The following is a 72,089-nucleotide window of genomic DNA, read 5'->3' as shown; positions in this document are numbered from 1 at the left end:
AAGAACATAGGAACCATAAAAAAGAACCAGTCAGAAATGAAGAATACATTAACTGAAATCAAGAATAATTTACAGGGAATCAATACCACAGTAGATGAAGCCAAGAATCAAATCAGCTATTTGAAATATAAGGAAGCAAAAAACACTCTATCAGAACAGCAAGAAGAAAAAAGAAACCAAAAGAACGCGGATAGTGTAAGGATCCTCTGAGACAACTTTAACATACCAACATTTGCATCATGGGGATGCTGGAAGGAAAAGAGAGAGAGCAAGAAATTGAAAACCCATTTGAAAAAATAATAACAGAAAACTTTCCTGACATGGTGAAGGAAATAGACATACAAGTCCAGAGAGTGTATAATCCCAAACAGGATGAGCCCAAAGGGATCCACACCAAGACACATCATAGTTAAAATGCCAATGGTAAACACAAATAAAGAATCTTAAAAGCAGCAAGACTAAAGGAATTAGTTATCTATAAAGGAGCTCCCATAAGATTGACAGCTGATTTCTCAGCAGAAACTTTTCAGCCAGAAGAGACTGGCACAAAATATTCAAAGTAATAAAAAGCAAAGACCTATAACCAAGATTACTCTACCTAGCAAAGCTATCATTTAGAATCAAAGGACAGATAAAGAGCTTCCCTGACAAGAAAAAGCTAAATGAGTTCACTTTCATGTCAGTATTACAAGAAATGTTAAAGGGTCTTCTTTAAGAAGATAAAAAGATCAAATATATGAATAATAAAATGGCAATAAATGCATAAATATCAATAATTATTTTATTTCATTCTGGAATGTAAAGCACTTTTTAATTAAAATATAATTGACTTAAAATATTTTTTAAAAGTAAGTATCACTTGTGGATTTGGGGTCTAGATCAAAGAATATCTACAATTATTTGAAAAGACATTAAAATATTCTTCTCTCTTCTAAACTACATATCTGAATGAGACCATATTTTCTTCATATACTTTAACCAGAACAAGAAACTGCAATGTACTGCAGCAGATTCAGTGCAGAAGCAGGTATGACAATCTAGCCGGCTTCTATTAGGCTAGATATTAAAGAGATTGGCCAAAATGTAAAACAATTCCAAACTTACCATTGTTTTCTAAGGAAAATGTACATATTTTTGTAAGAATTGTTATTTTTGTAATAGGTCTGTTGTTATTTTAAAATAAAATAATGATTGAATAAAAGAAGATAAAGGGATTAGCCAAAGAACATGTATGCATAATCCATAGACACAGACAACAATGTGGTGATGTCCGGAGTGAAGGGGGGCAGGGGGTATAGGCTTGGTAGAGGAGGAAATGGGGAAATCTGTAATAGAGTTAACAATAAAAAGAAAAGAAAATTAAATAAAATAAATTAATGAATACATCCATTTTTAAAATTCCTTAGTTTTACTAATACAGAAAATATGGACAGATATACCCTGCATAAACTAAGTGGGGTAGGGTTGCCAGATTTAGCAAATAAAACTATAGAACACACAGTAAATTTGAATTTTGGATAAACTGAATAATTGTTACTATACATGTGTCCCTTGTAATATTCGGGATATACTTATAATAATTCATTATTCATTGTTTATCTGAAATGCAAATTTAGGGTGAAGGGGTTGGGGGAGGTGGAGGAAGGTAAAGGGGGGAAAAAGATGATAGACAGAGTCTTGACTTGGACTGGTGAACACACAATACAGTATACAGATAATGCGTTGTAGAATTGTGCACTGAAACCTGTATAATTTTGTTAACCCATGTCACCCCAAAAAATTCAATTTTAAAAAGTTTTTAAAAATAAAATTGAAATTTAACCAAACATCTTACATTTTATCTGGCAGGTTTACTTTGGCATTTTCAATAATTTTTAAGACTGTAAAGATATCCTGAGACCAATAGTTTTGAAAACCACTGCTTAAATGTATTCTGCACTTCAGTATTTTTTCATGTTGTTTCCTTTTTCCACTTACTGAGATTTAGTAAGTTTTAACTATAACTAATTACTTTAAGTGCCTTATTGCTTCTAGACTTAATTGGTATTGAACAATTTGTTTTCAAAGCCAGTTCTAGACATAGCTTATTCATCTATGTATATTTTACTCAAGTAGAAAATAAATGTGTTGTAGTAGCAGAACCTATAAACTTGTCGAAATTTTTACAGATTATTTCACAGATAACGGTGATGGAACCCATACATGGGAGAAGCCATTATTGGGATGCTCTAATTAAAATATGAGGTAAGAATTGAAATGGCTCCTTTACTTATTTTATGTAGATTCTTGTTTTAGTACAACAATAGGAAAATGAAGTATTTTGCCTAAAAACCTTACAATTTGAGACTTACATATGTGTTCAAGGAGGGCATAATGGAATGTAGTGTTTTTTATAGATATATAATCAATTATTGTTAAAAGTCTACATGTAACTTAACAGTTTTGGATTGATTAAATGGCATATATGAACTGGAAATAATAGCGTGTTCTAGTACTTGTGCAAAATAATAATCTTTGAAATGGGTTACAGGTTAAAATTATATAAAATTGAACCCAAGCCCTGGCTGGTGTGACTCAGTTGGTTGGAGTTTCATCTGGTGCATGAAAAGGTTGTGGGTTCAATATTAGGTCAGGGCACATGCCTGGGTTGTGAGTTCAATCTCAGGTAGGGGCCCATCCGCAAGGCAACTAATCGATGTTTCTCTTTCACATTGATGTTTCTCTCTCTCCCTTCCCCTCCTTCTAAAATCAATTAACATACCCTCAAGTGAGGATTAAAAAAAATAAAATAAAAATGTACCTGAATTTATGAAACTAATTAGTCCACCTCTATGTTAGCATATAGAAATTATACCTATAAATGTATCAGTGCCCCCTATGGCTTTTTGGTAGAAAAGTAAAGAAATTCAGAGTACCACATAGGTCCTGGTATACTATAGCCCTGGCTAGCAAATATTCCTAAAGTAAAAATGTGCATCTTAAAACTAAATTTACTTAAAAATGTAATCTATACTTTGTATGTGTACAGAAAAAAATAATATACATACAAAATACTAACAGCAGATATCTCAAGAGATTAGGATTACAGAGTATTTTTACATTCTATAGTATATACTTCTATGAAATATCTTTACATGTTTGAATTATATTTAAAATAAAAACAAAGCACTGAATATAATAATGCATTTTTAAATTATCTTTTGAAAAGTAGGCTCATACTTCACAGGCTGTCCTTTAACTCATTTACAATGTTTCTCAGAGCTCTTTCCATGGTGCTAACTATAATCATTTCTTTTATTTTAATTGCTTCATAGCATGTCTGTACCAAAATTCTTACCCTTTCCTCCACAGGAAACACTTTTGCTGCTCTTCAAACAGTGCTGCCATGAACATGATTATACAAACCTCTGCTACTATGGGAGGTTCACAGGTCAGCAGGATGAAATAAGTAATTGTTTGGGGTGGTAGTACTGGTGGGAAGGATGGATACAATAATTTTTACTTTTATACCATTTTGTGAGAGTTACACAAAGCACTTTATCTTCCTGAGAGCTCACACAAGGCTTTGGAAATGCCAAAGAAATCATCTTAGTCGAGTTTGTGTCCCTTGTATTAGTCTGTGTCCAATATATTGAATTGCTTTGTTCAACACCCGTTCTAACCCACTGCTAACACGCAGCAGCTGGAAAATTAAAAACCATGCCTCAGACTCTTTGGGGGCTAGGGCATGATTTAATTTCTATTGTATGCTTGTGAGAATGTTTGGAAACTAAACAAAACACAGGAAAAGCCAAGTTTGAGGCATTTTTGCTGGCGAGAATCAAGGCCAAGGTGGCAGCGATAGCAGAGACTTCCAACGTGGTGGGTGGATTCCTGATTCAGCAGCTTCCCGAGCAGCAGTGGCATATTTCTGGATCGGGCAGAGTAGCCTGGGACTGCAGCCTGGGCAGTCAGCACTATTAGCAGGTTCATAATTTTTAAGCTTCCTGTATCCATGGGAAGGATTTACCTGCTCAAGGCAAAGGCAGAGTAATTTCTGGACCTACTAGTTGTTCTTCGTTGTTAAGGCTAGAACTGTTCCTCCATTCCTTCCAATAATTTTGCATGTTCTCAGTTCTCTCTATAAAATTCCTTAATACTCCAAGCTCAAACACACTGTCTGTTTTTGTACAGCCTGTAAGTTAAAAATGGTTTTTACATTTTTAACTAGTTGGAAAAAAATTAAGAGAAGAATAATATTCTGTGACATGTGAAAATTATGAGATTCAAATTTTACTTGCTTAAATAAAATGTATCAGAAAATACCACTCCCACACATTTGTGAGTTAGCGGTGGCTGCTTTTGCATCTCAACAGCAGAATCAGATGGCCCACCAAGTTTAAAATATTTATCATCTGGCGCTTTACACAAAAAGCTTGCCAACCCCTGATCTCGAGTGAACTCCTTTGGTTTGATTGTACTCTGACCCAGACATATGCAAGTATAGTAACACATGTAAGAAAATGATGGCACCAACTATAAAGAATACATAAACCATGTTGTGAGTTTAGTCACTAGTATCTTTTCTATTTCTCACATCTAGTTCTGGTCAAATAATTTTCCATGTTGAAACCACCATCCAGAAAGCTACAACGAACTTACAAATTGTGGTGGACATTACCACTGCTCCCTAACTCTTTCTGTTTCTCCTCTAGGGTATATGGTAAAACTATATTTCTATGCACCCTTGATGTCAGATATGACCATGTGACTGGCTTTGGTCAATAAAATTTGAGCAGAAGGAATCTATATCACTCCAGCAGAAGCTGAAGAGCCAGTGCTCTTACCATGTTCTCTTTTTTCCTGTCACAGTTAGTTGAGATGGTCCATGTCCCATCAGCCTGGATTTCTCTCTGCTTAACTGCAATGAACAGCCGTCCCTGCCAACTCTCGTGCATGTAGAATGAGTGAGAAACGAACTATTGTTTTAAGGTACTAATGTTTGGGGATTGATTGTTAATAACCTAAACTATCCTGACTGATGCTTAAATATATAAATTGGGTTGCAGTATTTAAACTCTAAAATTCAGAAATGCAAAATATAAATGTGCTTTCTCTATTTCTAAAATAGACCACATTTTGATCAGAAGATCTTGTTTCCACAGATACTGAGAAAAAATATTTAAACTTGTCAATGACAAGTAACTTTTTGTGTGTGTAAAAGTCTCTTTAGTTAACTGAGTTTCTGTTGGGTAAGTAAATATTAAGCCCATCCAAAATTTAAATCCTATCAAAACTATTTCTTTATTCTCAAGAGGTGTGTTTTCCTTTCTTTCTTGCCAAGTTGGCATCTAAATAAAAGTTAGTCCTGAGATTTCCAGGGGGGGCATGGGGCTATAGGTCTGCGAGCCCCTCTCCAAGTGGTTTTGCTTCATACTGTTGCAATGTGTTGTCTGGTCTTCCTCCTGGGCACCTGGCAATGACGAGACTAGGTCATGGTTGCCCAGCACCAACCGGGATCTTTGCGCTTGGTGTGGTACCTGCTGCTGAAGCTGTGGCGCCAGAGCTTCGAGGCATCCAGCCCTGTGAGCCGTGGTCGCCTCATCCTGATCCCCCAGGGAACTCCGCATTGCTTTCTCTCACTCTCTCCTGAAGTGCCCAGAGCTCTGTGACGCCTTCCTCCACGTCACCTTCCTTGGCTTTTTCTAGTCTACTGCCTGGTGCCATATTGAATGTCTCCAAAGAGACAGTTTCTCTGAGACACTTGCTGTCTTCCTAAGGATATGTCTAGGAATCTCCAAAACTTACATGAATATTCTATGCCCTCTGTCTTTGGGTTTTAACTAAATGGTGGGAGCAAGAGAGTCATGCCTTACTCTTGCCCAGACCTTCCTCTCTCTTTCACCTCCTTGTTTCCCTTCTTCTGGAATCAGAAAGTCTTTGCACTTCCCCTCCCAGCTGGCAGGGGCTGCCTTACGCTCCTCCTTCAGGCCTGGGGGTCCACCCTCCCCTTCTTCCTGGCAGTGTTAGCCGAAGGGCCACGGGGAGTGAAAGTGCTACCGGGAAGATGACACGTGCTTCAGAAAGTGCTGAAACATGGTTGCCCGTGTTACATTATTCTTAATAGACAAGCCATTAAAAAGCACAAGGACCCTATATGTATGAATACAAGGTGAGTTGTTTTTTCAAAATTATTCCTCCAGTACAAGAAAATCGTCTTATAGAATCTCTCATATTAAGTAACAACAAACATCTACTTGGGAAAGATCCACTAACCCAAAATAATTCAATTAATGATGGAGTTAAATTTTTTAAAGGTGGCAAATAAATTCAAATCATTACTAGAGTGTGGTCTGATCATCACAAGTCTTGGGTATAAACACATATTTTATATATCACTTTAACAAGTAAAGTAGTAATGACTACATTGTTGCAATGATAATTACCAAAAAGAGATGTGTGGCTTGGGGTAAAATTTCCAGGGACCACCTTACCCTCAAATTGTGAAAAAGCTACATCTCCAATAATTTAGATGGAAGGGGAGATGGTAAGTTCTTCAGTTTAGATGACTCAAAAAGTGGTTCTGGTTTTAACAAGGACACTGATTGCTAAAGGATACTTTTCATAAAATAGCTTTTATTATATCCTGGCACTGTAAAGCATCCGTGCAAGTGAAGAGCTAGCACAGTTGTTTCATAGAATGAGAGCATGAGAAGTTACAATGCTTGTTCATAACTAGAGCATTTAAAATAAAGTGATTTTAAAATTGAGTGCAGCCAAATAAAATAATTAAAGTTTACAAATAAATTAAATAGGTAAATTGCTCTTTAAACTACATCGCTAAATGTATGTATATTCAAGTTAGCAAAAAAAGCAAAACAAAACAAATACACAAAAACCTCCTTTTAGGATCCTCTCTTTGGAAAATGAAGATCACCTTAGATTCAAGTTTGCTCAATATTCAGTAAATCACACAATTTTAACTCTCCCCTATGTGAGTGTTGCTTCTATTACTCAGAAATGAACACCCGTTTTTCAAAGTTTTCAAATTCCTATTAGTCCTGTTGAGCACTCTGTAGTTAGCAGATTTATGCAGATATTTTTGGGGCTTTCATAGTCTCTACTATTTATCACATTCCAAGCTAACATGTCCATCTTCCATTAGCAGCATTGTTAGTAACTGCCAGCTAATGAAAAAGTCCTTTTCAAGTCTTGATGTGCTACAAGGCATTGAGACTCCTGGTCTACCAGTTTTCAGCCCCCAAGCTACATCTCAGGCAATTCCAGTATGACATTCATTTGACCTTAACCAGTCTTCGCCGGACCTGCCTTTCATAAAATTATTCAGTGATTTCTGCTCTTTAGAATTTATACAAAAGACTATTTTTTCAAAATGTCATTCAGATAAAACAAAAATTCTCTTTGGTTTGAAAACCAAAGTATGGATTTCCTAGATCTGGGAACACTTTTTAAAACTGCCCATCCCTCAGGGCTTTCCACTTTTTAAAATGATATCCCTGCCCGGCCGGGCGTGGCTCAGTGGTTGAGCGTCGACCTAGGATCCAGGCAATCAGGGTTCGATTCCCGGTCAGGGCACATGCCCGGGTTGCGGGCTCGATCAATGACTCTCTCATCATTGATGTTTCTCTCTCTCTCCTTCTCCTTTCCTCTCTCTGAAATCAATAAAGATATATTAAAAATATATATATTCCTATCTCTTATTGCAGATTAGAAACATCTCTTTCTTTCCTGAGAAAGTCAAAGGCAAAGCGGGTTCAGTGACTTGCTCAGGATCACGTCACCGAGCCAGCGGCAGGAGAACTGGAACTAGCCCAGGACTCTCCCAGCTGGGCTGCGCTGCCAGCCTCAGTTACATAACAAGTTTGCCAAGTTCTCATCTGGATTCAGCAACTTTACTAGGAGAGATGCCCGGTAACAGCCCTTATATAGTATTCTAAGTCATCAGGGCAAGATGACGGTAATTTAACCTCAGCAATATTTTCCCCTCTTACCTTTAACCCAAGGGACAAACACATTATTCCAGGCAGCTGCCCCTTAGCTAGCATTGTGCACTATGCTCCGAGGGCTGAGCGTTTATTACAGTGGTTACTATTCTGGGGCCAACCCAATAACCATGTTGCGCAACCTCCAGCGCAGCTGCCTCCCGATCGACCCCCTTCCCGAGCTTTTCCTCCTGTGCAAGGTGCGGGGATGCAGTGGGCCACCAGCAGCCTCTGCGCAGAGCTGCGTGGATGTCTTGCCCTCTTCTGGGCGACACCAGGAGCCTCAGCAAATTTTCTGTCATTTTGGGTTTAGGGATTGAAAAACACCTGATCGTGCTTTATTGTGTTCTCTGTGGTTAACAGCTGAGTTCTGGAATAAGCAAAGTAGGAAAGGAAAGGAAAGTTGGCTCTGGAGTTTTCATGCCACTGGGGTTATGCTTTCAAACGTCTTGACTGGCATGCACCCACAAGCACGACGAAAACAAGTTCTGTAGGTCTTATTCATGTGATAAATCACTCTGCAGCAGTTTAGGGTATGCTGAGACTTGTTGGCAGGGCAGGAGTATATTCGGTTACACGAAGCATTTCCCAGCAATGTGTGAACTATGCGGTGAAAATAATGACGAAACAAATGCTCTCCCTTGGTCCCCGAGAGGTGGACGTTGGCATTAGCCGGGGTGACCAGCTCCTCTCCCTTGACTCCGCAACGCTGCGTTCCTGTGGTCCACCTACTTCTCCAACAACTTCTCTCTTCCTTTCATGATTCCTCTTCCCAAGATAACACAGGGGTCCCCAAAATTCGATCCTTAGCCCTCTCGCTATTTTTTTTTATACTTTTTCTCTTTCAAAGCTGTCATCTGTTTAATTGGTCATTACCTTTAATGGCTGAATTTTAGACCTCCGAGGAAAGAGAGAAATTCACTCAAACTTTCCTAAACCAAAGTTCCCTCTCCTAAAGTAATTTTCAAATGGATATTTCCACTTCAAGTGACTGCTTTGACACTCACCTCAAAGCCAACATTACTAAAGCTAATCATCAGCAGCCCACCCCCTCGCCACCTCCTATCCAACAATTCCCTCCTCCTGACGTCATAGTTCCACTAACTGGTCTCCCCACCTCCTGCCCTCCCCTGGCAAGGCAGCCTGCCCACTGCTGTCAGATCGACCAGGCCAAAGAGCACCCACTCCCCTTGAGAACCCACAAGCTGATGGCCTGGTGCCCGTAACTAGGACTATTTAGCCTGAAATATAGAACCTGCCCAAATCTGGTCTTAGTCTGTTTCTTGCCCCCTTCTTGCTGACCAGGGCCTTCCATGACCTTTCTGCTCCTCTCTCTTCAGTGTCCCCAGAACACGTTCAAGGTTCACACCCCCTCTCTGCTTTAGTTCACCGTGTTCTCACCGTTGGAAATGTCTTTCCCTCCTTCTTCCCTGCTATTTAAATCTTCTCCATTCTTCGGGACCCAGACCAAACCCCACCTCCTTCTTCAGAACCAACCCGGCCATCCAGTGCTCAGGGCCTCTCCCTGGTTCCCCTCCTCTGCTTCTTTGGGCCGCAGCCCTTTCTAAACTCTGGTTCATCATAGCCTCCGGCTGTTTTCTACAACTTCATTTATACTCATAACACCTTTCCCAATAACTCGTAGGCATTCTGAGAGCCCAGACCATCAAGCAACTTATATATCTTTACATTTATGATTTTCTTACAGTAAAAGCATCATTGATTTGTTGATATTTGTTCTTATTACTATTAAATGAGCAATATTTAGAAAATGTGTTATAGGCATACATACACCGAGTTATTTATACACTAGACTGTCATGAATTGCAGCCAGATGAAGTCTGAATACAAGCAGAGTTTGCAGTTGTTTGGGGTCTGAGGATAATAATTTAATGTCCAGAATAATTGAAAATAAGGAAAAAGGGGATAAATAATTAGATGAAACTATTATTTCACCACTTACAATGCATAGCAGGGACCTAAGAGAGAGAGGTGAGGACTTGAAAGTGCCTTGGGGGTGCCCAGGAGGATCACGTTGTTAAAAATAAAGCCGAAGATGAGAAAGAAGGCAACATTCCAACAATCAACCCAAGGAAATGAAAATAAGTGTAGTACTGTGGAGGAAATTCCATATTTGTAAAAATAATAGATGTTTGTATATGCAGTGATGTGGAAATTTACAAATTTGTAAAAGCAGGTATAGGTAGATTAGCATTATATGTATTTTTAATGTAATGGCCATGACTGTTTCACGAATATGCTTGACTTCAAGTCTCTATTTTCCCTGCCAATCCTGCTAACACTTCTCAATTTCTTAGCGCAAACATACAACTATAAATCTACCCTGTATTAGGGCATCAGCCTGTTTTACTGGATCTGCCTCTTTTGCAAAGTAAATAAAATATGTGCTGTTAAATTTTTTTAACTGTTGCCATGGAGATTTCAAGCTTCAATGTTACTAATGGGTTGCACTTTTTAATTAACAGATCATCTGATTTTTATAAATATGCACATGACCTTCTTACCATTTTAATTGATTTTGTTTAAATAGCTTTATTTCTAAAACTATAGTCAATATGGTTCCTAGAAAAAGAAAGCAGACCAAAAATACTGGATCTTAGCCATTTTACAAGATGTCTTTCTGTTTAAGTACATTATTTAGAAGAAAAATGAACTTTCATTACACTATTCAATTATATTTTCTAGTATCCTACATTTATTCACGTCTCTTGTGGCTATAAAGCAGCCTTGCCTAGATCATTTCAATGGTTTTCTCAAACATATGTTCAAGAAATACTTGCATAATGATCTGGTTCTTATTAATGAAAACAAAAACTACTACTGTATGTGGTTTAGATCACAAACACATGAAAAACAGATTATTTTTAAAACTTGTTTTTATTCCAGGTCAGAGTAATTTTGTACAAGTACACTTGCTTTAAAAATGCTCAAATAAGTAGTCACACTTGAGTACATATTAAAAAAGATATAAATAGGAGACATCGGATCCAATGAAAAATACAAACAGCTTTCCTAATTCCTTTTGTTTGTTGAGTTTCACGTGTTTTTCATTTCAGTGGAAATTTAAGTTTGTGGAGGACTCTAGAACAACAAATCATTAACTGAAGATAAAATGAGATACAGAGAAACGGTCATAGAAAAATATCCCAGAATTTCATGGGTTATTCAGCCCATCCCCCAAATTTTTCTGATAAATTAAATTATTAATATTGGAATCAGGGGTGTGCAGTGAGGAGGCAGAAGCAAATTGGAAGAACAGGGAAGAGAAACAATTCTCATGGCTTTGAGGGTATGTGGAATACTGATTATTAGCCAATTCTTCTGGTTAATGGAGAATATAGGACACTAGTAGGTGGTCCAAGCAATGCAGATGGGTAAGAAAGGAATTGAGTATGACTTAGACATGTTAATGGTATTGAAAAATGTAAATGAGATTAATACATTCTGAAGACTAAAAGGAATTTTTTAAAACTTTTTAAAATATGTTTTTATTGATTTCAGAGGGAGGAAGGAAGAGAGAGAGATAGAAACATCGGTGATGAGAGAGAGCCATTAATCAACTGCCTCTTGCATGCCACCCACTGGAGATCAAGCCTGCAACCCGGGCATGTGCCTTGACTTGGAACCAAACCGTGACCTCCTGGTTCATAGGTTGCTGATCAACCACTGAGCCACACCAGCAGAGCTACTAAAAAGAATTCTGTTGAGTCTAGTCATCTTTGAAAACTATTTGTGCATCTGAAATAAACAACTTTTTGATATTCAATGTTATTTAAAGATACATTTTTAAGTACCCTTACTTTTCAGTGCTGTATTTGGTTGTGGAAATTTTGCATATTTAAAAAATTCATCAGTGATAACAATAAATGATCTATTAAGCCATGAAAAGACCTGGAGAAGCTTTAAAAGCATATTACTAGAAGAAAGAAGCCAATATGAAAAGGCTACACATGTACAGTGTGCTTCCAACTAGATGACATTCTGGGTATATTTAATGATAGAGGCAGTAAAAATGTCAGTGGTTGCTAGAGGTTTGAGGGGAGGGAAGAAGGGGATGAATAGGTGGAGCACATGAATTTTTAGGGTGGTGAAGTTATTTTGTACGAAACTATAGTAGTGGGTACGTGTCATTATGCGTTTGTCAAAACCACAGAACTGTACAACACAAAGGGTGAACTTCAATATAAAGTTAATAATAATGTATCAATATGAATTCATGAACTGTAACAAATGTACTACACTAATGCAAGATGTTAATAATAGGGAAAACTATGAGGGGTAAGAGTAGTACAGGGAATACTTTGTATTACTCAATTATTCTGTAAATCTAAAACTGTACTAGCCTGGCCAGTGTGGCTCAGTTGGCTGAGTGTCGTCCCATGCACCAGGAGGTACGGGTTTGAGTCCCAGTCAGGGCACATGCCCAGGTTGTGGGCTTGATCCCCAGTAGGGGTCATGCAGGAGGCACCGATCAATGTTTCTTTCTCATTGATGTTTCCATCTTTCTCCCCTTCTCCCTTCTTGTCTCTGAAGTCAATATTTTTTTCAAAAAGCAAATAGAATTATTTTTTCTTTTTATTTATTTTATTACTGTTGAAAGTATTACAGATGTCCCCCTTTCCCCCCCATTGATCCCCTCCACCCAGCATCCATCCCGCACCCTCATCCCACATCTTCTCCACACTACTGTCTGTATCCACAGGTCATGTATATAAGCATCTAAGTTCTTTATTACTCTGTCCCTTCCCCCTACTCCCTACTGCCCACCTTCCCTCTGAAGTTCATCTGACTGCTCCATGGTTCTATATATATCTATATCTATCTTGTTCATCAGTTTATTTTGTTCATTAGATTCCACATATGAATGGGATCATGTGGTACTTGTCTTTCTCTGACAGGCTTATTTTACTTGGCATAATACTCCCCAGGTCCATCCATGCTGTCCCAAAGGGTAAGAGATCCTCCTTTTATACAGCTGCATAGTATTCCATGGTGTAAATATCCACTCATCTACTGATGGGCACTTGGGTTGTTTCCAGATCTTAGCTATTGTAAATTGCACTGCTATGAACATAGGAGTGCATAAGTTCTTTCTGATTGATGTTTCAGGATTCTTAGGCTATATTCCTAGAAGTGGGATCACTGGGTCACAAGGCAGTTCCATTTTTAATTTTTTGAGGAAACTCCATACAGTTTTTCACAGTGGCTGCACCAGTCTGCATTCCCACCAGCAGTGCACTAGGGTTCCCTTTTCTCCACATCCTCGCCAGCACCTGCCATTTGATGATTTGTTGATGGAGCCATTCTGACAGGTGTGAAGTGATACCTTATTGTTGTTTTAATTTGCATCTCTCTGATGATTAGTGACTTTGAGCATTTTTTCATATGTTTCTTGGCCATCTGTATTTCCACTTTGGAGAAATATCTATTTAGGTCTTTTGCCCATTTTTTAATTGGATTGTTTGTCTTCTTTTTGTTAAGTTATATGAGTTCCTTATATATTTTGGATATTAACCATTTATCAGATGTGTCATTGGCAAATATGTTCTCCCATACAGCGGGTTCCTTTTTCATTTTGTTGATGGTTTCTTTCACTGTGCAGAAGCTTTTTATTTTGATGTAGTCTCATTTGTTTATTTTTTCTTCTTTCCCTTGCCCTAGGAAATGTATTGGGAGATATATTGTTATGAGAGATGTCTGAGATTTTGCTGCCTACATTTTCTTCTATGATTTTTATGGTTTCACAACTTACATTTAAGACTTTTATCCATTTGGAGTTTATGTTCTTGTATGGTATGAATTGGTAGTCTAGACAACTGGAAGAATAGATCATGTTCATGGATTGGTAGAATTAACATCATAAAAATGTCCATACTACCCAAAGCAATCTATAAATTCAATACAACCTTTATTAAAATACCAACAGCATAATTCACAGGTCTAGAACAAACACTCCAAAAATTTATATGGAACCAAAAAAGACCCCAAATAGCCACTGCAACCTTGAGAAAGAAGAACATGGTTGGAGGGATCACAATACGAGATATGAAGTTATACTACAAAGCCACTATAATCAAAACAGCCTGGTACTGGCACAAGAACAAACATATATATCAATGGAACAGAACAGAGAACCCAAAAATCAAATCAAATCTTTATGCTCAATTAATATTTCACAAAGGAGTCAAGAGCATACAATGGAGTAAAGATAGTCTCTTCAACAAATGGTGCTGGAAAAATTGGACAGGTACACACAAAAAAATGAAGCTAAACCACCAAATCACATCAATAAAACTTTTTTTTTTTTAAAGAAAACTGTACTAAAAATTAGTCTGTTAATTATTTTTAAAAGGTATTCTCATATGTTCAGTTTACACAATTTTTGCTAAAATAAGAATTTAGGTTTTTCCTCCCAAGGAAAATGAACCTTTTTTCTTCAGAGATTAAAAAAAAAATCAGTTTTTATCTTGACTATTTAAAAAAAACTTTTAGATGTATATTTTTTAAGCCACTCACTTAGGAGTTCAAGTGATTACTGCTTATAGAAAAGTTTCTAAATTTTGTTAGTTAAATAAACAATAGGATGCCAATCTAAGTGTTTTTTTAGTGAACCATAAGTTGTCTTCAGCACTGAAAATTCATAAGTAGAAAGTTAAGGCTATCATAAGTTAATTTTTTAAAAAATATATGCCACTTCTGAATGAATGCGGATTCCACAAAAAAGGTTGACTTTGCATGAAATATAGTTTTCTAGTAGCTGAAGTCAGAGAGGGAGAAAAGGAGTCTTTGAAACACTAGTTGGATATTTAAAGTCAGCTGAGCCAGATGGCTGCAGTGCAGACCAAGGCACATTCACCTTTTGTCTTCATGTTATTGCTTCTGATTGTTCTTAACAACCCCAGATGTGCTTTGCTTTAAACGTTTTTCTTCTCCTTCCTGACCTCATATCTTCTGTATTTCTTCTGGAAAAGGTCTGTGGAATTGCCTTTTCCATATTGTTACTAGGATTAAGTCTTTAATGATGCATTTCCAAACGACCACATCCCTTTAATCTAAGGCTATAAAAAGTGTTTTCCATCTTTCCTAGATCCACTCTTAAAAAGATCACCTATAATGGCTTAATTCATATTCCAAAAATAATTAAAATGAGGTCACCCTATTATAAACTAGCGCTGTGATATGTGTGAATTCACTTATAACATCCCATTTCAAAATTAATGTATTTTTTAAAGCCTTAAGTTTTAATTCACTGTTAAAATGCATTATACATGCCAGAATTACCAAAATGGTTTTAATTTTAAATATAGTTCCTTGACTGCATAAAATATCAGTAATGCCCTTGAAGTTTTAATATTTTGGCAAATAATCATTAGATTATACACACTAGTAAATATTAAAATAAAAAGATGAAAATAAAATAACAAAAATATTTAACACCACAAAAAAAAGGGAGCATGTATATATTAGTTATAATATGATTAGTTATATATAATTTCATATAACTATATAATTAGTTATAAATATATATTTTTAATATAAAATATATATGTAAATATCTGTCAATGATTCATTATTATAAAACACTATTACTGTTGAAATATTGAGATTATAAAAGTAGTTTATAAATGTCCCAGCAAGGCAGCAATACAAGGTGATCAACTAATCCAGTAAATACCACATGATGTAATCTAGTATTGTTCTTACAGTCTGCTGTTTCAAAAGTGGGTAACCTAAAATGTTTAATAAGGAGTTTCGGTTAAGTTGGTGGCATAGGTAAATGGGTACATGGAACTTACCACAACCACATCAAAATTACAACTACACTAAACAACAACCATCATTGAGAACTGCCAGAAATCTAGCTGAACAGAAGTCCTGTAGGTAAAGATATACACAAGAAGCCACATCGAGACTGGTAGGAGGGGCTGAGATGCAAACTGTGTTGGACCCACACCCACATGTGGCAGATAAAAATATGGAGGGATATCTCAGCTTCAGAGGTTCCCCCTGAGGAGTGAGGGGTCCCAGACCCACATTGGTACCCCCAGCCCAGGTTTCCAGTGTCAGGAAGAGAAGTTCCCAAATCTTCTGGGTGTGAAAACCAGCAAGGATTGTAGCTGAGTGAGGTGGAGGGCTGCTGGAGTCCCAGTCATTCCTCTTAAAGCACCTGCACACAAACTTACTCAGATACACTTGCTCTGAGCTTCAGCACTGGAGCAACAGGGTCACACAGGGAGGAACTTAAGTGTCTGGCATTGGACATAACCTGGTGGGGCAGTTTTCTCCCAGACAAAAGTGCTAGGAGAAGCCATTGTTCCTTTGCTGATCCCTTCTCCCACAGAGCCAGCAGGCTGAGGCCATATTTGAGTCTCCATCAACCTGGCCATTACTCTTTGTCCTGCCCTGGTGATTCTCTTAGACCCTACCTTATGCAACTTGCAGGTCCATCCAAGCCATTTCCAGGGACTTTTCTATACAAATGGCCTCTCTTGGCCCATGCTTCAGACATTCTTAAAATATCTCTAACAAGCAGCATATGGCCTCCTGGTGTTCTGTATCTCTTGCTAAGTGGCCCCAGGCCTGACACTAGTGACAGCCAGCCTTGGTTAGCAGCCTGGCCTCTCCCAGGCACCTCCAAACTCAACACAAGTAGCAGCGAACTACAGATCCTTCTGTAGTTTGTGTTGAGTGGCCCTGGGCAGGGCACAGGCTATGGTTGACCTTGCACTTCCCAGGAAGCCCCAGAACCAGTGCACCGAGTGGACAGCTTCAGATCATGTTGGATTACAACCCAATAACCTTGATGAGCAACACATTCAAGGGGCAGACTTGGTGGGCACCAAAGCCTCACTGAAGCAAGTCTTGCTTTGTGGGATCAACCCCTGCATTGCAGCTCCTCTGCTCAAGTTGTGTTACCATCATAACTAGCTAGTTGATATTAATAATAGGAAGAAAGCAAAGGGGAGGTCAGACATTATAAGTATGGTCATCTGAGTAGCTTCACCAGGAAGCTGCAATTTCATACTCCCCAGAGAACCACCAGTCCATTCACTGCAAATCACTGAGGGAAGGGGTCCAACAAAGCAGAAGATGGGCACACGCACAATGAAGTCAAGGTGATATAGGGAAGGTGCTTGTCTGTCAGTCTAGCCTGGAGAACAAAGATCACTGGCAAGGAGAGCAGAGCCACTGCAAATGTATGACATTCTGAAGGCTTAATTTGTTAAACTCCTAGTTATAACCCCAAGAAAAAGAGTTCTTGCTCTCTTCTTTGCTCTTGTTTGTTTGCTTGTTCTCATGCTCCTGTTTCTCACTTGCTTTGTGACTCACACTCACCCATGTTCCTCCATAGCCATGTGGCCTTAGGAGCCACATGGTCCATGGCCATGTGGATCCCACATGCAATGGACTACAGTAAGGAACACAAGCTAAACTTGCCATATGCTGGACTGGACTGTGCTTTAATATGGAGCAAAAACTCTGGGCAGTGGGTTTGATCTTAGTCATGCTGAAGACAAAATTGGATTTTTCCCATGGTGGGACGAAGGGAGATAAAACCTTTAAGGGAAACTCCCTTAATTTATCCTATCTTTCCATAATACCTCATCCTCCTGTGGGGGCCTCACGAAATTCTTATTCCCATGGCACTTGAAGAACTCCACTTCCAATCAGTAACAGGTGGGAACACAGAGGGTACCCTACCAGTAACAGATGCAAGCTATCCTCGCAGCCAATTGACATGGGAGGTCAGTTCCTCCCAGTGAATGTGAACAGCAATCAAAGATCAACTACAACAGGACAGTGCATGCAGCCTGCATGGGGACAAACCCGGAGCACCTAGGTCAGAGATCGGGGAGACCGTGCAGCTGGTCCCTACAGGACACCTACCACATTAGGCCACTCTATGAAGACTGGTAGACATAGAAGCTCTACCTAATACATAGAAACAAACACAAGGAAGCAGCCAAAATGAGAAGACAAAGAAACAGGTGTCAAATGAAACAACAGGAGAAATCTTCAGAAAAAGAACTAAGTGAGAGGCAAGCAGAGTAGCAGATACAGAGTTCAAAACAATGGTTATAAGGATGCTCAAGTGACAACTTCAATAGCATAAAAAAGGACATGGAAACCATAAAAAAGAACCAATCAGAATGGAAGGATACACTAGGTGAAATGTGGAATAAATTACAGGGACTCAACAGTTGAGTAGATGAAGCTGAGAATCAAATCAGAAATTTGGAATATAAGGAAGTAGAAAACACCTAATCAGAACAGCAACAAAACAAAAAAAATCCAAAAATATAAGGATAGTATAAGGAATCTCTGGGACAACTTCAAGGGTACCAATATTCACATCATGGGGATGCCAGAAGGGGAAAAAAGAGAGACCAGGGAATGAAAATCTTATTTTAAAAATAATGACAGAGGGTTTCCCTAACCTGGTGAAGGAAATAGACATACTAGTCTGGGAAGCTCAGAGGGTCCCAAACAAGATGAACCCAAAGAGGTTCATACCAAGATACATCATAATTTTAAAGACAAAGATAGAATCTTAAAAGCAGAAAGAGAAAAGCAGTTAGTCACCTACAAGGAAGTTCCCATAAGACTGTCAGCTAATTTCTCAAAAGAAATTTTGCAGGCCAGAGGGACTGGCACAAAATATTCAAAGTGATGAAAAGCAAGGACCTACAACCATGACTATCATTTAGCAAAGCTATCATTTAGAATGAAAGGATATATAAAGAGCTTCCCAGACAAGAAAAAGTTAAAGGTGTTCATCACCACCAAACCAGTATTATATGAAATGTTAAATGTTCTTTAAGAAGAAGAAGGGAAAAAAAGATAAAAAATATGAATAATAAAATGGCAAAAATTACTTATATATCAACAATTACTTTAAATACAAAGGTATTAAATGCTCCAATCAAAAGTCTGGATATGCAAGACCCTTAAATATGTTGCATACAAGAGACTCACTTCAGATTGAAAGATATACACACACTGAAAGTAAAGGGACAGAAAAAGATATTTCATGAAAATTGAAACAAAACAAAAAAGCTGGGGTAATAATAATTATACTAGACAAAATAAACTTTAAAACAAAGGCTCTAACAAGAAACAAAGAAGGACCCAGCAACTCCACTTCTGGGTAATTATCTAAAAAGACCAAAAAACTAAATCAAAAAACCATATGCATCCATATATTTACTGCAGCATTATTTACAATAACCAAGATATAGAAGCAGCCTAAGCGACCATCAATAGATGACTGGATAAAGAAGTAGAGCATATAACAATGGAATGTGACTCAGCCATAAAAAAAGAATGAAATCTTGCCATCTGCAACAACATGGATGGACCCAGATGATATTATGCTGGGTGAAATAGGTCAGCCAGAGAAAGACAAATACCAGATGATTTCACTTATATGTGGAATCTAAAAAACAAAATAAGCAAACAAGTAGAACAGAAACAGACTCATAGACCCAGAACATTTTGACAGTTGCTGGATAGGTGTTGGGGGGATAAGTAAAAAAGGTGAAGCTATTTAGAAGTACAAATTGGTAGTTACAAATAGTCACAAGATGTAAAATACAGTGCAGGGAATATAGTTTATAATATTATGGTAACTATGGATGGTGTCAGGTGGATATGAGATTTATTGGCGTGATCACTTCGTAAGTTATCTGAATATCTAATCTTGCGGTTATACACCTGAAACTAATATGATATTATGCATCACTTGTAATTTAAAAATTAAAAAAACACACAATGAGATATCTCCTCACACTTGTCAGAATGGCTGTTATCAAAAAGACAATAAATAACAAGTATTGGTGAGGTTATGGAGAAAAGGGAATCCGTGTACACTGTTGGTGGGAATGTAAATTGGTGCAGCCACCATGGAAACAGTACGAGCCTCCTCAACAAGTTAAAGAACAGTACTACCATATGATCCAGCAATTCCATTCCTCAGTGTTTATCTGAAGAAAACAAAAACACTACCTGGAAAAGATATATGTACCCCCATGCTCAATACAGCATTATTTACAGAGCCAAGATATGGAAGCAACCTAAGTGTCCATTGATGGATGAATGGATAAAGAAATTATGGTATATCTATACAATGGAATATTAGCCAGCCATAAAGAAGAAAGGAACCCTGTGTCTGTGACAGCTTGGTTGGGCCTTGAGAGCATTATGCTGAGTGACAGAGAAAGACAAATACTATAAGGTATCATATGTGGAATTTATATTAAAAGAAGGAAACCTAACAAGAAGGAAAAAGAGATCAGATTTTTAAGTACCAGAGGCAGGGGAGAGCAGGAGTAGGAGGGGAATTGGTCAAACAGCACAAAGTTATAAGGTGGATACGTACGAGGGATATAATGTACATGATGACTATAGTGAACACTACTCTATGATAGATTTAAAAGTTGTGAAGACAGTAAATCCTGACTTCTCATGACAGGAAAATATTTTTTGTTCTCTCTTTTTTTTTTGGTATCTATATGAGATAATGATAGCTAAACTTACTGTCATAATAATCTCAATATATGTAAGTAAAACTGTTATGCTGTACACCTTAAACTTATACAGTGCTGCATATTATCAATTATCTCAATAAAACTAGAAAAATGGCACAGCTAAAACAAATAATAAAATAAAATAAAAAGTTTCCTCAAAAAAGACAAAGAACACTTTAAAGAAACTTTGCAAGGAAAATAAGTATTTTTTCCCTAAAGAAATATAGTATACTCATGTGGTATTTTATACCCAATATATTAGTGAAATAAAATGAACATCGCTCTTGCCGGAAATCTGACATCAGTTTACATGGTGTTTTTCCTCAGAGAAAGACAAATACTATATGATTTCACTTATACGTGGAATCTAACAAAACAAACAAACAAGATAGAAACAGACTCAAACAGAGAACAGACAAAGCTGTCAGAAAGGAGGGGTGTTAGGGAGATTGGCAAAAAAAATTAAGGAATTAACCAAAAAAATTCCCCCCAAACTCATAGACACGAACAACAGTATGGTGATTGTCAGAGGGAAAGGGAGGTGGGGGCAGGTAGGAGAGGGTAATGGGGGGATAAATGGTGAAGGAAGGAGACTTGACTTGGGGTGGTGAACACACAATACAATATACAGATGAGGCATTGTAGAATTGTACACCTGAGACCTGTATGATTTTATTAACCAATGTCACCCCAATAAATTCAATAAAAATTAAAATAAATACACGAAAAGGAATTTTTTAAAAGTAGCATTTACCTTTCGTGTCTGTAGCTTCCAGGGATTTTATCAATAAGACTTTTTTTTATAAAAGCTAATGCTCTTAACATGAGGTTTTGGTAAAGAACTTTTAGATGCCATATTCTGAAAAACAGTTGCAGATTTAAGCACAGACGTTTAATCCAATTTTTTCATTGCTTGGACCTAAAATTCTATCAGCACAAACAAAAGCAAAGCAACTGTGAAAAAGCCATTGCTTCAAAGCACAAAAGATTTTTCTAATAGGTATTAGACAAAACCACTCATCTCATTCTTGTGACTGATTTGCCTATCTACAAATACAATGTCATTTCTTTACAAAATTAGCACATACCTAAGTGGATGGGAAATACAGAATTGCAAAATCCCAGCAGGACGCAGGCTATTGGAACCAGTAGTGATGGTGGAGGAGAGGGAGAGGAACCAGGTCATGGTGATGGTGTGACACAGAACACAAGCAAAGACAGTCTAAGGTAATGGTGTAGGGTATTCCTCATGAACTCAGAGCATAATCAGAGAGCAGAACGCAAAATTGTAGCTGTTGGGAAATGGGAAAAGTTCACTCGCAAGTTCGCTTGTTTGTTTTGGAAATTAGAAATAAGCATAGAAGGAGTGAGACAGCATGAAAACTCACATTGACATTCCAAATTCTTAAAAACCTTTTCAAGTGGTCATTCACTGAAGCCCAGAGGTCATTTTTATACTGATTAAGAACTTTGAGGGCCTGGACAAGCCACAGATGCCAGTTGAAACCCTGTCACCTCTCTTCATCATAGAAATGAATTAATAGTGACTTGCTAAAATATATGTGATAGAGAAAGGATAAGTGGTTATTGAACGAGCTAAGTTCTTCAAGGAAGCACAAAGGAACAAATACAATATCTGCCTCAATTTGGTAGTAGACAGGCCAAGTCTGTGCCTGAGACTGCTTTGGCCCAGATACCTTTCCCATGATAGTTCTAGGCCACAAGCAGACTTAAGGTAACTCAAATGTTTAGAACCAAAAGATTTTTAAAAGAATAATCTAAGTCAGTTCAGCATCATCTTTAAAAAGACACTGAAGTCAAGCTGACTGGTTCATACCCCTGCTCATCCACTAACCAGCTGTGTGACCGTTGGCAAGCTACTTACGTTCTCTGTGCTTCAAATTCTAGCTTCCCAAGATGGATGTGCTGGCACTCACCTCATATCTGACCATGAGGATTGAATTAATATGTATAAAACTTACTCCTACCACGAACTACATATATGTATGTGCTAGTTAATGTTTTATCAGTTTTGAATGCCAAAATTTGCAGCACAAATTTTATATTATTTTGACCCGAAAAGAACAAAGTCTGAGTAATTTACCTATTCTCAGAAAGAGGGACTCAGGGTTGTGTCTGAAAAAAGTGAAGATATTTTCTTCAACGGGCCTTTAAGCCGCGGGAATCGTATTTCCACAGCAGGTCAGTCATTTAAGTTACTCCTTACTGATGTTCCCAGCCCACCCTGCGGGAGAAACTGTTGCTCAGAGTTCAGCTCTGCACTGCGTTAGTGGGTTCCCTGCGGGCTGTCGCAGATAGGTGGTAGCAGAGGTTGACAACTTTTCCGGGTACAACCAACCTGCGTGTGTTACTCAAAGTAGATTAAACCTACCTTCAGCGGAGGGGGCCAGGCAGCATTCAAAGCTGGTCTATAAACAAGGTTCATATGCTTAGAGTTTATTTAAAACATTTAAAATAGACTTTACTGTTTAAAGCCGTTTTAGGTTCATAGCAAATGAGAGCAGAAGGTAGAGAGCTTTGCCATATACGCCCTTCCCCGGAAAGGCAGAGCCTTCCTTACTGTCTACGTTCCCCTCCAGGGCGGCACATTTGCTACAACTGCTGAATCTACATCGAAACATTATTATCATCCAAAGTCCAGAGTTTGTATTAGGATTCACTCTCAGTCTACATTCTATGGGTTTGCACAAATGTGAAATGACACATATCCTCCATTAGAGTATCACACAGAGCAGTTTCACTATAAAATCCTCTGTGTTCTACCTGTTCATCCCTTTTTCTTCCCTTTACCCCTGGAAACTGCTGGTCTTATTACTGTCTCCATACTTTTGTCTTTTCCAGAATATCACATAGTTGGAATCATTCAGTGTGTAGCCTTTTCAGATTGGCTTCTTTCACTTAGTGACAAGCATTTAAGTTTCCTCGGTGTCTTTTCATGATTTGATAGCACTTTTTTTTTTTAGTGCTGAATAATATTCCATTGTTTGGATGTACCACTATTTATTTATCCATTCACCTATTAAAGGTCATCTTGGTTGCTTCCAAGTTTTGGAAATTACAAAGAAAGCTGCTCTAAACATGTGCTGGATGTAAATTTCCAACTTCACTGGGGTAAATACCAAGGAGTGTGATTACTGGAACCTGTGGTAAGAGTATGTTTAGTTTTGTAAGTAAATTCCAAACTATCTTCCAAAGTGGTTGTACCATTTTGCATTCCCACCAGCAACGAATAACAGCCCTACTGCTTCTCATTCTCATCAGCTTTTGATGTTGTCATTATGTTTATGTTTTTTAAAATTAGTATTATATGGAATAACAATGTGTATGCATTTGGAAATCTCAAGTTGAGATTTTAAAGAGATTGTTGACTTATGGCATAAACCTTGGAAATGTATCCCAAATCCTAATGGTAACAGTTAAACTTGACCCTTGACCCTGCCATCAGAAGTACCTTGATGAAAAAGGTTGTGAATCTCAGCCAAATTATTAGCTGAACCCTCACATTCCACCACCTTGTGGAGTGAGGAGATTCAGACCACAACACTGGTTAAGGCTCTGAGTTTTTAAAGTATAGATTGGCCGTTCACGTGTTCTTGTGGACTCTAAATCTTACTAGTTTGTTCTCTTTGAAAAAAATATGTTTTTATCGATTTTTTAGATAGAGAGGAAGGGAGAAGGAGAGAGAGATAGAAACATCGATGAGAGAGAGAAAAATCATTGATCGGCTGCCTCCTGCACGCATCCCCACTGGGGATGGAGCAGGCAACCTGGGTATGTGCCCTGATCGGGAATCGAACCGGTGACCTCTTGGTGCATGGAATGATTCTCAATCCACGGAGCCACACAGGCTGGGCAAATCTTATTTATTCTTAACCACAAACATAAAAACCTCAAGAAAGGCTCTCACCTGAGGGTTACTTTGAAGGATTTGCTGCTATCCAGCTTCCAACCCACAGGAAATAGCAACCAAGACCCAGTTTCAGCATTTCACTCCCCCCAACATTCTAAATTCTACCTTTGGATCAGGATTGAACCCACTGGCATCTCATTTTCTGCGTCCCCTCCAGAACTGTCTTCCTCCCTGGTGTTTCAATATTACGCCTTTGACTTTCATCGAAGGCCCTTACAAGAAAGAGCCGCATGAGGCCCATTTCTGCATTTACTGTGAAATTGGTATAAGGACATTGTCCATTCAATTACTCAAAGTTCCCTACCTAAGACCCACATGAGAACGTGCTCCGAGTTTAGTATCAGGAAACAAATGTACCTTCCTTGAGAAAGTAGTAAATTTTATTTTTTCTATTAGTGAGTTATGTAACCCATTGTTTCCTTTTTTTTTTTTTTTTTTTGGTTCTTGGCTGCCAAAAATTATACAGTCAGTTTTATGTGCACTCACACCCATGGGCCTCGGTGTTTGGTGTGCTTGCATCTTTCTTTTATCTTAACCCTTTTTCTTCTGATTTATTCTAAAAATAGTATCACATAGTTCTTTTATGTAAGTCAGCTAATATCTGTATTAGAAAAGAGCTGAGCATACCCAAATAAAATAAGTATACTCTTTACTTGAGACAGATATTTTGAGGTGTTATCTGTTCTGTTTTAAAAAAATGCTATTGATTTCAATATAGGACAGACACCTTGTTTAAATGTATAATTAAGTGTAGTTTAATTGTATGTCTTTGGCAAAATTTTTACAGACATAAAGTTATAAATAAGGAAAAAAAATATCTTGAGATAATCACAAAAGCCATAGGAAAAATCAATTAGTTCAATATTATATTAGAGAAATACAGCATTCTTTCAACCAATGTTTACTAGTGCCAGCTTTGTGCAAGGCCACATGCTGATCACTGCAGGGTACAAACTTGGTTTAAAAAATTATTACCCTCAAGGAATTGATGTTTTTTTAGGATTAGGAGCCAATGTGTTTACCAACCTTCCTTAAAGATAGGACTAAGACATCTCTCATCCGGCAGCATCAAATACCATTATGCCAGGATATGCTTTTTAATGAAGTTGGCAAAGAAGTCTTGAAAAAATAAAATTTTTATATGGAAGAATCTTGCTACCAAGAGGAGGAAAAGTTCACACAAAGTGATTAACTGTTAAGCTTCCTTCAAACTGAAATTTGATGAAAAGGATTACGAACAGTAAAAAAAAAAAATTAAACATGACTTTATTATGATCTGCAAGTAGCTAAAATGTAGGATTTCTTCTATTTTCATGTGAGCAATATTTCTTTGAAATAGCACTTTCTTAAAAGCAGAAAGAATTACTGACTGCAATCTGTGGGCTGACAATATAAACATTTTATCAGTGTCTTAAGCTCCCACACAGGAAGTAGGGTTATGGGAATATTTTCACAGCTGCCGTTGGCCTTTCAAGGATTGAGGGTTGAAGGTTGCTACAATCATTTGCTTTTCATATTCTGCTTGTCTTTTTTTCATGAGGTGAGTAATGCGAGAGTCTGGAAACCAACGCTGGGGTGGGGGCTTTGCCTAGAGATCTGTTTAGATTAGTTACCAAGCTTCCCAGCTTGTGGTCATTGAAGGTCACTTGGTTGATAGCTAAAATTTCAATTGGAACCTTGTCATATAATCAGGATTTAAAGCCCAGCTGAGACTTTGTCTCTCCTGTGAAAGGGGAGGTTATTTTATGATTAGCTTCAGAATGTTAAATTAGGTGTTGGCAATTATGAGCCATTTTTGTAGTTTAAATTGCACTATGGAAACACCTGTCCAGAATAGCAAAGAAAGGCATGCTTAAAAAAATAAAAAAGTCTGATTCTATTATGCATGAATAGTCCTGCTTTTATTATCAAAGCCTAGAAGCCACACTCAACCACTCCTGAGAAAGAATACTTTCTGTATTCTTTAACAGTGAGCCTCAAGAATAAGCCCCATATTAAAGATATCTTTTGTATGCGGCACAGGGAAGTGGTTTGTATAAAGAACCTATTTTTCAAATGATTGAAATGTTTTCCAATTTATTTTCAGTAATGTTGTTTTTTTTCCTTCTAGTAGTCTTCATGTTCTTAGAAAAAAATCTATTGATGACCCATGAAACCATGTCCTAAAATGGCCAAGGTTTATAAATTTTTCTGCTGTTATTATAAAAGGGATTCAGACTGAAAGTATAGGAAAGAAACGGAATAAAGTCATAATTACTAAAATTCTTCTGATCAAAATAATATATAAATTTCTATATCCTCACAGACCACAGTGGGATAGGGGCTTGGCACAGAAAGGGAGCAGTGATTTTATATATAACACTATATATATATATATATATATATATACGCACACACATATATATATACACACACACACTCACATATATATACATACACACACACACACACACACACACACACAACCATCTTCATACCTTGCAATGTTACCATATGGAGTTATGGATGTTTCTCATGGGATTAGAAAGCCTGTAATAACACTTTTCACCTAGATTAAAACATAACATTACTCATATATAGAAGTAAAGTATGCATATCATGGACTTGTAGATTCCCACCTCTGGCTAAGATGGACTATTGAGTACTGAATTCACCACCACCCCCCCCCCCCAAAACAAGACAAAATATTTGAAACGATGGCTTTTAAGGCCCTGAACATCAGCCAACAAAGAAAGAGATTCTAGAGAAGTGAGCCCCATGATGCCCCCAGCTCATGCTTGAGAGGCTTTCCCGACTGCAGTACAGGAAATGGGGACCCCGGAGGAGCCTGGCAAATTCCTTGAGATGAATTGATTGCAGCTGAGTGTCTGGGAGACCAAAAGAACGTATTGGAGAGGAGAGAGCTACACACACACACACACACACACACACACACAGCCATCTGCAGAGGGTTCTTCTGAAGTGACAGCCATCGCAGCACTGATGAGCACAGGCGCGGAAGGAAGCTGCCGAGGCCAGGAGAGGGATCATCTGCAAGGCCTAGAACGGTGTCTGAGCGCACACAGGACCTGGACTGACGTGTTTCCATCAGCCAAGCCGGAGAGCCTCATCATTCATGGACACTGGGTGGAAAACTCACAAGGGTCTTTCCTCAGTAGTAGTAGCCTCACTAAGCATTACTCTGGTGCCACATAACAATTCTTAAAAGCAAGACCTTAAAAAGTCAAATAGTTTCCAGGTAAGTTAACCATGGCCCAGAACAAAACTCGAGCACATTTAGAGGAATACAACAATAGCAGAATCGCATAAGGTATAATTTACAGTGCCTGTCAGCCAATCAGAGATGCCCAGCAGAAAAATACACTCACAGTGAAGTCTGATCAATCAACTGAAACTGAGTCAGAACGAGTGCGGATGTTCCTAAAGCACTCACGTGCGGGTAGGTACCAAAACAGTATGATTACAACAGTCGCCTCTGTGGTCATGGTCCTTGTTTTCAGTCACCTGTGGTCAACCATGGTCCAAATATTAAATGGAAAATTCCAGAAATAAACAATTCACAAGTTTTAAATTGCACACAGTTCTGAGCAGCATGATGAACTCTGTGCCATTCCACTCTGTCCTGCCCTGTCCTGCCCTGTCCTGCCCTGTCCTGCCCTGTCCTGCCCTGTCCTGTTAGATGTGAATCAGCAGTCACGCTGTACACACCACCCGCCCATTCCTCACTGATGGCCATCTTAGTTACCAGGTCATTATCGGAGGGAGGGAGAGACCACATTCACATAACTTTTATTATAGTGCATTGTCATAATTGTCCTATCATTATTAGTTATTGTTGTTAATTTATGCTTAATTTATAAACATTATTAGAGGCATATATGTGTAAGGAAAACATAGTATATGTCGGGTTTGGTACTACATGAGGTTTCAGGCATCCAATGGTGGACCTGGAATATATCCCCAACAGATAAGGAAAGACTACAATATATTTCATAGGTTTAAAATGTTAATGGGGAAATAAAAGATACAAAAAAGACCCAAATTAAATGTCTAGAGATATTATCTTGAAAACAATACATGAGATGAAAACTACAATGGGTGGGATTTAGTGCAGATTAGATGCTACAGAAGAAAGACATGGCAATAGAAACTACTCAAAATTAAACAGAGAGAGGCCTGTCCGGGTTGCTCAGTTGGTTAGAGGGCTATTCCTATATGCCCAGGTTGTGGGTTCGATCTCCGATCAGGGCACACACAAGAACATACAAAAGTCAACCAAAGAATGCATAAATAAGTGGAACAATCAATCTCTCTCTCTCTTTTCTCTCTCTCTTTCTTCCTTCCTCTCTCTCTCTAAAAGCAATCAATCAATAAAAAATTTAAAAAAAAAAGACAGAGAAAAAAGACTGGAAAAAATGAACAGAACAGCGAATTGTGGCACAGCTCATTAAACTGTATATCCTAAATATATAGTTTATTGTGTGTCAGTTATACTTCAATAAAGCTGTTTATAAATATGAAATATGATCAGCACCCTCAAGAATTTATGATCTAGTCATTAAATCAAGGTAGATTTATAAACAACATGATACATAGCAGTATAGACAGGCATCACCCTTACAAATACCAACTTAAATTAGCGGTCTAGCAAGTGTCACATGATCTCATTCATATGTGGAATCTAATGAACAAAATAAACTGATGAACAAAAGAGATCCAGAGAATGGAAGCATGGAACAGACTGAGGGATCTCAGAGGGAAGGGGGAGGGGGAGGCTGGCAGAGATTAACCTAAGAATTTATATGCATATATGCCCAATCTATGGACGCAGACAATAGTGTGGTGAAGGCCTTGGGGGGAGGGGGACAAGGGGGCAGGTGGAGGGGGTCAATGGGGGAAAAAGGGGACATTGGTAATATTTTCAATAATAAATATAAATATAAAAAAATTAGCAGTCTGAGGTAGCAGTTTTCAATACCAGTGTGCCGTAAAAATTTTTAAAACATACATTACCTGACCATTTAGTTAGGGGCACTCTTTCTCTTAGTCTGTCAAATTAAAGACAACAGCCAACATAATAGCTGTCTGGTGTGAATGAATCAAAACTTTACCTATTTTTTTTTTTTTTTTTGGTCAGATAAGCAAAAAATGTAATATATTTTTGGGGTGCCACAGAATTTTAGTAATTAGTTTATGTACCACGAGATGAAAGAGGTTGAAAACTCCTGGTTTAAGGTAATGAATGCATGCACCTGTAACAATTCTAATAAAACAATAATAATTTTTTCCATACAGAGCACATTTTAGCATCTTATACTTTTTTAGTATCTTAAATTTTCTTCACTTGATAACAAATCCAATGTTACTGAAATAACATTTGGAATAACCTCTTTTAGCCTCTACAGAGTACTTTATCCCAATTCACTTTTTCAACGTACAATTAATTTTTTTAGAGATAAAACTTTTGAGTAGATTTAATTGCCAAAATCACTGCCTAGGAAATGGAAATAACCTTCAATTATGAACCATGATCAAAGAAAGCTTTTCATTCCCCACATTGTTTCGTGAAATAACTTTCAGTCCCCCATCACCTTTTAAGTAACTTTGACATAACATTTTACTTTTCATCGCTGATAAAATACTGTCAGTTGAATACAGTTTAATGAGACAAACCCTTTGGCAGATTCTAACACAAACAGGTTTATAGTTAGGGTAAAAGTGCAGCCAGGTGCTAAAAGGAAGTTTTTCAGCTCAAAATTTTGTTTCAGTGCTTCAGCCTGACTCTGTATGGAAACATTGCCAGGTATGAAGGTGGTTTCCTAAAACCGATGTGCAGATCGGTGATAAATGGGCATCTGTCACTGATTCACTGGTGACGCATGTATATCTCTCATGGGATCAAAGAGCCAAATATATCTCATTTCTACCCCATTCTCAGAATACCTTGCCTACTTGTTCCCTGAACAAATCAGTTCAGAGGGAAGGAGAAAAAGATGAAAGTGGAGAGAGAATTCAGAAGCTGTAGAATATCCATTAAAAGTGTCCATCTCTGAGAAATGATTTTGGAAGACTAAACAGAACCTTATTTTACATCTCCATTCTGATAATCCCATCATTTGAACAGCACACTACCAATTTAAAGATAACTTTTACATGACATGCTCATATAGATTGTAAGATGCATCCAAATAGTAGAAACATTTGAGTCTTTGAATCAAGAAAATGTGCTATTTTATCATAAGTAATCAGAAATTTACACTTTCAGTACATTTCAAATATATCTGAAAAGAGTACATACATTAACAAAAATTGAACAATTGATAGTAAAAAACATCTCTGTGGGAAAGTTTAGAGAAACATTCAAACATATATTATTTCACGTCTGAATTTTTTTACTTCCAGTTTCCCCCACACACATTTAGAAATGTTATGGCCATGGTACAACAGGAGTAAGTTTTTGTACCAGGGAGAAATGTGGTTATTGGGTGGATTATATTTTCAATTTACCTTTAAATAGTTGTTTACCAAAATTTGATTCTACCTGGAAGCTGCCTAATTCCCCTCATGGGTTTAGGTGAGGGTTCAACTTAAATTCCAGGGTGATCTGTTCAGAAAGTAAAAGAGAAAATAAGATTTAAAATATCTCAAAATTAGAAGTAAAGTGTATAAATTGATACCCCTTTTATTAAATCTGTTCTCAATCAACAATCAGCTAGTTAATAATTACTCACTGGGGCTTTATATATGCAAAATATTTCACTACACTTTCATCAAGGGAAGGAACACAGCAAAGAGCCAGATGATTCAAAAATCTCTAAATTGGCCATATTAACACATTGCCCACGAACATAGGAAGTCGTCTCCTTCACTTACATGAATGATGTCAATGTCATTGGCTATATATCCAACGTCTAGAAAGTAAAATATATTAAGACCAGAGGAATGAACAGGGAATGTTAGGCTCCTGGGGGCGCTTGGAAAAGATAGAATCTATGAAGAAGGTGGTTTTGCCTACATCAGGTTAAAATACCTTAGACATGACATTCAGTAGTCAAATGAGGTGGCCTAAGGGGAGGACCAGAATCTGAGGGAAAACAGTGCTTCTCCCACCATTCATTTTGAGGGCCAGACCTGCCTATCCTGCCTGTTTTCTTTTGTTATTAACAGGCCTCTTTAGTTCCCTTCTCTTCTGTTTTCTTGCTTGGTTCCCATCAGTGCTTCGCTTCACACTAATTGCAATTCCTATGAACTTCCTCCAGAGTCGTTGGTGCATGTAATTTGTGAGAGAGCTTCTAAATTCTTAATGCTTGGATTGATTTTAAGTTTCTCATTAGTTTAATGTAAGAGTTAGAACATACCAAGATTTCAGAAATTTTGGAGGATCTCCACTAACAGTCTTGAGTTTGAAGGCCGCTTTATCCTAGTAATAATATTGAATTTTTTTTGGCTGTTTTGAGAAATCCTTCTAGGTTAGTTTATACAAGATTCTGTGTGTTTCTGCATTTTTTTGAGAAGTTCCATAGCTTGCATCAGGCTCTTAGAGATGTTTTGCCCCCCAAATCAATAAAAGCCATGGTTTTAGGCACTTAATGCACTCAACTAACAGTTATTAAGATTGAAATATTTGCCACATATAACACTAAGGAGCAGAGATGTGCTAACGAGCACATATCGGCCACTGAGGAGCAGAGATGAGTTCTTTTCTGGAAGGAGTTTATTGGATTAGACGGGCACTGGATCAGACCACCATAGTAGAGTGCAGCAAGTTCTGTAATAGAAGTAGCTGAGTGCTCTTTAAGTGCAGAGGAAGGAGAAGCTGAGTCTAGGGGGAGTTAGAAAAGAGTCACCCAAGTTGGGACATTGTTCTTGGGTCTTGAAGCCCGAGGAGAAGACGAGCTATTGCTGCTCCATCTTCTGGTCATTGGTGGAGCAACTGCATGCAGCCGAGGGGGTTCGAGCCTGATGATTATAGTTTCTCAGCAGTACTTTAGAGAAATGTAGCCACACTTGCACTGATTTCAGATATTCTACTGACTTAGCTCTGGCAAAGTCTCTCCCACTTCTCAGTTATCTGAGTTTCTCATGGTACATTTCTGCAAGCATTAGGAGCTACTCTGCCTGGGCATTCTTGGGCCTGCTCTCTTGGTCCCTATGCTTTTGCTCTGTTGCTGATGACCCTCAGGATGTCTCTGTTCTGTTGGGCACACTGTGCTGCCAGTGACCACTGGGTGCTTCCTCTGCCTGGGACCCAGCTGTGCATGTCCTGGTGCATCTCCTCACTTGCAAGTGAGACGAGGTGTGGCCACAAGTGGCCAGGGCCTCCACTGTTCCTCAGAAGATAATTGTTCCAAAAGCTATCACTTCTCTCTCCCGCTAACATTCTTGCTGCTACTGCTGCTAGCAGTGGAAAAGCAAGCTCTGTGATTATTGGCTTCTAATCTGCTTCTCCACAATCAGGTGCACTGGAGACCGTGGGTGCTCCTTCATGTCTCTGGTGCTAGTTCTGGTCGCTCATTCCCAGCTCTGTGCTCTACTTCAAACCACTCATGCCTGCAGCTTTCTCAGAGGACTGCTCTTTGCTACTGAAGCAGAGTCAGAAGTATTTGGAGCTTACAATCCTCGTGTCTTCCCCCTTCACCCAGGAGGTAGCCAATGACTAAGAGCTGGTACAAATAGAGAAAATTCCGGCTCCCTGGCCTCAAGACAGGGCAATGTCTGAGGTGCATTAGACACTCCAGAGCTCCTCCAGGATCAAGCCCAGGCGGGGACTTCATCTGAAATTCTCCTCTTGGTTGGCTTTCCTCCCTCATATATTGTGCTTTTCTGTCAATTTCCCCTCAGTAAACCACTTCACACCAATCCTGTCCCAGCAGCATTTGTAATGTGGAAACCCAGCCTAGGATACCAGGTCAATCCCATTCCTAGAAGCCCCTGGGCCTGAGAAAGACATTTCTCCAACCCTCATGTCAAAGACACACCTTAGTGTTTACTTCATACTGAAGTTCCCAGGATATTTGGCAAGGATCACTTTTATTTATTTTTCAGAGAGAAAAAAATAAAAGCTGATTCTCTCATGGTGTGGCCTTGCCCTAGGTCACCAAGAGATAATCTCAAAATAGCCACATATTAGTATTTTTTAAGATATGGATTATACAGTCTCGTTCATGGTCTGGGAACTGTTTTCAGAGTCTGAGCTAGGGTGGAGGGAAGAAGAGACTAGCACACAGAGAGAGAGCAGAGAAAGGGTTACTGTAAGATTTCCAACGTGGCTGGAGAACAAACAGCACGTGCTGCTGTGACTAGTGAAAGATGAAGATCCAGATGCTGAGGGCTTCACAGACCCTAAAGAGTGTGACCTTTATCTGTAGATACCAGGATGCTTAAATGAGGTGATGATATGAGGAGATGTATACATATACTTTTAAGGATAAAGGTCATAACTGACAGAAGAGAAGAGAAGGGAGAGAGGCCTGGACATACAGATTGGGAATTCAGCTGCATGTAGACACTCAGTTTAGAACAGAAGAGCTACCCTGCCCCAGTCACAGCAGCCTCTGCCGCTTTCAGGCCAAGCAGCCTGAAGGAGAAATGAGAAAAAGATTTTTTAAAACCCCCAAATGCTTTAAAATCTGAAGTTTAAAAACAAAAGAAAAGAAAAAATAGAAGATAAAACTCTGGATAAAGATGAGGTGGTTTGGGGACTCTGTAAAGAAACAAATGCCTATTGAGGACAGTACCCCTCACATACTGAGGAAGCAAACCCGAAAACTTGATGGTGGGTCAGTAGAAGGAGAAAAGACAGTGCCCAGGTAGAAACCAGGAGAAACTGGGAGCCTAAAATCCATGCGAGAAATGACACTGAACATCAAATTTTATGAGAAAGTCGAGTCATGTGAGAACAAAGTAGGATTTGGCAGCGAGAATGCCACTTGTGCCTAAAGGCAGGGCAATCTCAGTAGGGTAATGAAAGCAGAAGCCAGGCTGGAACAACTTAAGGACTGTGTGAAATTTTAAACAGTAGAGCCAGTAATTGTAATCTCACCCTCCCCCCACACACCTCCACTTAATGAAGATTAACCACAATTGAAAAAGGAATTAGAAAGTAGCTTGAAGGGGATGAAGGGATACGATAAAATATTTTTGAGGGTGAGGGAGAGTTGGACCTATCAATACACTCTGGAAAAGAGATTCAGGGGTGGGAGGGAGAAATGTAGAATATCTAAAAAAAAAAAAAAAAAAAAAGAGGGGTTAAATGATGATCTAGATCCTTGAGTATGGGGAAGGATGTCTTAGAGAGAAGACCCAAGATACCTTGCTCTGAGACAGGAGGTGAGATGGATAAGAATGGATTCTGTGGTTAGAGGCCAGGGCGCCAGGGAGAAAGGTGACCTGCTCCCAGCCGTCGCTCTCTTGTTTGAAGAATCAGGCAGAGTCAGCGCTGGGGGTTAAAGAGATGGAAATGAAATGAGCACTACAAAGTAATGCATCTGAACAGCAACAACAGGAAATATAAAAGAGCCATAATTAGACACAAGAGAAATAATTCCCCAGTGGTACGGAGAGCCCACTAGATTTGGCATAAAGGTGTGGTGGTTCTTTTCAGCCCTGCTATAGAAATTTAATTTAATTTCAGCCCTGCTACAAAGACAAATAAAGAAAAGGGATGGCTATAAATAAAAAGAATAGGTAGATTCATCTTGGGTTGTGTATTACCATAGTGATGACTGGAGGTGGGTAATGCCTAGAGAGAAAAAATAAGAAAGAAAACAAAACTAATTAAACCATGATGTCTAGGTTGAGTTGGAAAGGAACTGATATCAGAAGGAAAGAGTCAGACCTAGGAAACCAGAAGGATGTTTCAGGCACGAAGGGTATAAAGAACGCTCCCGAGGCAGGATGGGCCCTCACAAAGTGTAGACAGTGAGCAGAGGCCCACGGAAGGCAGAGAGAGCACGCGGGGCCTGGAGGTGGGCAGCTGGTGCACTTTGAAAAGAAGGGTAAATCAAGATAAACTTTAAGAAAGACAGAAATGGAAGGCTTGATTGAAGGTGAGGCATAGAGAGAAGCAGCAAAGATGATACCTATATTCCTAGCTTCTTGCCCTAAAAGCTGGAAGAATGGTGACATTCCTGACCAAATGGAACAGGTAAGCAAGGAAACAGGTCTAAGCTGAACGAGGGATGAACTTAGTGTTATTGTGATAAACTGCTCAAGTGGAAATTTCCTCTACTCTACTGGAAATACACACTTTAAAATATAAACTGATGGCACTGGGGTCAGGCCTACAGTGTTGTTTTCAGATCTCAACAACCTCTAATATTATATATTCACTTGTCATTAGAACACACTTCCCTGTACCGTCTAGTTTTCCCTAAGAATTTCCAATTCAAAATCTATGCTTGGGCATCTAGAACAATTAAAAGCTAGCATGTAGACATAAAGACATTAACCTGGAGCACTAAATCACAGATGGAATTCATTATAGTTATCATTCTTGCAAAATAATTTTGCAAGAATACTATACAGCACTATACAGCAGTGTTATGTTTTGGGGGACTGCTTAGTTATTCATACACAGTGGGTGGGGGGATGGGGTGTGGAACAGGAGAAGAGCACCTTGACAGTCTTAGAAATCAGAGTCCAGCTCTGCCTGGGGGGTTAGTATGATGCTCTCCATGGGCAAGCACATTATGTCTCACCATTAGGATACTCTAGGCAATAAAAATGACTTAAGAAAAATAGATATGCTGTGAGCCTAAAAATAGATAGTGTTAATCCTCCTGCAAAACCTAAATTTTATTTTCTTCTTCAAAGCAACATCATGCTTACCATATTGCAAAACAATTTATTCATCATAAGTACATACCTATTAGTAATTCATGGCTTACAAATATTGTCTCTGGGGCTCTTTTCTTATCCATAGTGCTGTGTAAATTGTCTTTATTAGGCCAATTCTATGAGATATAACCTACGAATTCTGAAGTTAATGCAAAAACATAGAGATTTGCCCCCTCAATCCTACTAACCAATATTTCCTTCTATCTCATTTTTTTTCTTTTCCTACATAAGTGTCACCATTTTGGCACAACTAAGTTACATATTTCATATTAGTAAATGCAGACAATTTTTCTTTCCAAATGAGAAAGATACGCTGGTTTAGCACATTGCTCAATCTTACATTATTTCTTTCACTCAAAACACAGGTGGAATATCTTGTCCCAAGAGATGTACAGATATTTTCCAACTTTGTAGGTATAAAGTCATGCATCAGCTCCCTCCCTGAGTATTTGGAGAAACAATTCTATCCATAGCCCAATAAAATCCTTTTTTATCACTAAGGTTGCACGCTGCCAGTGACTGAGGAAGCACAGGTGCTGTTCACTAGGACTTAGAAATGAAATGCTCTCCCCAGAGTGAGCAGCTTCTTACGAGAATATTCGGAGCACAGTGTGTTCCAGGCATGCAGCACCTGTTCTACACTTGCTTAAATGTCTCCTGAAGGGGACAGAGAAAAAATAGTTTGTCTCTGTCTCTGGGAACATACATAAATTTAGCATACAAGGGGGTTTTTTATGGCCAAGTTTGAATTACCTTAAAAAAGGCCATATGATATAATTTCTTAAAGATGCTCTTCACATTATAATTTATTCCACAAAATGACTGACAGGAGGAAGAAAAAAGATAGATATAAAATTTAAAAAGTGCCATCATAAATTCAACGTGAAACTGGGATGCAAAAGAAGAGTAGTCACCTTCTCCTTACTGCTAATGTTCGCATGATGCCAAAGTACTTGCTCTTATACTTGATTGTGAGACATGTGAGATTCAGGTAACTATTTTTTTTTTTTTTTAATATTGAAAAACTATGTTTGAAGATGTTATTGACCAACTCTTTTTAGGAAATTGGTTGAGTTTACATTATTTTTTCTACATCGTAAGATGAACTCAGTCTAAACAGGGGACTTGAATGTTGTTTTCCGAGAGTAACCAGTCATACTTTCATTAATGTCATACTAAGAAACACTCAACTGAAATATATTGGTCCAACATTATTAAGTATAGCCATTGACATTTCTGGAAACATGGGAACATTGAAAAGATTTTAGAACAAAGCCATTGCTATATTAATTTAAGTTGGAGCATGCTCTTACAAAAGCACTGTCTACTACAGAATGTACAAGGAAGTGAGGACTTCCAAAGTACTTGTGCGTGTACACACGTGTGTGCTCACACACCTGGACACATACACACACACACTATTGTGTTCAGGCAAAGCTGTGAATGCTAAGCACCTGACTCTTCGGCATTTCATTACAATATTGAAGTGAGACATCTGTCTACAGTACTGTAACTTTTAGACCAGTTTATTAATAGTCACTTTGTGAGTAGTTCATCAGCCTTCTGGGGCTGCTTTCAGAATTACAGACATACTCATAAGAAGGGAATTCAAGGTCATCAGTCTGTGTTAAGCAAGTCCTATATTTATAAAGTTTCTAGAAATGGATAACTTATCATTCTTCTTCTCCATGCTTGTTGGGCTGAGGACCAACTGTTATTTTCATAAAATCTTTTTTTAACCCAAGGATGAACATCTAATGTGTATCTGTGGCTCGGGCTCACCCTGAGGGTTCATGACTCTGGTGACTGGCTAAAGAGTAACACTTTGGAATCAGTCCTGCCGTCTCTTCCTGACAGCCTGGCTCACCTCAGGAGCAGGTGCAACATTCGAAGCAGCAATTAGACTTAGAAAAACTCTTGTGAATGCAGTTCTGCCCTGGAAGTATATGAATGTGCATGACTAGAAATGTATATAATGTATATTTTTGTTGTCGTATGTGTGCATATGTATGTTATCACACTACAATTTAACATTTTTCTTCTATTTCTTCTTCTTTTTATTTTTTATTTTTGGCTTTTCACCAAACTTGAGTGAGGGCTTATGTTGAGTTTTGGACTCTGACTTGCTTTTTATTATTATTATTAATTTTTTGTTGTTTAAAATATTACAGATGTCCCTTTTTCTCCCCAATGACCCATTCCACCGAGTCCCATCCCCCTCCCCAGTCCCTCTCCCCACCATTGTCCATGTCCTTGGGTTGTGTATATATGCAAATAAATTCTTTGGTTACTCTCTCCCGAGCCTCCACCCACCCACCCTCCTCCATCCCTCTGACATTCGTCTGACTTGCTTTTTAAATACCCCTTCAAATATAAAGATTTTGTGTTTCTTGTTTTCAATGGAAAAATAAGCAATAAGGATTTTGCACAATGTTAAATGTGTAATGTATGATATGAATAAACAAAAGATTTATGCACAGAATTATAAACAAAGCCAGAAAAAGATCAACAGTAAAAATAAAAGCTATAGAAATAATCATAAAATGAATGTAGTTAGCCACATGTGAAACTCTACCTAGAAAATGATTCAAGTAAATAAGGACAATCCCTTAAGTTTCATGCAAAAAAAAACCCCAAAACCAAAAAACAAGTACTTCCCTGAAATCTCATTAAAAATACATAAATTTAAAATAAAACAAATATCTGACAAAAATAATGCAATAATAATAATAAAAATAAATATGCCACAGTATTGTATATGGTACAGAGTGGGCACTCAAATGTTTGTTCCTTTCTCACCCAAATAATTGTAAAACATGTTGTAATGTAGGTATAAGTATTCTCAGGGAGAATAAAGAAAGAAAACAGAAATCACGGTGGATTAGCAGAACTATCCAGTGGAGAGAGTTCCCTAGCTGCCCCGTATAAGCATTGTGCTATTTTGTCAGACACCTACTTATGTGGGGCACATGGCATTAGTCTGAGACAATGTGATAACATTAACCAGAAGGATCACATAACTTTCTCTACTATGATTCAATCAATACCCACCAGAAATGTTTAGATCTTTACTTGGCTTCTTAAGTTGACTTTCCTAGTGGACAAGATTGCTTTCAGCAACCAATAGAAATATTTAAATTTACTTTGTGATAATTTTTCCAAGTACTGATTAATAAATTGTTATTCTGTTTAAAAATCAGTTTTGACAAGTTTTATAGTAATGAGAATCTATCCCTTAAAATATGATCACCAGATTTATGATTTTTAAGTTGGTGGAATCAAGACATTTTTATCTCCTCTCTTTTCAAAATCTGCCTCCTTAAAATTCAGGAAAGCAAATAAGTGAAAACAAATATAATACCTTTTCAAAAAAATTAGTAGATATCTGTAACCCAACTCACAATGTTTGAAGACTGAAGTAAATAGAGGAGTCACTCAGAAGAGTGGAGGGAATGAAATCTTGCACAGGGATTTAGTAAAACATTATGGTCCTAACAACCCTGGAAAGGCTCAGAAATTGGAATTACAAGGAACAATTTGAAGATATCAGGGAGGGTATTTGAAAAGTCACAAAGGGAACAATTAGCCCCACATCCCTAGTCCCCACTAGCTCTGAGCACTTTCAGATGGCTAACCACTTCTAACACACCTGCAGGTACAAGGCACAGAAGACAGCAAGGTATCATATTGGGCTGGTGGGGGATGGGATTAAGTCTACAGTTTGCTTACTGAACTATGGACCCAGACCCTTCTTTTTCCACCAAATTCCAGAAAGCTGTAGCCCTGTTCATTCTCCCCAGGTAGGAAGGTACAAGAGAGAATATACTGCCTAAAGAAAACCCCAGTTGGGATGCAGAAATTGGGGGATTCAAAACACAGAAGCTGGCTGGTCAGCCATGGTGAACACAGGAGGTTCAGCCGTGCAGAAGGCCCACACCCACAGAACTTCCTACTCAGTTTTTAGGGCTTTGATCTTAATTAGAAACAAAACCAAAGAACTGAAAGCTTCTAAATTAAAATGAGGAAAGAACCAAAACAAAATCAGAGAGAAAAATCAACAGCACTGTAATTAATATCCTTGGAAAGATAAGAGGGGTATTGAACCCATGGAACAAAACAAAATGTGTAAAAGGGAAATTCACAGGAAAAGAAATAGATATTAGAGCATAAAATGATAACCGACTGAACAAAAATTCAGCAAGAGAGTTGGAAGATCAAAAACACAAAGAGATAACCGATAGGAGAGAAAAGATGGAAGAAAAACATCAAGCAAGAGGCCCAGCATCTGACTAACTTAAGTTCCACAGAGAAAACCAGAATAGCCTCCTCTGACAGGTGCGTCTCCAGATTGAGAGGCGTGCCACCAAGTGCCTACTGATCTAAATGAGAAAAGGTAAATAAACAGGAGACCCCAGAGAAATAAAGGAGGTACATGCAAAAGATCAGAAATGAAAATTGCTTTTGCTTTCTAAAAGCAACATATGCAGCTGTTAGAAGGGAGGAACTCTTACCTTTCAGGCAGCATGGAGGGACCTGGAGAGGATTATGCTAACGAAATAAGCCAGTCAGAGAAAGACAAGTGTCACATGATCTTACTCACATGATGTGAAATCTAATGAACAAAATAAACGGATGAACAAAATAGATGCAGAGACATAGAAGCATGAGACAGAATGAGGGATCTCAGAGAGACGGGTGGGGGGGGAGAGTGGTGGGGGAGAGATTAACGAAAGAATTTATATGTATATATGCGTAACCCAAGGACACAGACAATAGTGTGGTGAAGGCCTGGTGGGGGGAGCAGGGGGGAGGGGGTCAATGGGGGAAAGAAGGGGGAACATCTGTAATACTTTCAACATTAAAAATAAATAAATAAATAAAAGCAACATAGAAAATATCTATTCTAGTAGTTTACATCCAAACACACTATCAACCATATATAAAAATAAAATAAGGACATTTTAAAAAACGTTATGTCTCAAAAAAAAATTACCTTTTGTATTCTGTTTCTCTGGAAGCTAATGGTATTTCCATCCATAACAGGTGATAAACCAAGAAAGAAAAAGACTTTGGGCTAGAAAACAAATTCAAAATGGAGAGGTACAAATTGGAGAAAGGTAAAATAAATTCCCAGGAGGTTGCAGAGTGTCTAAATAGCATCTGAGCAGAAGCCCTCACATGGAGAAAAGCCAGTCCCGATTGGACAGAAGCCCCAGCAGGGATGTTTCCAGAGGAAATCAAGATAGAGAAGTTGATATAGTAACAGAGAGATTCAACTGCATGAGAACTTGAACTAGGCAATATTTCACGTAGTTATTAGAAGGTGTCTGACAACTTAGCCATAATTTTAAAGCAAACTAAGTAACCCCCCCAAAAATTGCAATTATTAATTCCAGAAAAATTCTATAAGAATGCAATATAAATAGAGCACTCTACATGGCTCAGCAATGAACTGTATTTACATTAGTCATGACCAAGATAACACTGGCTATGGATTTATCCCCAAACTGTGATAGAGTTGAATAATGTTTAAAGTTAATAATCAAAATAAAGCAATACTATCCAGTGTTAGAAATAAAGAGTTAAGTACCAGAAGAACTAAGAGAGATAGACCCTCCCAAAGGAAGGTCACTATAGTGAAGGGGCCAGTGGTAGGTGGAGGGAGGAAAGGGACACTGCTGTAAGCCTTTGAGGGATAGTTCACTTTTGAAAATATACAATCATAATTAAAATTAAGTTTTTAAAAAGCTTATGATTTCAGCAACAAAAACCAAACTAATAAAACCTGATTTCTAAACATGCAATCAAGTATCAGTCTCTGAACCTCATCAAAATACAGATACTCCAGGAAGTATTTCCTGAAACAGCCCACTAGCTCTCCTTCATTAATCTGAATTTTGTTGTTGTTATGCATTCACCATGTCACTGAAGGCTAGGTGGAGAATGAAACAGAAAATGTCCTTGCCCTCATGCAATTTATATCTCGTCTATAACAGATTAGCTATAAAACATAAGTTCTAATTCAAGGAGGTAGAAGGAAAGAGGGGGAGAGAGAAAGCTGTTTGAAGGGGAGGAAGGGACTGGTGAAACAAAGGAGCTTGGTGCAAAGTACTCTGAAGATCTAAATACCCCCTTAAAGTTGAACAAATTCCTAAAATGAGTAATATGGAAATAGCCAAGATTTTAGAGAAAGGTCGTTTATTTCAGACTATACCATATCAGTTCCATAGTAACTGTACTGAGGAAGAAGAGGAGACCTCGAGCTGTTTCTGAAAAGTTGGACACGAAGTGCAAACACTGTTCTGCCAAACACTGTGGGACAGCCGTTACCTAACCTTGACCCTAACCCCGACTGAATTCTCTTTGGGGAGGAAAGAGATAACTACCAAAGCACTAATGTGTCAATATATTAAGGCTTCTTTTTTAAATCCTATGCCAAAATTAATACAGCACCCTTCTTATATCAACAAGATGAATTGAAATTCACTGTGCACACCCACGATGAAATTCTATTATCAGAGGGCTTCTGCTCCCAGGCTCTCTATCTCACATTACCATTCATTCGTGTACACTATACAGCAGTGATGGTGTGGCAAGATTGTTAATGGGGAATTTTCATTTCACTTTTTGTGCATCTGGTTAGCAGTTGTAGTGTATCAGGCACTGTTCACAGGCTGAAGATGTGGTAACAGACAAAACTCACATTCAAAGAGGAGGAAACAAATGATCGACAATCCATTCTCCAAAATTCTTCAGAGAGAGCCACTAACTCTCAGATAAAATACAGCACAGAGAATGGAAGTGTTTATTTAAATTGAGTGAATAAAAAAAATTAAAAAAAAGCTCAGAGTAATGGATCACCCTGTAATGTCACTTGGCCTGGTAACACCCCTCATAGGTTCCATGACCTTGGCCAGGGAATTTCCTTTTTTTTTCCACCTAGTAAGCAGTTTGACAAATTATCATTTTATCCCCATGGTCCGACATAGAAAGCATTTCTTGGCCTGTTCTCTGGACTTTCTCCTCTGAGAGTTTGAACTGCTGACTCTCAACTTCCTTTCATCTAGGCCTTATTTTTGCCACATTCTTTACCTAGACAGCAACCTCTTGATTTTTGACCCAGCTCACATGTGATTTGATTCTTGCAAAATCCCCTTTGGAACTCAACTTGTCTGGTGACCTGGAATTGTATCTCTGTATGGCTGCAAAGAGCTGTTTTCTGAATGGAACTCTAACATTTCTCTTATTGCACAGTGAAGGAGAGTTTTTTTCTGCTGCTCCCTTTTGTTGGTTCAGAATACTCCCAAACTTTCCACGTGGTATTTGACCCTTTCCCGCATACAAGATGATATGACTTCAAGTCTTATCGGACTTTAATCCCCAAGGGACTTAAAAGCACTTGAAATCCATTTTACTAGCAAAATTAATTTCATTTATTCTTGTGGGTTTTATAACATTGATATTTGATTTAGTTAAAAGTGAAGAAATCCGCTCTGGCCAGTGTGGCTCTGTTGGTTCAGCATTGTTCCATGCATCAAAAAGTCACTGGTTCAATTCCCAGTCAGGACACACACCCAGGTTGTGGGTTCGATTCCCTGTCAGGGTGCATATGTACGGGAAGCAACCAATCGATGTTTCTCTCTCACATCTATGTTTCTCTCTCTCTCCTTCTGCCTTCCTCTTTCTCTAAAATCAATAAAAATATATTGAGAAAAAAAATCAATCATTAAAAAAAAGTGAAGAGACCTTAAAAATAATTCTTGCTGGTTAATTTTCTGTTTTTATGTAATTACTGTAGCCTAATAAATAGCTGGTTTTCTAAAACATTGGAAAATGAGACTGCAGCATAAATAATTTTCTACACAAAGGATGCTAAACAAAAAGGCAACAAGTTGAATATTTAGAGCTTTATAAGCTATCCACAAAAAGTCCACCACAAGTGCCTGGGCATGGCTAAGTACCACTCCTGGGCACATCATCTGCAAATGGGTTTCCTAACCCCAAATTCTCTGTGGTTCCACAAGGAAAGCAGTCATGATCTCATTTAGATTTCCCTGTAGTGTTTTTGCCACGAAGTATAATCTTTTCCCATCTGGGGTTCTTTTCAAAATGCAAGCCCCACACACTTTCTTTTTACAAGTTGGAGCCCAGGTCTGAAATGCTATCTCCTGCTGTGCTGAACATCTGTTTAGTCTTACTACTTTTTTCCCCCACCTGCTTTCCCACTGGTTATTTCCCACACCAAAATTACTTGACAAAATGGGGTTAGCAACATTAGTTTGCATACTTTGGGGGCCCAGGTCTTTTACATTTTATAATACCCCACAGAACAGAGAATAGTATTCTATGCATATTATAATTCAACCATTATCTGTCGAAAGAAGAGGAAGGATGGATGCCTTCTCTTTGTAAATTTCATAAGTGACATTCAACAGATTTGACCCCTTCTTTATTAAATAAAATGTTTGGGCTCCATCACCTTATACACCTGCTGATTAAGAAAAGTGGGGTTTGGGAGTGTCCAGATTAATTGCATCTGCTTACCCATAGCAATAGAAAGGGGACAGCAAAGTGAGCTGAGAGACAGGGATATGTTGAACAAAGACCAACTGGACTGATTTTACACCCTAAGCAAATATCAAAAAGTGTTGGTATGGGTCTTTTAAAAAAAAAACAAAAACTAAACCAAAGCCATCAAAACGTTGCTCTGTATGGTGGTGAATGGGTTACACAATCTCAGCCCAGGGAGAATCTAGAAATCACTGAAGGAGTTATTAATTAGGAAAACACACACTCACCCCTCCTTAAACAGAAAATACAATCAACATAATATTCTCATTTGTCATATCCAGGATGTAAAGCAGGTAAATGCTTCTTAATATGTGAAAGGCTGGGAGGATTCTAACAGCCCTTTGGCCCACACCTGTGTCTCGATATGCAAAGCAAGACATGGAAAGTTTTCCCTCCATTCAAGCTTCTCTTTACAATTCATGAACATAAAGTGTGAGAATTAGATTCAATGTAACTACTATCAAGTAAACCAGATTAATTTTTCTCTTAATCTGTGCCACAAAATACCGTTAAAATTTGCTTATCTTTAAAGTATATATTAGAATAAATTTATAAACAAAATATTCAGACCTGACCATGGAGCGTCAGCCAGGAATTCCAAAGGCATCCTGGGCGTCTTTTCTCCATTACCTGACAATGGACAAGCTGTATGAAGTCAGCAATAGAAGCTGTGCTTCAAATCCAAATTCCCGGGCCCTGGCCTGGTAGCTCAGTTGACTACAGGGTCATCCTGCTACGCCAAGGTTGGGGATTTGATCCCTGGTTGGGGCACATGAAAGAATCAACCAATGAAGGCATAAATAAGTGAACAACAAAACGGTATTTCTCTCTCTCTCCCTCTCTCCCTCTCTCTCTCTCTCTTTCTCTTCCTCTCTCAAATCAATAATTAAAAATAAAAATCCCATGTTATGGGTGGGTCTCTCCACCCAGAAGTTGTTGCAACTTTGCAGGCATGCCCTGGGTCTGCAGGAGGTGAGCTGTAATCACTGCCACCTAACCTGCTAGTGGCCGAGTCCAAGATGTTTAGACCTCCACCTGAAGGAAAATTTATTCATGTCATAAACTTACCAAAGCATCACTAATTATTCCTGCCATGGCCTTGTTCAGTTTCCTAGAGAGGCAACCTGACAGAGCGTCCCCTCAGGCTTGGGACCTAAGTCCCTGGACCCTGTCCTGGAGCTTCTCTGACAAAGCAGAGCAATGGGAACTGTGAGGTACATTAATGCCCCCGGGGCAGTTCTTGGCCCCTGGGAGACAGAAGCCAATGCGTAAATATTTTTCCGCTTTTCCTTTGAGTGGATGATCCTGAGACATTTGTCATGTGGATTCTCAGGCTGACCCACAGAATTGAATGACTTCCCGGCCACAGCAACTCATCCTGGGTCATTTTCCTTCTTTCCGTGTGTCTCGCCACCTGTCCCTTGTTCCTGCTGCTGTGACTCACATCCCAAATAAGGTACTCAAACATAAATATTTGCCTGAGGCTTTTTCAGGGGAAACCATGGTAATACAGCCAACGGTGGGCCACGTTCTGCTTTCACTGTGAGAAGTAAAGTAACGGGACACAGCTCCCGCGAGCCCAGGACACTCAGGCCCACGATGACCCAGGGATGGACGTGTGCGACAGGGTGGCGGGCGCCACCTCCCCCCACATCGTGTGGGCTTTGCCACACATCCCCCTCCTCCTCGCATCTTGCTCCAAGGACAATTATAGAAAAATTCCAATAAACCGGTGTTGTTTTTCCAAGGCCTTTAACCTGTGGTCTGTGGGCTCTGGGAGGTGTACAGATGTAGCTGGAGGGAGAGTGTGCGAGCGCCCCTGCAGACTCCTCTTGGGTCTGGTTGGTTTGAAAATGATGTTTAGTTTCCCCAGCTGGTCAAGTTGAACTAAAGTACAGAGAGAGGGCACGTTCGTTATTAAATCCTGACCTGCCTATAAACCACACGGCGCTATCTCTGGCATCTCTCCCACACTTCACGCTTATCATAAGCTCACCAAACGAGGCAACATACAAAGTACATAGCACAGTGCGAAGCCCACGATAAGCCTTCGCTAAATTCTGGTTTCCTCCCCCTGCCGCCACAGGAATGTGCGTTTCCTTTCTCCAGCTCTGTGGACGTGAACTGAAAAATAGAACTTCCTAAATATGACAAATGTTCAGAAGCTCGCGCTACATTTTTGGCAACGCTATTAGTGTCAGTGAGCTTCTCCAGAAACCTGTATTGATGCCATTTTAATATTTGAAATGGTTCATCTGGCAAACGTAAACAGCACCAGTAAGTTGGATTCTGTGGCCTTTTGCCTGGATAATGGATGTAGAACTAGGTCCTAACTGAATTTTCTTGTCCTTTTGCGCTTTCTTAAAATTCAGATTCTACATCAGAAAAAAAATAAAACTGCTAAGGTCCCTGTCATAGTCAGTATCATCTTCAGGGACCAGGATTACCTTGGGCTACAAATTCCTTAGAAACTGCCTGTCACTTTCTCTTTTCCTCCAGCCTGTCGCCCTTCACCGGGGAACTATCTTCCTCTGCTAACATCTGTCCAGAGCAGGAGATGCGCCTTCACTCTGAGCCTTTGCAACCTGCTGGAGCACCCTGGCCGCAGGCCTCAGTTGGCTGGAGCGCCGTCCAGCACACCAGTAAGTTGGGGTTTGGTTCCCAGTCAGGGCAGGTACCTGGGCTATGGATTCCATCCCCGGTCAGGCATGTACAGGAGGCAACCAATTGATGTTTCTCTCTCTCCCCCCCATTTGTCTCTCTCTGAAATCAATAAAAACATATACTCAGGTGAGAATTTAAAAAAGCAACAACAAAAAAACCTGATGGTGCATGGATTTGCATGGATTTACGTCCCCTCTCTCTTTCCTTCCTGGAACCTAGAATGTGTTTATTCACCTCTAAATGGCCTATTTACATTGTCATGTTCATGAGGACATGTGTGCTGTTTGGTTTTTTGCTTGTAATTAGGCTGATTTTCCTCTATGCTTTCCGGAATGTACAAGACCATGGAGAAGTAATATAAAATTACTTTTTTTTTTTTTGGTAATTTCTACTTAGGTCATCATTCCAAATCTAAGGTGATATCTACTGGTTGACATCCAGCATTCCTTTATAATTAACTTTTCTGTGTGTGGGGAAATATGTCAAGATTGAATGAATGTCTTCAGGAGGCTCACTCATCTCTACTCTCGCCCATGACAAGAGCACGGGTTACCTCCTGCACTGTGCACACCACTCTTTCATAATGATACCAGCTCTAGATTCCTGACAGAAAAACTGCTTTATCATCTACACTGATACTGTTTAGAATAAGTTCAGTTCTGAAGCTAAAATAGTCACAGTGAGGTGTGTTTCTATTCTATAATAATGAACATTATTGCAGTACCTGGCTAGAATGAGAGCTCAGCATGCTGAGTACTCCCTAAAGCCATGTTCCTTAGGAAGACTTTGGAACACAAAAGAATATTGCTTTCAATAAATCAGTCTATTCTTTCCAGTGTATATGAATAGTAGCTGCTTGCTGTATTTATTTTTTTGATACTATGTTTTACTATCTATATTTTCTCATGAATTATATTATTTAAGAGAAGGAAATACACCTTACACACTTAAACATTTATAACTTTGAGTGTACTCACAGCCTTTTAAATGAATTATTGATTTGATGAATTTGGTTTTATCTTAGTGACACAACATGTAATGTTAATACAAAATGGTACAATTTCCCAAACTGAATTTTCCAAAGATCATGTATATCCTCAAAGTCAAACATGATCCACAGCTTGATTAAGTATAGGCTTTCTATACTTATTAATCCATAGTTTACATACAAAATGACATTGTGTGCAAAAACACAGATTCTCCTATATCAATAAGTATTTTTCAAAATGTATCCTAGGAATAGAATGATTTAGGGGTGATTGTTTAAAAATTACTGCAGATCACTTGGCCCTATTCCAAATCCTCTGATCAGAATTCCTAGGCCTAGAAGCCAGGAATTTGCATTTTTAATAAATTCCCTGGTTGGTTCTTCAAGATACTGAAGTATGAGAGCCACTCATCTAAAAGCTTACATAATAGAAGCTTAAAATTCTGCTTTGGTGATAGGAAGCTATCGTTTGTTTTCCACCCTGCGTCCGTTCATGAGGTACTCCACGAGATGAGAATCAGCACTTTTTTTTGCAGAGTAAGGTGCCTCCTATTTGCTAAAGTAAATAATAGCAAAATTAAGAATGAGCTATAAATTGTACTAAATGCTGATAACTTCAAATCTTCAAAATGGAATAAATTACTGACTATTGCACTTTAAATGGACATTAAGAGTGTTCCAAATTACCAAATGTTTTGCCGTTTTGATAAATTGGTTTTAATTTTTTATCAGACTATATTTAAGTATCCCCTGTAGCATGTGCCAGACAGTTCCATTAGGCATTCTCAATTGCATTTATTTTCTTTAATGTATAAACTGTATAAACTAAAGATAGTTTGGAGAGCCTGATGCCCAACTCCACTGTGCTGCTTGGAATAGTTCCCCCTGGGTCTGGGGCTGTGTTCACACTGTGAACCTTAGGAAAAAATATGAAAGTGCAGAGGAGCATAAGTTAGAGTGTCATTATTGTTTGATTTGATTTTGCAAACATTATTCATAAATACATAGAGAAAAATAAAAATTCTGTTTAAAACAAAACAATTTGATGAGCAATGAGAAGAGATTTGTTCCATTTAATGCAAAAGGGGGGAAGGGTTTGTATAGTAAAGGCACTCAAGTCCTGAGAGTCTAAGCGAGCATAATTAACTCCTTGGCACCGCGAGATAGACTCTCTGCATGTGGTTCGTTGCCAGTAAAGGACATGCCTGGAACCGCTGGCCAAGAAGAATTACAGGCATTTGCTGCTACTTTAAAATATTCATGTTTCAGCTACAACACGGCATATTTTCAATTGACAGATATGGAAAAAAAATAAACTTTTTTTCGTTCCTTTCCTGGCATAAGAACCCTACATAATTAACTCTTTCATTTAACAAAACTGATAGTTCTCATTACACTATGAATTTAAGGCTCTCAGTATTTTGAAATCAACCTACCACATGAGTTTATTTATTTTTAAATATTACCCAAATTCGGAGAATGTATTTACCCACTTAGACCTGACTGATGCAGATTTATGAATTTTGACTGAAAACTGAACACAATGTTGAAAACCACAGCAGTGGTAGAAGAAACAGCGGGCCACGCGCTCTTCCCCCTAACCTGGGCATCAAATATGCACAAAAGCCAGTGGGCAGAACTTTGAAGGCCTTAGAGTCTTTAAAAACAACCTGCTGACAGATCCCCCAAACAAAGAACATGTTCTGAGGCAAAATAAAGATGGCAATATTGAAGCTTTACACACCTAAGCAAAATTTGTTTTTAAATGTGTTCTTCTTTCATTTCTCTCTCTACTGAAAGGAATTTCCTTCCTCTTTTATATAAAAACGGAAATAGTTGCACAAGAGCCATTTAATGTGCCCCCCAAGACAGCACTGAGGAAGAAAAAAGTTATGTAATGGCTTTTCTGTTAAGTTATTAATGCATCATTTTGGATACCAGGTGCTTTGTGTATCGAGAATCAAAAAGCAAAGATCACTGCTTGCTGAGTGAAGTCTAGATTTGAAGAGTGGGCCCGTGATTAAAACTTCAATGTTGCCTCTGAAGTAGGTGTGTAAGGGTAATACTCCACTGTTGTTTGTTTGTTGTTTGTTTTAATAAAGCTCTCTATGACATTCTCTGAATTTTTACATTCATCCCATTCTCAGGTCGGTTATCTGGAACCTTTTATCCAAATGCCCCTGCAAATAACCCCTCCTCGACACCAGCAAACCTCATTATATAAAGCAGCCCAACAGCAGATATACAGCCATTTTCTCTGTGTGGCTCAGAAGCCAGCACAGTGCCTTACATGTGGCAGGAGCTTTCCACATGCAGATTGAATTGAAATTAAATATATCCTTTCTGCAGAAATCTACCATGGTAGATGATTATAATTTCTAACATCCCCTTTACGCATACAGCAGACCCTCTGTCAGCCTGGTTTATAATATTCTAATAGGCCCTTAATAAAATTCATGCTTATTATGGATGTTTTTGTCATAAACCATACTTAACAATGTGCTCTGTTGTTGTTAAATATACTAGACATGTTCATTCAGGAAGCATTCCATTTGTTTTCTAATTTACACGGGTATTACTTACTTTCAATAAAGTACCAAATGATTGAAATTCAAAGTGTGGTACTGGTCACTTAGAGTAAAGAACTCAATCCTAATAATCAACTTGAAATTTCAACAGAACTTGGCATTTTCAAGGCTTCGCAGGGGTTGTCTCCTTTGACGTTCACAATGGCAACTTGTAACACATGCATTAAACATCATTTCCATTGAAAGAGGAAATAAAATATTTCAGTGGACTATGCAGTCACCGCATTATCTCTGAATTTATCCCTATTTTAACTGCATGTGACATTGTATTGTTCATAAGAACTTTGTACTTCGGTTTGTTCATTACTGCACATAATTGGGCTAAATTAAGTTTTGAATGCAGGCAGAATAATATAAAACTCTATTGACAAGATTTTTAGTAATGGTTAGCCCAGATTTTTTCCTATTGAAGATTCACAAATACTGGTAATCGAGGACATTTTTAAAAAGCAGTGTTGGGGTATGAGTTCTGCGAAAAGTTTTTAATTTTAGATTTTTATTTCAATGGCGAACTTTAAAAATCATTTTGTAGCTTATAAACACATAATTCCTAGTTCAAAAAAGGAAATTACAATTTAAAGCTTCTGTCTCAGTCAGTTTGGGCTGCCATAACAAAATGCCATAGACTGGGCAACCTAAACAACTTAAGTTCATTTTCTCACAATTCTAGAGGCTAGAACTCCAAGACCCAGGGGGCAGTTAAGTGGTTTTGTTTCTAGTGGGAGCTTTTCTCCATACTTGCAGATGGTCGCCTTCTCCCTGTATTCTCACATGACCTTTTCTCTACGCCTTTAACTCCTTCCTTCCAGACCCCAACTCCAAATATGACCACACTGGAGCTCGAAGATTCAACAGATGACTTGAGAAAGAGGGGATAGGGGACAGACACACAAACATCAGTACGTAACAGCTTCTGTCACAGAATGTGACTTTAAGGTCTTAAATTCTCACACAATTTTCCTCTCATAAGAGCTTTGTATATCATTTAACTTTGATAAGAATTGAATTATCCTATTGATTCATTCAAGGTATGAATTATAGCATAGTGGTTAGAAGCATAGGCTCTTAGATTCTACCTATCGGGTTTTGAGTACTAGCTCTTTCTCTTCCCATGTGTTGTGGGCAATTTACCTAATTATCTTGCTTTAATTTCCTCAGCTATAAAACAAGGATGATAGAAATAATCTATAGGAAGGTCATTGTAAGGATTAAACAAAATAATCCTCAAAATGCTTTAACAAAGTGCCTTGGCATAATATGTGTTTATAATACACATGATGAAAAATATTATTATCAAAATGGTGATACACTTGTCCTAAACGCACAGCACCAGGCATGGTCACCTCGATTAGTCAAATTTTCATTTTTACTCTTTCTGTAATTAACATGCACACTCTCCATTGATTCTCCATTGGAAATTATTTTTCATTGATTTCATCCATAGGCTGGTCCTCTTAAATAATGCTCCTCTTGGTAAATGAAGGTGTTCCTTATTTATATATATACATTCTGTCCCCAGATACTCTTTTGGTTTTGATATCTGGCCTTTGAAAAACATCCACAGTAAGAATGATTGGACATTTTTCTAAAAGCTTATGGAATGACTTGAAGATGTCCCAGTCTCTAACTAAGGAGCAAAAGCAGGCTAGAACACAGGAACACGCTACTGGCTTTGGCGTCATGTGAAGTAGCCTTCCTTTTGGGAGTCTTAGTGAAATGTTGCAGACACTCAGTAAGTACATTCAGACACTCATTACTTTAGAAGATTATTGACATTGGTTTTCCCAAATAAAGGTTGAGAATGACTTTGTGTAGTAACCATACCTTAGTCTAGATGTTTTAATCAGTGTTTTATTTAGCCTGTGGATATTCCTAGCAAATCAAGGGCATCAACAGCACAATGCTTTGACTTTCGAGTCTCTTTTCTCTAAACATGGATCTACCTATCTACTCATCTACCTCAGTTTCTTTCTTTGTCCATCTCCTAGCTATCTCTATTGTATGAAGATCTGATAGGATAGCTTTGGTACATATATCAAAGAGTCCAGTAGGTGTATGGCGTCTATTATGCTAATGCTAATGCAATGTTGAATGTTATCTTCTCTCTATGATGCTGCTATTGCCAGGAGATAGAAAAATGGGTGATTTTCCTCATGCACTATATACTTAATGTTCACGATCATCTTTTTCTAACACTTTCTCCAAATTCCATGTGAAAATCTTATAGGAAATGCTGTCAATAACTTGTTCCCTGACCAGGCTTCGCATGCATACTTGCTTCTCTGCAGTCCAGCATGTAAATGTGCAGTGCAGATGCACCTGAGCTCTATCAGGGGAAAGACTGTGAACTAGAGACCATCAAGCATGAATTTCTGTGTTTAATCTAGTCAGGTGACCCAGAATTACTAGTATTTAAAATTAGGCCCGGCCGGGCGTGGCTCAGTGGTTAAGCGTCGACCTAGGATCCAGGCGATCAGGGTTCGATTCCCGGTCAGGGCACATGCCTGGATTGCGGGCTGCAGCCGATCAATGACTCTCTCATCATTGATGTTTCTATCTCTCTTTCCCTCTCCTTTCCTCTCTCTGAAATCAATAAAGATATATTTTTAAAAAAAAATTAGAAGGATTTCCTCATTCATCTAATATTTGAATTTCCTTTAATTTTGTGAAAATTACCTCTTGGGTTTTCTGCAACCTGAACAAACTATCATGAACCTTCTCTTGGTTATTTTTGTTGGTGGTGGTGTTTGTTTTTGTTTTGTGTGTACAAATTTCCCATCTGTTATCTTCTTCCTCCCAATTGGTTCCTCTCTTGTTTAAGACTTATCTAGTCTTTCTATCATCCTGCTCTATAGATATTTCTGTATGCCAAAGATCTGGGTTCCAATTTCCTCTCCCATTAAAAAAAAAAATTGTTTTTAAATCTTAATTGTTGAATGTATTACACATGTTCCCTTTTTTCCCCCATTGATTTCCCTCCACCCAGCATCCACCCCACTCCCAGGCCTTCCCCATAACAATTCTGTGTCCATGGGTTATGCTTACAGACATATAAGTTCTTTGATTAATCTCTCTGCAACCATTTCCCCATCCCACCTTTCCTCTGAGATCTCTCAGTCTGTTCCATGCTTCTATGTCTCTAGATCTATTTTGTTCATCAGTTTATTTATTTTTTTATTATATTCCACATATAAGTGAGATCATGTGGTATTTGTCTTTCTCTGACTGGCTTATTTCACTAAACATAATACTCTCCAGTTCCCTCCATGCTGTCCCAAAGGATAAGTGATCCTTCTTTTTTACAACTGCATAGTATTCCACAGTGTAAATGCACCACAGATTTTTTTATCCACTCATCTACTGATGTGCACTTCAGAAGAATGTATATTCTGGAGCTTTCAGGTGGAATGTTCTGTAAATGTGAATTAAAACCATCTGATCTAGTGTGTTATTTAGGGTCACTGTTTCCTTGCTGACTTTTTGTCTGAAAGTCCTATCCAGTGAAATCAGTGGGGTGTTAAAGTTCCCTGGTATGACTGTCTTGCTGTCGATCTCTCCCTTAAGGTCCTCTAGAAGTTTTTTTTAATAAATTTAGGCGTTCCTATATTGGGTGCATATTTGTTTATCAGGGTTATATCCTCTTGTTGGATCGATCCCTTTAGTATTATGTAGTGACCTTTCTTGTCTCTCATTATGGTCTTCATTTTGATGTCTGTTTTGTCCAGTATGAGTATTGCTACCCCAGCTTTTTTTCCCATTTCCATTTGCATGGAAAATTTTTCTCCATCCCTTCACTCTCATCCTGTGTGAATCTTTTGTTTTGAAGTGGGTCTTGTAGGCAGCATATATTTGGGTCATGGTTTCTTATCCATTCAGTCACCCTATGTCTTTTATTGGAGCATTTACTCCATTTACATTTAAGGCTATTATCGATAGATACTTATCTACTGCCATTTTAATTCTTTATGCCTATGTTTCTCCTTCTCTCTATTTCTACTTCTAATTACAGGAGTTCGTTTAACATTTCCTGCAATGCTGGTTTGGTAGTGATAAACTCCTTTAGCCTATTTTTGTCTGGGAAGCTCTTTGTTTCACCATCTATCATGAATGATAGTCTTGCTGGATAGAGTAGTCTTCATTTCAGATTCTTGTTTTGCATTACCTTGAATACTTAGTGCCATTCCTTTCTGGTATATAGAGTTTCTGATGAGAAGTCAGCTGGCAGCCTTATGGGAGCTCCTTTGTAGGTCACAGATTGCTTTTCTCTTGCTGCCTTTAAGATCCTCTTTGTCTTAAGTTCTTGGCATTTTAATTATGATGTGTCTGGGTGTGGGCCTCTTTGGATTCTTCTTGCTTGGGACTCTCTGTGCCTCCTGAACTTGTACGAATTTTTCCTTGCCCAGGTAAGGGAAGTTTTCTGCCATTATTTCTTTAAACAGGTTCTCTAACCCTTGTTTACTTTTACCTTACCTGGCATTCCTACAATGCAAATATTATTATGTTTCATATTGTCCCACAGCTCCCTTAGACTGTTCTCCTGTTTTTAATTGTTTTTTCTTTTTGGATCTCTGGTTGAGCGATTTTTTTCTACCCTGTCTTTTAATTTTCTGATCCGATCCTCAGCTTTCTCTAATCTGCTGTTTATTCCTTCCAATGTATTCTTTATTTCTACTATGTCATTCTTAATTTCCTTCATAGTTTCCATATCTTTTTTCATGCTGTTGAGCATCCTTACAATCAGTATGCTGAACTCTATCTGATCGACTCCTTATCTCCATTTCATTTAGCTTTTTCTGGAGACTTCTCTTATTCTTTCATTTGGGGCTTGTTTTTTTGTCTTCCCATTTTGGCTGCCAGTTTGGGTTTGTTTCTGTGCATTAGGTAGATCTGCTAGGATTCTCAGTCTTTTTGGAGGGCCTCTGGTGCAAACCAATGTCAGATGTGGTTTATGACTGGCCCTGGGAACCCTATTTGGAGCTATCAACAACTCTCGGCTTGAGGTCTCCTCTGCTGGGGCTGAGTGTGGTTGGACAAGACCACGATGCACACTAAAGTCTGCTTTTCCAAGGCTGGGGTCCAGAAGCCCATCAGGTAAAGACTCAAAGCACTCTGAGGTCTGCCTCTGCCTGCAGGCTGATTAACCTGATTCTCTTAGTGAGCCTCAGGCTGTAGAAACTCCTCTGGGTAGAGCGAAAGGTTTTCCAGCAGGTTGGGGCAATTGCTTCTGCCCCAGGCAAAAGCAGCAAAATGTCTGCCTAAGAAAGACGTCCTCTGCAGTATGGGAGAATGACTCAGCACAGGAATCCAGATGGCTGCCCTCTGATCTCTGTCTACAGAGCCCACAACCCTCGATTTTCCTCACATAGCTACAGTCCACTCTGCCCTCTCTCTCCTGGAGCCCAAGGTGAGTGGCTACACATGAAACTTTGTGTGTTGGCCCTTTAAGAGGGTGCCTGCGTTTCCAGCCATCTCTCCCTGGCAGGCAGAAACCCTGCTGCTTGTCACAGCCAGATGTTATGTGGGCACCTTTCTTAGGTTTAGTGCTCTTGGCTGGGAAGCCCAGCCTGGGGTTTAGGCCCCAGAGTCCTCAGTGGGAACCCCCCCACAGCTGAGATGTCCCTCTGGACCTTCAGCTGCTGCCTGTGGGAGCCCAGCCATCCTTCTCACTCCTCAGCACTTCCCACCAGTCTCTATGGGGTCTTCACTTTTCCTCCTTGGTTAGGAGGGTGCTCTCCAGCTCATCTTCAGTTGCAGTTGATTATTCAGGATGGTTTTTCTGTATTTTAGTTGTAATTTCAGTTTGGTCCCAGGAGAGTGTTAGTGTAGCTTCCACTCAGTGCACCACCATCTTTATTCCCCCTCTTCCATTTTTTATTGGCGTGTGATCTTGGGTAGATTATTAAATATGATTAGACTTTTATTGTCTTATCCATAAAAGAGAATGCTTTATTTGCCTAAAGAGAGCTGCAAATGAGATCTTGGTCTCTCTTTGTTTCCACATAGTGATTCTTGACCTGCAGGCATCCTTGCTCTAATGTACTGGATTTATTTGCATCATTTGTTTTTCTAAACAAGTAGTGACCTGAACATCTATATGAAAAGATTAGGTATTTATACAGATGGGAGAAATTATTTTTTCCTCCAGAGAAGCCTGTGCTCTACGTGAAGGTAAACTGTAAACATTTTTTTTTTTTTAAATATATCTTTATTGATTTCAGAGAGAGGAAAGAGAGGGAGAGAGAGACAGAAACATCAATGATGAGAGAGTCATTGATCGAGCCCACAACCCGGGCATGTGCCCTGACCGGGAATCAAACCCTGATCGCCTGGATCCTAGGTCTACGCTCAACTGCTGAGCCATGCCTGGCAGGGCTGTAAACATTTTTTAAAAGATAAATATCAGTACAAGATAGCATGTGATTTTTCCCAATTAATGATATAGCAATATATGCCTTAAAATTTCAGAGGGCTAGGCTGAGAAGGTGGGTTATGAGTTAGACATCCAAGGTGTGGAATGGCCTAGAAAAATGGACAGAAATTATGAGTTTGCACCTGGCTGGGAAACGGTCACAATGAAGATCAGAAACAGAAAGATGGGGGTTCTTTGCTGGTTTGGCTTGAGTGTCATGGTTATAGGAAAGTGAAGGGTTATAGGTTATAATAAGTTGGAGCTGGGCTCTCTGCTACAGTTGACACTAGCTGCATATGGCTATGTATATTTAAATTTTAATTAAACTTCAATAAAAGTTAAAATTTGTACCCTCAGTCATTTTAGCCACATTTCAGCTGCTCAAGATCTCCATGTGACTAGTGACTACCATATTGGACAGTGCAGATGGAGATCATTTCCATCCTCACGGAGAGCTCTATTGGACACGAACAACTTTTCTGTCCAATGAACAGTGACCACTCTTTACCCTGAGAAGAACTTCTTCATTATACCTGTAAGGCCACACTAAGGGATTTTCAAATTGCTTTTAAAGATCCTAAACCTATAGTGTAAAGGCTCTTTTGGGAGTGTCTGCCTTACACATATCCTGTCTTTGAAAATTCTCTTTTTCTCTTATTCCCCAAAAGAGTGGGTCAAATGTATGCTTGCTTTAGAGGATCCTTTAGATCCATTCTTCTATTGTTTAGAGGAAGAGAAGTGGATACCTAGCCCTTGGCTAATCAGATGAACTGTCCTAAGGATTGGGTATTGGGACAATTAGACATGTGACAGTTGTGGGCTCTGGGTTTGGGACAGTGCAACTCTTAAGCTAGTCCACCCTTCTCAATTTGTACAGAGATAAAAAGGAAGACAGTAAACAGCAGCATTTCTTAACCTAAGCCTAGGTATCCCTGATCCAGGCATAGAATTCAGAGAGCTCATGAATTAGGAAAGAAAAACAAATTACATGGATTTTCACCAGCCTCTAACTATATTATGAGTTTAAGCAAAACTGCAGTAGTACTAGCAATACTTTTAATTTTGTTTCCAATAGAAATTATAGATATTTTCATATAATACTCCAAAACTTATAGATTATTTTAGAATTTGGGAGTTATTGACACACTGCCAGACCTTTTTGACTATATTATAAAGAAGCACATATATTAATATGTTGCAAAATTTTAATTTAATAAAATAAAATTTAAAGTTGGTGTTTTATCATTGTTTTTTGAAATATTTGGTTTCTTTTTTAATCCTGTTCAATGTATTTTATATGTTGAAAGCATTTTCTGAGATGGGTTTCATAGGTTTCCTAAAAGTACCAAGGGCATCACAGTACAAAAGTGCTAGTAACCCTTAGTTCACATAGGACAGATGAGGTAGATGTTAGCAAGAAGCAGAGGTGAAATCCCTTATACCTCTGGAGAGAGGATACTGATGAATTTCTACTTCCCAGTTTCAATATGGTCCCCATTTTGCTTTAGCAAAGCTGAATCCCACTTTAAGATTCCTTTATACCACTATCGTCAGTTGACAACATCATTAGCCCAGTTAGTTCATTGTTGTCCAGTGAACATGTTTATCAAGCAAGAGAGATGAATCCATTCAGATAAAGTCAGGTACAGATTAGACTGCCAAGCCATTATAGCCCTTCCAAGACTAAATAGTAAATCATCACTTTTTAAGTAACCCCAACTCTTTTTAGACTCGTTCCGTAGGCTATAAAAACAACTCCCTAGAGAAAATAAATGCACTGGAGTAGGCTGAAGGCCAAGCTCCATTATGTTTGCTGAAATGCAGAGCTACTCCAAGCTTCCCTGGTTTTTCTTATACCAAATAAGCTTATAGAAGTTGACTGAATTTTATAGACTTTTTTCCTTATTTTATATACATTATCCTCTGTCCTCTTACACCACAACCACTGCCTTTTCTCTTCCAACAAGTACAAAATCTCACCTCCCTTTTCTATGATCAAAAATTGTTTGTGATGTTTTTCTATTCACTCATAAATATTCACTTAAGTTTTTATTTCTCATCTAAAATAGCCCAGTCATCAGCTGTCTAATACTAGACTGGAGTCCAAATGAGAGGGGGTAGAAATAATTCAAATTTTTATTTGGGCACACTTAAATATTTAATTCTACTTTCCTGTATTAGTGCATACTTTCCAGTAAGGAGTGCCCTGGCCTAAATTAATCTGTCACATGCCTTCTGTTTAAGCTGGCATAGCAAGGTAGGCCTTGAACTACCTACACCTTTTATAATAAGCACCTCTGCTGGCTTTTCTCTCTTCTTCCAGGAAACTGAACACACTCCTGGAGGTTCTCCTTATTCTGGATTTAGCTTGGTTTCTACTGAACCTGGAAAGGAGGGGCTTGATGGTGACGGCTGAGGCAAAGTGTGGAGATGCGCACATGTCAGACCTGCTTTTTCACCAGCTGCAGTATAATCTGGGTTCATGAGCTTGCCTCGTAAACAAGGAAACCTGCATTTTCCATACCATGGTGTTAACAAGTTTAATTTGTAAAGTTCAAGACTCTCCGGACATTGTGTTAGCGTTAGTAGGTTAAGAAGACTTTACGGGGAGGGTCGAATATAGAGGAGAAAGAGTGTGAAGGGAAGAGAGGGAAGACTGCAGAATTAGAACAAGGGCACCGACTGTCTCGGGGACAGGAGATAAGACGCAATGTGAGTTTGAGAAGGAAATGTGGATAGGCAAACTTTGTTTAGTTTGAAAGTTTACCAAGGACTTTGTTGGCAGAACATGTGTAGTGTTACAAAAGAAGTTTCTTACTGATTTGGAATATTGCCACTTTGGGCCAAGATAGTCCTGCTCGTCTGCTGGGCGGAGGCGGGGAACAGCACAAGTCCAGAATCCAAGTCGAGTTAATCACCATTAGTAGGCACACAGAGCACAGGGCTCTGCATAGTGTGGGTGCTGGGACACTGACTAAATGAGGACCGGTTGTCGGTTTTACCTTTCTCCTCTTTGTTACATTAACACTGGAACACAGTGTATGAGAAAGATGTTCTATATTGGGGTCATCAAAGCATGGCACTTGGGCCAAATCCAGCCTACCATCTGTTTTTGTAAATGAAGTTTTATCAAAACACATCCATGCTCATTTGTTAACATATTGTCTGTGGATGCTTTTGCATTATAACTTGTGCGTTGAGTAGTTGCAACAGACACCACTGGCCCAGAGAGGTAAAAATATTTACTATAAGGTCTTTTAACAAAAAATGTTGCCTAACCCTAGTCTATGTTAGGGATTGAAAGTATTCTTTGAGGTTAAAATATTTGAGGATTACTTAGAAAAGCCTTGGGGTGCTTTAGGGCAGGCAGTGCTAAGAACAGGAAAGGGATCTAGTATTCACTAAGGGGTCTAGAAAAGGGAGACCAGAGAGATTTTAAGTGCTTGTGGGGTGGAGGAGGCACAGAAATGGGTAAAAGTTTGTCAAAGGAAACCTCTTTCTGATCTGAGTAACAACTCTGAGCTGTTTTCCAGGCTCTGGGCATCCCTGCTCTCTTTAAAGATTAAGAAACAAATATATAAATCACTACTGAAATACTAAAAGGAAAGATTTTTAGCTAATATCTGAGCGATAGGGGCAGGCAACTGCTATCTGATTAACTTAAACTTGAAGAACCGTGGATTGGATCTGAGCCCAGGCTTCATTTTATACTTGTGGCCCTTCAGAGGAATCTTACCTACCTAGGACTGCTCCTGGTTAACTGGACCCAAAATCACAGCCAGAGCACAGCAGCCATTGCTGGCGAGGCCTCTCCGCAGGCTGCATTTCAGGGAAGAGCCACAGACTGAACTGCCAGCCCCTGCACTAAGCTCCGGATGTCTGAGTCAGCCCTTATAAGGGAGCTCTTGGGATCATCTTTTCACCAATAGGACTGAGAACTGCCCAGTGCAATCGGAACTGCACAGCTATGTCCTCATTTGCATCTATGCCAACCAATTAAAGCAGCTTCATAAGGACCAATCGGGACAGTGCTATTTGGAGCAATCAAACTATGCAAATTTGGATTTGTCATTTGCATAAAAATGGGTCAATCAAGGACCAGGGTGCGGACTTTCTTTATTAAAAATAGCCTTTGCTTTGTCTCAGCAGAGGGCACTTTTGGTTTGCTCTGCAGGCTGAATCTCCCCAGTTTGCAAACTGTTTACCCAAATAAAGTTTCTCCTTTTACTGCACCCCGGACGGGGGACTCCTGTTGGCAATAGATTGGTGGTGGCAACTTGACATGTTGCAAAGCACAGACTTTATAATCAATAGGGTCTGACAGAGGACGGAAAATGAAATTCTGTAAGCTTTAGTTTCCCACTAAATAGAAATCAGAAGCTTCCTATCCTGCACTGTTTTATTTTCCCCTTCCTCCTAGGTGCCCACAGTACTAATGAGGCTATGTTTAAAAGTCATGCTGATTTCAGGCACTTTTGTGCATTGCTTGTCTGTTATGCCATTATTATCATGTAGCATAATTACAATGATTAACACCATTAAAGATATGTCCATTAACTTGCCAATGATTTTATTTTCCACTTTTATGGAAAAGCTCAGGCAATATGCACGGTAGTAAGTGCATCACTCTTAAAATTAAAGGCCTCTATTAAAGTCCTGATTCATTTAATCATGTATGATCTTAAAAATTAACTTCTTTTCGTTTTAGTTTCCTCATCTGTAAAATGAGGATACTAATAGCTTATCAAATTCACAGGGTTCCTGTGTGAATTAGAAAAGATGATATAGAGATGACAAATATGAGGTTACTCATATTTTGCTCTTGGTGGGCCATTCTTCTTAAAACAAAGGAAATAAAAAAGTATTTCCTGTGAATTGGTCAAAGCTAGTTGGAAATATTGTGCCTTCTTCTCCCTTCCACCCACCACCATTTATTCACCTGCTGAAAGCACTCCCACGTGTGGAAACACTACCATCCCTCTCTACCGAGAGCCAGTCACCACTGCAGGAAAGCCTGACTTAGAGTTAAAATCAGTTGAATGTGTGAAAGGCTATATTTCACAAATGATTGTTGGCCAGTTTTTAGATAATGTCAACATGTATATGCTGACCTAAAGAAAGGGACCCAGCTTTAAAGGGTAGATGAGCAGTTGACTTCAAAATGAGAATGTCCTAAAAATAAGTCTCTTAAAAAGTCAGTGATACACTTTATTTATTTTGATGGCAGTTTTTAGATTCCAGGTGTTGCTGTTGTTTTAATGCAGCATCTACATTGATAGTGAATAGCACTTTTATGAAATAGAACTTGTATAAATAACTTCTAACAACAAAACCCAAGTCATTCCATTTTATGTGTTAATCAACTTGCAGTTTTTGAAAGAGGAATTTCAAAAGTTGATAACTTACAGGTTATTCAAATTTCAAATTTAAACTAGTGAAAACATTTCTGCATATTTCTGAAAGTAGTCAACCCTGTTAACTTCCACTTAAAGCCCAATTATTCAAGAATGTTATAGATGACTATGGGTCTTTGGGGAAAAATCGGCAAGACTTTAAGTGCCCATTAGCTAAAGCTAAATGATAGTGAAACACCTAGAAAAGTGCATATGGTATCCATCCCTGTGAATACTAAATTAATTCACCATGCTAGCCCAGCTAAGATAAAATATTAACAAAACAGTTCCTATGGCATGAAAAAAAGATTGCACATTGAAAACATAAAAGCTGTCAGGCTGTGCTATTTGTCAAAGAAAATAACATTTAAAAATGTTTACTGAATGTTAACTAAATGCCAAAGGATTACTTAAAACATTTACATTTTTGAGAAGTGTCCATTCTATAACTGGATAGGTAGCTATTATATTACACAAGTCTCTCATAGTAGTGTTCTTAATAAGCAACCAGAAGTTTTTAACACAAAGAATAAAAGGCAATTAAATACCAATCAATCAAAACTATATATTCAGTACCTATTAAGTTCAAGAACTATTCTTGATGCTCTAGAAAGATTTAGCAAAATGAATAGGCTTTATCTCCCCATCAGGATTCATACAATCAAGCCAGGGTGGGACAAAAGTAGGTTTACAGTTGTTCCTATGGAAAATAATACAATAATTAATAAATTATAAAACAAGAATAAATTCTATGTTTCACATACAACTATATATCCAGATAGATGATAGATATAGATAGATAGATGATAGATAAATCTTATGGCATTATAAGACTATAAACATAACTGCTGACATTTATTTGGTCCTCACTGTAGACCAGGTACTAAACCAAGTGCTTTACAGGGATCATCTTATTTAACTTTTATAGGAATCTATAAGGGAAGGTCTATTATTATTCTCATTTTACAGATGAGGGAACTGATGAGTAGAGAGATCAGATGTCTAGCCCACAGTCACCCAGCTGGGAGCTAGAGTCAGGATCACTCCTGCTCTGTCAATACCACCCTTCAGCATTTTATAAATTCACTGCAATGATTAAGGCTGTAGGCTTTCCAAGCAAGTGTTTGGTTTTGAATTGTAGCTTTTCCCATTTCTTGCTTGGTGACCTGGGACAAATGTTTTAACCTCTAACAATAGCAATAGGTTTCAGATGGCTAGACGTAAGTTTGGAGAAGAGAGGCCTGGGCGCTGAAGTGGAGACAGGAAGATTGTATGTCCCAGGGATGCTGGCTGGAATTCGGTTAGATGCTTCAGAGCCATGGGAACTAAGCCTGGAATCAGGGAGAGAGCAGATTGTGGTAGGTTTTTAACAAAAAGGCAAGGATTTCTCACTTTATTGTTAGCAATAGCATTAGAAATTAAAAGTAACAAGTTGGCCCTGGCCAGGTGGCTCAGTTGTTTGGAGCATCAGCCCACACACCAAAATGTTGCAGGTTTGACTCCCGGTCAGGGCAGATACCCAGGTTGTGGGTTCAATCCCGGGGTTGGGGCATGTACAGGAGGCAACCGAACAGTGTTTCTCTCTCACGTCAATGTTTCTCTCATTCTCTCCCTTCCCTTCTCCTAAGATCAATAAAAATATATCCTTGGGTGAGGGGGGAAAAAAGCTTGAATTAATATGTTCTATGAACAAAAATGCTACCCTCAAACATTTTGGATCTGCATCTTAAGAGATTTGTTTTAACCACTTCAACATAATGTAAGGTAAATATTAATGTCTTTATTGTACATTTCTATAGAGTATTAATTCAGCATAGATGTTAAAATATCTAGTAAATAAATTAGTTAATATTTCTGAAACAATAAAGTATACTCAAACTTTCTTCACACGTGGGCCTCCCTTAAACCCCAGCAAATGAGATGGGAGGCAAATATCAAAAGATGTAAATTGACAGCATAATTTTACCAAATTACTTATTGCAAACCACTTGTTATTTTTAAGCTGGCTAATTTGATTAATAGACATATGAAGACAGTCTTTGGCAGACTGCTCCCTATCCCAAGAACTATGTTTTCCATGTTATCCTATATATAGCAGTTAAGTAAATACATTTTTAGCAGTCTCATGAGACCAGTCTTTGAAAAGTAACTCAGTGGATTTAGGTTGTGAGAAAATAAACTGTCTATATTCTCATGGTTTTCCCGTCATTCATCCTTCAGAGGTCTTCTATTTTTTAACTATTGCAAAATGTTAACTGTCTCTTTAAAGTCTATACACAAACTAATATATGGGATTAAAACTCTAAGCTCCACCTACAGCTTCGGAAAATAACATGACTACTACTTGGATCTGTTCTTTTAAATATGCAAAGCATTAGGTACTGCTTGCTAAAGTCATTTTTGAAAAATAATCCTGTCTCATTCCTTCTAAATGGCTTAAGGCGTCTTGTGTGTTTTTATTTTATGTCGCTTCAGTAAAGTTTAATTTTAACTGCAATAGCCTCAAATCGGTGAGGTGAAGAAATTACACATCTTGCAGCCTGACTTGTAAGATCTAAAGATGTTTTATGATTTTCACTCCTAGGCAGCAACGGAACGGCCAGAGTCTCGCCTCCCCTCCTTTCTGCTCTTTTACCTTTCTCCTGAAATCCTGCTAACATCCTTTAGGGTTAAAAAAACGACACCTAATAAGTAACTAAGAGAGTGTTTCCCACATGATGTTTACATTTGGTTTTATAGGGGGAGGGGGTGGGTGTTCAAGTAAGCCTGGGAAAGGTTTCCTCTAAGCAAAACTAAGCTTTCAATGTGATCATTTGCATTCGGGAGTGCGAAGGCGAGGCCATACCGGTGGCACTTGTGAAGCTGGTTTTGGCACCGGTCCCCCGTCCACAGACCCCGGGCAGGCCCCGCGCTCCCGGCCTGCGCTGGGGCGCGCCGCGCTGCTGGGGTCGCAGGGCGCACCCCCTCTCCTCGCGGGGACGGGGAGAGGCCGGCCGCAGGGAGGACCGGGCTCCCGAGCTCCTCCCTCTCGGTGCGGCCTGCGGTACCCCGAGGAGCCGTCCCCGTGGAAGAGGGGGCTCTTCCCGCCGGGCTCCGACGGCGCCGTGCTCTGTCCCCAGCGGGCCCGGTTCCAACGCGCCCTCGCTGGTGCCCGGAGCAGCTTCAGAGCCGCCTCCGCCGTGCAGGCCCCCAGGCCGCGCCCGGAGCAGGGACGGGGCGGGTCGTCCCATAACGGGGGGTGGGGGTGGGGCAGGCACCATTCCAGACCCCGTGTCCCTGCGGCTCCAGGGGCCTCCCAGCGGAAGCGCCGCTGGCTCCAGCCTCCCTGGGGACTTGGTGCCAGAGGAGACCGACGTCCTGCGCTGTCTTCCGAGGGGCAGAAGCGCTGCCGTCTGGGGCCCCAGGAGTGAAAGGCCGCGAGCGTGAGCGCTTCCACGCGGCTGCGTTTTCCTAACAAGGTTGCTCCTCCAGCTTGGCTTTAAGTGCTCAAATATTAAAATGAAAAAAACCACCCAAACATTTCCTTGTTTCAGCTCATGCTGTGAGGACTGAATGAGGTAATAATATCTGTTACAATTTAAGCTGCTCCTTCCTACGAGCGTGTCTTCAGGAAGGGAAGCGGCTGGACCTGTTTCCTGCCAAGTGGTAAAAATAATGCTTCCCAAGCTGCTTTTCAAGGTGGCAGCGAGGAGCTAATGAAGATGAATGTTCTTTTAAAACTGTGTGTTATTGTCCACCTTGGAGGAATTTTTTAAAATCAAAATACATTTTTAAAAAAGCAAAGAAACTCCTCCTTTACAGTATTTGTGGGAATAAGTCATGTTATTTTAGACAGCCTCTCATACAGTTTCCCTCCATGTCACTTTCAAATGAGAAACAAAGTTTGTAAGACAAATTTCAATAGACATTTTTGGGTATAAATGTGGGCCTCCATCAACTATTCAAACAAAGTAGATCGGACATTGTGTATATATGGTAAAACACAATTGTTTATTTAAGCTCTCATCTCTTGATTCGTGTCATTTTCCGTTGATGGAAGGCATTCATTTAAGAAGCTGTAACGGTGAGGGATAGGATGGACCTTCACACCTAGGTCACTGTCGTCTGCAGGTTGTGAACCCAACGGAAATGTGCGTCTCTCGGTTAGGCCGAAATGTTCTTGGCTAGTCCTGCTTCGCACTCCATCCCAGTTTCTCCATTCCTGCCTGTAGCTGGTTCATGTTCTCTTCTGGTGTCACGCCTCCTTCTGACACTTGGCAGGTGGCATGCCTCAGACATGAATCACCACAGGCCCCCTGTTCCTCTCACTTTTCCCTGGGATGTGGCTTGCATGCCACTTCTGGCTCCAGTAAAGGTTTAACCCTGAGACAATATCCCACTGAGCCAACTCCCTGAAACATACTTGACAGCGGAGGATGGTGGTGGATGGGGGGGGAGGGGGGAGGGTCCTGGGCATCAGGTGAAAGAGGTAATTTCCTACACCAGCTGTGACAAATTACAGCACACCTAGTGGCTTATAGCAGCACACATTTACTATCTTACAGTTCTGGAGGTAAAAAGACCATGGTGGGACTTTTGGGGCGAAGGTGTGGCCAGAGCTGCATTTCACCTGGAGGTCCTAAGGGAGCCTTTCCCAGCTTCTAAAGGCTGCCCACACTCCTTGGGTCCTGGCTGTGTCACATTTCTGTTTCTGTCAACAGATCTTTTTCTCTGATTCTCCTAGCTCCCTCTTTCAGTAATGAGGACACTTGTGATTATATTAGGCTCACCCAGGGAATCCAGGATAATCTCCCCATCTGAAAATTCTCAACTTAAATCACATCAGTCCTGTCCCTTTGCCATGTAAGGTAACACATTCACAGGCTCTAGGGACTCGGCTGTGGACATCTTGGGGGAGGGAGAGCATGATTCTGCCTACCCACAAAGGAGAAAGAACTAAGAGTGGAGACAGAGAAGTCAAGACCTCAAGGCCCAGCCAATCACAGAAGAGAGAGCAGAACTGGCCCTATCTGAACAGGGTTTTGCTTCTGGGGGCCTAGCTGCTCCCCTCCAGCCTTGCCTCGCCCTCTGTGCCCTGTGATCTCATCCCCTTTTCTCCACTGAAAGGAACTGTCCTGAAGTTCATCTAATGAGTTAATCCAGGCTAAAGTGCTGATCAAGGCTAATCTAGGCCAATGTGCCCTCGGGCAAGGATGCATTATCACCAAGACTTTCTACAGAAAGGGATGCCGCATTTTATTGACCCATCACTTAGTGAGTTAACTTGAGAATTTGTGGCCAGAGAGACAGGGACAAGACCCCACTGGGAAGACGTTTTGCCGAGAGATCCTCTCCGGTCACTCCAGGCAAGTGTTGCCTTAACCAGGTTCTCATTGGGTAGGCCTGGCTCTAGAGGCAAAATTGTCTTGCCTGTCCCTGCTTCATGCTCCATCCCAGAAAGATACCCCTTGGCTCTTTTTGACTGCAGCCTTCTCATACATGTATGAGGAAAATTGGCCCCCTTGATATCAACTAGTGATTTTAGGATCACCGAACACTTCAGCCATGCCACTTGAATCAGACCATGGAGAATGAGACTATTCCTAGCCATTTCTCACATCTATCAAATGATCTAGGTACAGAAATGAATGACAAATACTGCATGATCTCACTTATATATGCAACTTAAAATAAATAAATAAATAAATAACCTATGAACTCACAGATACAGAGAACTGATTGGTGGTTGCCAGAGGTGGGGCAGTGGGAGGGCTGACAAACTGGGTGACAGGGATTAAAAGATACGAACTTCCACTTATAAAATAATTGTCATGGGGATATACTCTACAGCATCGTGACTATAGTTCATAATATACATTTGAAAGTTGCTTAGAAAGTGAATCTTAGAAGTTCTCATTACAAGAAAAAAAATTTGAAAAAAACTTGTGTTGATACTACATTAAAAGTTAGGTTCTTTCACACGGCCTCTGGCCATACTGTACTCTCTGACTGGAGTGTTTTTTTCTTTTTGTTTTTAATTTATCTTTATTGTTGAAAGTATTACAGATATCCCTCCTTTTTTTTCCTCATTGATCCCCTCCACTCCACATCCACGCCTCCGAAGGCCTTCCCCACACTATTGTCTGTGTCCATGGGTTATGCATATATGCAGATAAGTTCTTTGATTAATCTCTCCCATCCCCGCCTTCCCACTGAGATTCATCAGTCTGTTCCATGCTTCTATGTCCCTAGATCTATTTTGTTTCTCAGTCTACTTTGTTTATTAGATTCCATATATGAGTGAGATCATGTAAAACTGAATCAGGAAGAATCAGAAAACCTGAATAGGCTAATATAAACTGATAAAATTGAAGCAGTAATAAAAAAAACTCCCAGCAAACAAAGGCCCTGGTCTGGACGGCTTCGCAAGGGAGCTTTCTAATTCTTTAAGTTATAGGGTTAGATAGCTGACTAAAAATTTTTCTTGCTTTTTGAGGTAGGCCTATAGTGCTATGAATTTCCCTCTCAGGGCTGCTTTCAACGTGTCTCTCATATTTTGGGTTGTTGTGTGTTTATTTTCATTTGTTTCCAGGAATTTTTTGATTTCTTTCTTGATCTTATTGGTAACCCATTCATTGTTTAATAGTATGCTATTTAGCCTCCATGTGTTTGAATGTTTTTGAGTGTTTTTACTGTAGCTGATTTCTAATTTCATGCCCTTGTGATCTGAGGTGCTTGATACCATTTCGATCTTCTTGAACTTGTAGAGACTTGTTTTGTGTCCTAACATGTGGTCTATCTTTGAGAAGGACCCATGTGCACTTGAGAGGAATGTCTATTCTGCAGCTTAGGGGTGGAATGTTCTGTAAATATCAATTAAATCCATCTAATCTAGTGTGCCATTTAAAGTCACTGTTTTTGTGTTGACTTTTTGTCTGGAAGGCTCATCCAATGAAGTCAGAGGGGTGTTAAAGTCCATGACTATGACTGTATTGCTGTTGATCTCTCCCTTAAAGTCCTTAAGATTATTATTGATAGGTCCTTATTTATTGCCATTTTAATTCTTTATGCCTATGTTTTTCTCTCTATTTTTTATTATTATTAGAGCAGTCCCTTTAGCATTTCTTTCAATGCTTCTATTTCTACTTCTAAGTACAGCAGTTCCTTTAACATTTCCTGCAATGCTGGTTTGGTGATGATAAACTCTTTTACCCTTTTTCTGTCTGGGAAGCTCTTTATTTCACCATCTATCATGAATGATAGTCTTGCTGGATAGAGCAGTCTTGTTTTCAGATCCTCGTTTTGCATTACCTTGAATACTTCATGCCATTTCCTTCTGGCCTGTAGAGTTTCTGATGAGAAGTCAGCTAACAGCCTTATGGGAGCTCTTTTGTAGGTCACAGATTGCTTTTCTCTTGCGGCCTTTAAGACGCTCTTTTTGTCTTGAATTTTTGGCATTTTCATTATGATGTGTCTGGGTTTGGGCCTCTTTCGATTCTTCTTGCTTGGGACTCTCTGTGCCTCCTGAACTTGTGTGACTTTCCTAGACCAGATTAGGGAAGTTTTCTGCCATTATTTCTTCAAACAGCTTCCGTAACCCTTGCTTACTTTCGACCTCCTCTGGCACTCCTATGATTCAAATGTTGTTATGTTCATATTGTCCCACAGCTCCCTTAGATTGTCCTCCTGTTTTTTAATTGCTTTTACTTTTTGGATCTCTGATTGAGTGGTTTTTTTCTTTTTCTTTTTTTTTTAATTTTTAAATTTTATTTTTGTTTAAAATATTACAGATGTCCCTTTTTCTCCCCAATGATCTGTTCCACTCCATCCCCTCCCCCTCCCCAGTCCTTCTCCCCACCATTGTCCATGTCCTTGGGTTGAGCATATATGCATATAAATTCTTTGATTAATCTCTCCCACTCACCCCCACCCACCCCTACATTCCCTTGGAGGTTCGTCAGTCTGATCCATGCTTCCATGTCTTTGAATCTATTCTGTTCATCAGTTTATTAAAGTTTTTTAGATTCCACGTATAAGCAAGATCATGCGATGTTTGTCTTTCTCTGCCTGGCTTATTTCACTTAGCATAATTTTCTCCAGGTCCATACACACTGTCCCAAAGGGTACGAGATTCTTCTTCTTTACAGCTGTGTAGTATTCCATGGTGTATATATCCCACAGCTTTTTTATCCACTCATCTACTGATGGGCACTTGGGCTGTTTCCAGATCTTAGCTATTGTAAACTGTGCTACTATGAACATAGGGGTACATAGATTCTTTCTGATTAGTGTTTTAGGATTCTTAGGATATATTCCTAGGAGTGGAATCACTGGGTCAAAAGGCAGCTCCATTTTTAATTTTTGAGGAACCTCCATACTGTTTTCCATAGTGGTTGCACCAGTCTGCATTCCCACCAGCAATGTACTAGGTTTCCCTTTCTCCACACCCTCGCCAGCATGAGTCGTTTGTTGATTTGTTGATGGGAGCCATTCTGACAGTTGTGAAGTGATACCTCATTGTGGTTTTAATTTGCATCTCTCTGATGATTAGTGACTTTGAGCATTTTCTCATGTGTCTCTTGGCCATCCATATGTCCTCTTTGGAGAAGTATCTATTCAGGTCCTTTGCCCATTTCTTAATTGGGTTGTTTGTCTTCCTTTTGCTGAGTAATATGAGTTCTTTGTACACTTTGGAAATTAGCCCCTTATCAGATACATCCTTGGCAAATATGTTTTCCCAGACTGTGAGGTTCCTTTGTATTTTGAGGCTGTTTTCTTTTGCTGTGCAGAAGCTTTTTAGTTTGATGTAGTCCCATATGTTTATTTTTTCTTTTGTTTCTCTTGCCCTAGGAGATGTATCAGTGAAAATTCCACTATGTGGGATGTCTGTGACTTTACTGCCTATCTTTTCTTCCAGGGTTTTTATGGTTTTGTGACTTACATTTAAGTCTTTTATCCATTTTGAGTTTATTTTTGTGTATGGTGAAAGTTGGTGGTCTAGTTTCTTTTTTTTGCATGTATCTGTCCAATTTTCCCAGTACCACTTATTGAAGAGACTGTCTTTACTCCACTGGATACTCTTGCCTCCTTTGTCAAATATTAACTGACTATAATGGCGTGGGTCTATTTCTAGGGTCTCTGTTCTGTTCCATTCATTGATCTATATGCCTGTTGTTGTACCATTACCAGGCCGTTTTG

This window comes from Miniopterus schreibersii (genome assembly GCF_964146895.1).
Source record: "Miniopterus schreibersii genome assembly, chromosome: 5".
In the NCBI taxonomy this organism is placed as follows: domain Eukaryota; kingdom Metazoa; phylum Chordata; class Mammalia; order Chiroptera; family Miniopteridae; genus Miniopterus; species Miniopterus schreibersii.
Note: the sequence above shows the minus strand (reverse complement) of the source record.